The following is a 72089-nucleotide window of genomic DNA, read 5'->3' on the forward strand; positions in this document are numbered from 1 at the left end:
ACTCCCTGGAATATTTCCTGAAGCCACGCAGTGATATGCAATCAAGTCCCATCGTTTTGTTGTCATTAAGTTTACTCATTCCCTCATATACCTCCTGCTCACCTACCATCGCTGGTACTGTCCCCTTTCCCACTGCTGGAAAAAAGTTCTTCCTCTAATTGGCGACTAGAATTGGATTTAAGATGCTCTTTTGACATGCGCCACTTCCACTGAGCTACACAGGAGATTTCCATGTCTTACATGAAACGTGGTAAAGTTTGGTAACTTCTTGGATACGAGCTGTCTCAAAAAATTATTGACCATCAGAAACCTGTGCTCAGTGTAAAACTTCAAACACGGTGTCATTTGAAATTACAATTGTCCGAGAAAGATATTGGACAAAAATCTATCGCATGCTGCTGTGTTAAGGAATATATACTCCCAGTATTCAGTCAAAATTACGAAGCGTTTACGCTTTTGTAAAACAAATGTAAATTTTCAACTATTACAGAAATTTAAACCAAAATGTAAAACCCTCTTCGTATTGAATCACATCCAACTACAGTCAGTTAAGATATATAGAAAATTCACCTGAAAGTTAATTCTTTCCTATAAATTGCTGTTTTCTATATGTATAGTTTATACAATACATAAACTACATCCAACCATGTAGTTTATGTGTTTTATGTTTATACATAAATAGTTTATAAAACATACTACTTTATAAGTTTGTTCAACTTATAAAGTACTTGCAGTACAGTCTTGTAAATACCGCATTTATTAATCTGAGGAGGTCTGAAGTGACTTGACAATTTTCTGTTTGTCTTCTAGAGGAAGATTTCCGTTTGTAATATACACATCCGCTAGTATCTAATCCCCATCCCACTCACGCTACAAAGATACAATAATTTTTACCACATTTCTGAGTGAAAATCGCATAAAGTATATATAAAGTAAAATAAATATAGTTAATGAATATTAATTTGTTTAATGAATCAATTAAGGGAAAAATCAGTTAACAGACATAAAAAACCTATGTTTCGTCTTTAAAAATCGTTTTTTATGCCTTATTAAGGCCACCTTTGTTGATGGTGGAAAATATTAACTATCTTGTTGTGATTTGCTCTTTTTATCAAGGTAGTTGGATGTTTTTTGTTAATTGCTATTAATTTATCCATATGCATCGAATTTAAACTTGCTTCCGAACGTCTGTTTGTTAGGGTATCCTGTCACTGACTCTTATCAGTCTGTGTAAGTTCGTGCAAACCCATGTCTCATAAATTGGAGAATGTACGGTTAAAAAATCGTAAATGTTGATGGAATGGTATGAAATTCTTTGACTTTTAGCAACTTCATTTTGAATGAAGCCAATATTGAGTAACAAATGTGCAATGTTATTTTAACGTTATTCTGATGTATTTCTTATTACTTTCAGATAATACCTCCCTTGAATATATCACTTCCCTTGAATATAACTATACCGGTAATTGTAAAAAGACAAACTCTCTGTGGTAGCTTTTATTTCAATAATACTAATACTGCCACTACTACTACCTATAATATGGCGACTAGATATTCGTGGTTTGCTTATAAATTTTATTTTATGGCTGAAGTAAGTAATGCAATAAGGCCTGTATATATACACGTTCCGTATTTTAATGAAAAGATAAAATTATATTATGTTAAGCAATCATAATTTTCAATATTCTCTTCGAATAATCAATTGAAATTGATTTGCAAGCCATAAAAATAGACAATTGGCGGAAATTAATTTTCTTTACAGTTTAAGGCAGCGGAATGGCAGCGATAGACCGTTGAATCGGTCGCTGTTTATTTAGTATAAGCATTTTATTTATAATTCTGTACAGATATATTACATTTGCTTATACTAACGATGATTACTCGAAAGAATGGAATTTTATTTGGAGAGGAAAACATAACGACAAAGTTTAATGCAAAATCTGTACATGAACATTTAGTATTGCACATGGGGGAAGATGGGATATTACACATCACATTAACACAAATTGAGCATTTCGAGTTTCAGTTCCAAAAGTATCGATACTTATTTTGTAAAACCAAATACAGCAACAAAATAAAAGTTATTGCTGTCGAAATAACTCTGGCATTTCATGGCATAAAGCATCAACAATCTTTTAATTCTAATGATTTGCAGCAGCAAACTTGTTCCTATCAGTGCCGCGCCGTGGGTAGGAGGCGCCCCTGCGCAAAACGTTTTTCAGCGCCCCCATAAAATAAGTTTCGATGAAGAATTTTTGCGAAAAATTTTACATTTACTTTACTAGGGGATAATACCATCACACCCAATCCTGAGCACTTAGAAGTCATGTTTTCCATCAGTTGTCGAAAAATCGGAAACTCTCTGACTTGGTATAGCAAAGTCCACAAATGCCTAGTTTGAGGCGAAAAAGCAAATCAAACAGGTGTGGATATACACCGACAATAAACATATTAAACTTGCAGCTATTTTCTTCTTTTCAAAAAATCTATTGCACGACGAGGAAAAGAATTCTCTTTCCAAAGAGAATAACTGATGAGCTTTCATGAATCTCTACTTGAAAATACGTATATATATATATATAATCTAATCGCTGACGTTTCCACTTGTGACCTCAAAACATACACAGCGTGACAACACGCAAGTACATACGGATGTTGTATATAAGGATGAATATACTCTCAGCCACCTTGAAAGATAACTCCTCCACACCCGAACACTCAGGAGTCATTTTTTTCCTTCAGTTTTTGAAAGATCTCTGTAAAATACTCCTTTTTTTATTGTTAATGTTGCTAACATTATTCGTAAATTCCACGAATCATTTTTACTGTTTAGAAAATTCGACATATTTATAAATGATTGTCACAAATTCAGAATCTCATTTTAATTGTCTTCTATCTTTTAGCATCCTGCTGGAAAACGTGTGGCTTTTATTTGTTATTATTTTATCCATCAATATGATGGATAAATCCATGTAGGATACAATAAGTCCATGTAGGATACATCCACAGATCACATAATTTCTACTGCGAATTTAAGTAAATTTCCAATATGAAGCGATGATTTGTAATCTTAACGAACTATTAAAATTAATTCTGAGTTGCTTAATTAACCTCAACATCCATTTATGAGACTGTGAAGAATATAGTTGCCAGATGATTTTTTTTGTTTGTTTTAAAAAGCGAGAATTTGATTATTCTTCATGTCGTATGTGACATATGACATATAATCTATATGTGTTATCTTCTTCGCTCTTGTCTTCAATAATAAAAACACTACGACTCGCAAAGCTCGTTACATTAATTTCAATTCTATTCGCCTCAGTTTTAGGTTGGTAACATTACCTCAAGTTTCATTTTATAGCCTTTAATGAAAGAGATGGTAAGGGATTGATATTTGCATTTATCATACTCATTAGGTGATTTTTTGGCCTCTATTCTGCTGTATATTCAAATTTTTAGATAAGTCACTGAACGGACAAAAAATTGTTAAAAAATTCAAAATTTTTTTAACAATTTAATTGTGACAATCATTTACTAAATATATTGAATTTTCTAAACAGTAAAAATGATTCATGGAATTTATGAATAATGTTAGATATATTAACAAAAAAAAGTATTTTACAGAGATTTTTCAAAATCTGAAGGTAAACATGACTCCTGAGTGATCGAGGGGGGGGGATTTTCCCCTAGACGATTATCTTTCAAGGTTGCTGAGGGTATATTCATCCCCTTCAACAACCTCCGTATGTACGTTTATGCTGTCACGCTGCGTATGTTTTGATTAGATTAAGCTATGATTAAGTTTACGACAGAGATTTCTGTTATTTTCACTTTTCAGTAATCAAACAGTTCTCTTCTTTAGCAGTTGCAATGAATCCCTTAGAAATATACACAAATTAAAAACAATAAAAAAGAACTATTTCCATCATATTTGATTCGGAGAACAGTAACTTTTCTGTTTAAAAGGAAGTATCTCAACAACATACAGCTAAAAAGTTCAGTTATCAGGAATACCTCCTTCCCTACTTCTACAATATGAATTAATCCCCCAACCGGCTGTGGTGGATGAAATAATCAGCTCTCTCTAGCTTTTTTCATGGATCAAAACTTCGTCGGCATTCTACCTTTTATCATGTCATGACCTTCCTCCGCCGTTAACGGTTTTTTACCTCTAAAATGATTTATTGTGTCTCTTCCCAAATATTGAAACGAATTTCACATGTGCGAAAATAATCAATCCAGAAATGACCATCGATCAGCATTTGCGATGAATCTATTTAGGGATAGTAAATTTGGTGTATTTTATTCTACAACTCAGTGCACCGGAAGAGTTGCACTGATTGTTCTTTCACTTAACTTTTTCGAATTTCAGAATTTTCAAATCTTTGCGTTGAAAATATTATGTCAAATATTTATATTTTTAAATAATATTTATTCAAATAAATATGTCTGTTTGTTTTCATTCCTAGCCAAATACCATTATATGGATCATCATATTTCAGTTTTAGAAATGATTTTTTTTTTTATTTCGTTTTTATGAAACAAATGTTAAAATGTTAAATTGCATTACTCGGTTTCCGATTGTGAGTCTTTTTGGTATCAAAAATTTATATCCGATGATATTTTAGCAGTGATTCTTCGCCTTCGTCTTTCTATTTATTTATTTTTTGTATTATGCACATTACGATAATATGCAGTGCATATCTTCGTAGATATGTTGAAAATATCATCATCATCATCATACGTATCAAGGATTTAGGCCTAGTATGGCCTGTTCCGGCTTTAGAAGTCATCATTGAATCGTTTAGGAGGACGTCCTGGTTTTCTTTGTCCTAATGGCTTGTACTTTAAGGCTTGTTTTGGTAATCTTTTCATTCTTTGAACGTGTTCCATCCATTGATGTTTATATTTTTTAATTTTTTCTATTACTGGTTCTTGGTTTAATTCTTTCATGATATCTTCGTTTCTTTTGTGATCAAATAGGGTATACTTTGCAGTCTTTCTCATAAACTTAATTTCTGCTTTTTTTAAATAACGAAACCTGTGGTGCGTTCATAATTAGAAGAAACACACGTATAAACCACAGTTAAAATTTATATCCGTAAATTTATATTCCTAATTTTTGTTTAAATACTGTACTGATGATGTCCTAAGATACTTAGGATGAAATATTTACAATTAAATAATTTTCACTGTGGTTTATACGTGTGTTTCTTCTAATTAATTTCTGCTGTTGTTAATCTTTGTTTGTCTTTTTGTTTTATTGTCCAGATTTCGCTTCCATACATTAAGACCGGTAATGTATTGTATACTTTTAGCCTGGTTTGTTTTTGAACTAGGTTTGGTTTAAATATAGAGTTAATTACACCTGTTATTTTTAAATATTTTGCAATTTTTATGTTTATATCTTTTTCATTTTCATAAGTGATCGTACATCCTAGGTAGTTAAACGAATTCACCTGTTCTAAGATCTTGTTATCTATTACTATTTTAGTTCTTGCTGGATCTTGTCCTTTAAAGGCCATAGTTTTTGATTTTTCTGTTGATATTATCATACCATAATCTTTGACTATCTGATTTAGATCTAAAATAGCTTTCTGTAAGTTATCTTCAGAATTTGTAATTATTATTTGGTCGTCGGCAAAGAGGAGAGTGTTTAAGTTAACTGTAGGTGAAAGTTTAATTCCTTGATGTAAAGTTTTACTCCATTTTATTATTATTTCATTTAAGTAGATATTAAAAAGAGTTACTGAGAGGGGATATCCCTGTCGGATCCCTTGGTTTATCTCTCTTGTATATGATAGCTCGTGATTTAATCTTATTTGTATTTGATTATTTTCATATATACTTGTGACAGCTTTTAGGATATTATTTGGTATTTGTCTTTCTTTTAATATGTTAAATAATATGTTTCTTTTAACTTTGTCAAATGCTTTTTCAAAGTCAATAAATGCAACATGTGTCTCTGAGTTATATTCTCTTCTTTTCTCTCTATTATTAATTTTAGGACGGGTCTATACATGATCGTCCTTTTCTAAATCCATTTTGTACCTCTAGAATAAAGTTTTCGGAATATTTCATTAGTTTGTTATTTAAGATTCTGCTGTATATTTTGTAACAGGAATTTAGTATACTGATACCTCTATAGTTTTTAGGGTCATCTCTATTACCTTTCTTAAAGATAGGAATCACAATTGCTTTTTTCCATTCTATTGGGGGGATACCAGTTGAGTAAATTTTATTTAAAAATAATAAGAGTCTTCCTTTGAATCTTGTTCCTGCGTATTTATATAGTTCTGAACCTAGCTTATCTTCTGTGGTGATTTTCCGTTTCTTGTTTCTTTCAGGCTGATTTCTAATTCTTCTTCAGTTATTTCCTTTTCATTTTCGTTAATTGTTTGCCAGTTGTCTGTTTTAAATGTTTTGTCTGTCCACAGTTCTGTGTAGTAATTTAGAAATTCTTCTAATTTCAATTCAGTGTTTAATTTTATGTTTTCTTTGGTATCTGCATTTAGGTGTTTCAAAATCTTATATACATTGGATCTTATTTTATATAAATCATGTTCTAAATTAGAAACAAACTTATTCCATTATTCTCTATGTCTTTTACTGACTTCTCCTTTAGCTATGGCTCTTATTCTTTTATATTCTATTTCATCTTCTAATCTTTTACTGCTTAACCATTTGTGATAGGCTTCTTTTTTCTTTTTGATTATTTCTTTGATTGTATCATCCCAGATCTTCAGTTTTTTTCTTTTATTGAAATTTTTGGTCTTTCCTAAATTGGTTAATTCTTTGTTCATATAGCCATTGTACATTCGTGTCATTCAATAGTCTAGTTTTATAAACAAATGTTTCAATTTTTCTTTCTGTTCTTGTTACTTGTAGCCATTTAGGTGGTAATCTTAATTTTATTTTAACAAGGAAGTGGTCACTGCTTATTTCATATCCTCTGTGAACTCTAACCTCTAATGAAAATTTTGATGTCTTTTCATTTAATATGAATTAATCTAATATTGATTTCCATCCTCTTGCTGCCCAAGTATATTAATGTATGTCTTTATGTTTATAGAAGGAATTCATTATTTTTAGGTTATTATAAACTACAAAGTCAATAATTTTTTTACCATTTCTGTTTAGAGTGTGTTCTCCATGTATTCCTATATTATTATTAATTTTCGTGTTTCCAATTCTTGCATTTAAGTCTCCTGCTAAAATTATGTAATCATTTTTATTTATTTTATTATATATGTTTTGTAGCTGATTATAAAAATCAATATTATCCTGTTCTCTTTCTTCTTCTGGGGCATATAAACCAATTATTGTTAAATAGCCTCTATCTATTTTTATTCTAGCTTCTATTATTCTTTCATTCCATAACTTATAATGTTTTAACTGTTTTGAAAGGGAGTTATGAATCCAAATCATGACTCCTGCTTGTGCTCTTTGGTCTCTGTCGACTCCACAGTATATCACATTAAAATTTTCAGTTCTCATGGTTCCTTTTAATTTCTTTTTTGTTTCAGTGATTACTGCTATTTTAAAATTTCTTTCATTTAATAACTGGTCTAATTCTATTTCTTTATATGCTATTCCTCTTACATTCCAATTTGCTATGTGTATTATATTTTGTCGTTTCCATTTTCGTTTTCCCTTTTCCATTCCAGGGTTGAATCTATTCCCATAGATTCAATCCGATTATCTTTTTCTGTCAGCTTACAAGTATGGTTATGTTCTCCATGTCAGGGGACTAGCCTGACGATGGAATAGTTCAGTGGTAGGGCTGCTACCTTAAGGCTTCTGAACTAGCCTTCTTCCGAATTCAAACCCATAGGAGGAATAGGGTATATTGAAGGGGAAAGGGTAGATTATAGAAGAAATATAGTAAGGTTTATAGAGAGGGCATAGTTGTAAGGCCAGAAATGAAAAGACCCCATGGCCCTCGAGTACTCTAATAGCATAAGGGTCATAAAGTAAGAAGAGTTGGCTGATAAGGCCTTATAGGAAAGATTAAAGTAAGCGGGTCTTCCTCAAAGTAGAAGAAGGAGAGGATAGATCCAGCTAGGGGTCCATGGGAGTGCCGCTTCCCTTACAATTAAGATGATTGCCCCTTATGGCCCTGTTGGCCCACGAGTCCTTATTCAGTATATTCGGACCACCCCACCATACCTATATATATATATATATATATATACACATACGCACGCGCATGTACACACACACACACACACACATGGTGGACTCCCCTATCCGCTACCCAGGGGACGCGCTCTCTAGGGGTTACAGGGTCCTCTGAGAGATGTTGAAAATATCATGTTTCTGTAATGAAAATAAATATAATATAATAAAAATATAATGTTGAAAATAAAATATAATTGAAAACTTTTGCTAATTTTGAAAATTTTCTAATGCTTATCCCCCCCCCCCTCTCCTGGAACTCAATTGCATAACTACTCGAAATTTCTACAGGTTTGAAAGCTTTTCTAGACAGCATTCAAAATCAATTACTTCATTTTACCATTTTGACAAAGATATACGGCAATCAGATTGTACCGTGAAGCTTCTAATTCTGTTCTATTTATTTGCAATCTTTTTGCATTTACTTTTTACAGCTGGTAAAACCAGCTGCAAAAATTTGCAGCTGGTTTTACCAGCTGCTCTACTGTCCGCTGAAATTATGTGAAATTTTAGAAATAATATGCTATATTTTCACGATGCAAAATTGTTTACATGCATACCACACAAAAGAAAGTTAAGTAGTATTATTTTTGTTTGTTTTTCTTTAAAAAATCTAAATATTACTACTTCTGCTGCTGGAAGCTATTTCTGAAATAATCTACGTCTTCTAAATACTTGGTAATATCCTCTTAGCTGGAGGAAAAGCTGAAGGATTATTACTCTCAGCTGTTGAGAAAGAAAGGGGGAGAACACTAAAATGCCTCAAGCTGTAGTGCAGAATACATCAAGAATGTCTTGTTTCCTTTTCGATTGTTGATTACAGAAATACTGACATTTTTTTACATGCTGATACATTATTTATGCCAAAATAATTTCTTAATTTATAATGATCAGTTTCACTTTTATTATCGAAAAATTATAAATTATTTGATACAATTATATTGAAAAAGAGGATTTGAATTATTTAATAAGAATTTAATAAGAAAAGGAGCATATGAGTTACATAATCTTTTTTTTTTGGAGGGGGTAGAGGGTTATAGACCTATTCAATCTGCAGATATTTCAGAGAATTTATTTTATAAATCGTTCGCAAGACAACCGATACAAACATAAATCACTTGGGGAATATGCCCATTCATTTTAGTGTATAATAATAGCAAAGGATTAGTTACTTTAGTTATCTAACCTAGAAGAAAATGTTATGTCTGCTGATATTAGAATCTTACATGAATAATTTTTTCTGACATGATTTCTCTATTCGTAAGGTGACCAGTCGTCCTCCTTTAGGGAGGACAGTCCTTCTTTTGTAAGTTCTGCCCTTTCTCGAAAAGTGTCCTCCTACCTGTCCTCCTTTTCGATATTTTAAAACTAATCTGTTAATCTCTGTATTCAGAGATGCCGCGCCGAACTGTTACGGTACAATATATTGTTAGAAAATGATATATTGACAAAACATATTCATTCAATGGAAAAATACTCGTTTAAAATAATTAAAAGGGATGTAAGCAAAATTAGTGTATTTTTGTTTAAATTAATAAAATGTTTCATTTATTTGCATTGTACTTTTTTCTTAAATTTTTTCGTCCTCCTTTTCATTGTAAAAAAAAATTGGTCACGTTACTATTCGTTATAACGTAATCAATTTCCAGATTTTTTCCCTCCTGCATACTCCATGTTATATGCAGTGATTTGTTCTTTGTACTACAAGAAAAAAAAATCGGATAACAGAAGTAAAATATGTAGCATTTTCTTTTTTATTGGCTGATTTTACAAGTTCTTTCTTTGTGCAAATGATTTTTTTCTTACTATTTTTGCCATTATAACATCTGATATAATTATAAGGGTGACATTTTATCGTATTTCTCCCACACGACAAACAGAAATAAGGTAGTAATAATATTGTTGATTCTGTCAAACTTCATTGTATATATATATATATATATTCAAGATACCAAGTAATTTTATATATAAACTTAAACTTTATATATATATAAATTATATATATATAAACAAGTTTATATATAAAATTACTTGGTATCTTGAATAATATATATATATATATATATATATATATATATATATATATATATATATATCTCCGAAACAAGAAATTTGGAACCCATGTCACATCAATTTTGAGTGTTATTTATATATTTTATTTATTAATTTTATTTTATTATTTTATTATCATTTTGGTGAAATAGTTTACCTAGAATACTCTTTCCAGTTCAAGAGGAACTGGAAAGAGCATTCCAATTCCTCTTATATTTTATTCCTTCGAAAATATGAAAATATCATTCTGTGTTATAAAAAGAACTTAATATTCGCCTTCAAGATGAAATGGAAACAGTACATTCAGGTATCTCTCTATCAATATTTGTAGTCCTGAAAAGGACTGTTTTGATGGCCCTGAAAAAAAACATTTTTTATTTCATACTGTTCAGAATTTAAAGTTCTTGAACAGTGTGGAACACCCTAAAGTAAGGGTAAACACACAAAGCAGTTTTACACTCAGGGCACCAGATTTTTGTGTTCTTTCTGATATTTTTTTTATTACATACATAGCATTTGCGTGCAGTTTTTTTTTTATTAGCCGTTGATGGTAGATTTTCGGAATAATGGTTAGAGTTAGCAGCGTTCAATCTCAGATGTCGGGCAGGATTGCCTGTTTTTCTGCTTGCTGAAGAAGGCGCATGTGCATGCAGCAATGCTTTCGCAATTTCTATTCTGTATTCTAGATATGTTATGGTAGGCAAACATTTTTTCTTGTGCAGGAGAAAACTGTTCCAAATAACAAAATCCAACATATGTCCAAATATGTTGTAATATTTTTTGTAATATTTTTTATGCTGTTTCCTCATTACAGAGTAGAATGATAGCTGCTGATCGCACCTGTCGACTCCACCCATAGTGTCGTTGTATGCACACAGAGCAATGGGTATTTCTTTCTTCAAACCATGCTTCTCCACGGATTCCGTTGATGGATTGTGCAAGGGAAGACAGCAGAAAAACATCTTTTTTGATTTTCCAACGTAGTGCAAAGACTTTCCCTCGCTGATAAGCTCGGATTTCTCCCTTCGATAGCTTTCCTGAAGCGAGATCTGGAGGCATGTCTGGCCTTTTTGCATTTATAGTACCATAACTATCTGTACGATGCTGTAAAAGCAAATCAGTGAGTTCAGGACATAGTAATTATCCATTGTATTGCTGTAACCTTTTCCCAGTAAAGGTTCTAGTAAGTGTATTACTGCACGCATCGACAAGGGGAGATCCGAATATTTTTCATGCTAGATTACAGTCTGCTTTCCCGTATAAAGTTTGAAATCAAAAAGATATTCACTTTCCGATTCACAAAGCATAAAACATTTTACCCCATACTTCGCTTTCTTTTTGGGAATATACTGCTTACATTTCAGTCTACCTTTGAATGGCATAAGGCTTTCATCGATACTTAAGTCTCTCTCTCAGGAATGTAGAGTGATCTACATTTCTGATGGATTTTCATCAGAAAATCATAAATTTTGTTGAGGACTGGGCAAGGATGTGTTGCCTGATCTTTTTCCTCATTATTCTGAAAATGCAAATACTTAATGATGAGACTGAATTGTTTTTAGTCATAACATCACGAAACTTTGGCGTGTTCAAAATCCAGTCTGTAGACCAATACATTTCCAGTGCGGGCATTTTCACGATACCTTGCACAATCAAGAGTGCTATAAATGTAAGGATCATGTTGATATTTATTGGGTTCAAAATTTACTGCAGGAATGCGGACTGTACTCAACTTGCTGATGTTGTTGGCAAGCATAAAGGTTTGTCTGTTCCACTATGAAGGAAAGAATATCATCGTCTAAAAATAGACGGAAAGAGCTTAAAATGTTGCTGGAGTCAAAGTTTTCAGTAATTCCTTGCTTACCTATGAAGGGAAACGTGGACACGCTGATGTACGTTTAGTGGCGATCACCCATTTTCTGCACGAAGACATATCTAAAGTACAGGCAGAATCGCTATCTTCAGAGTTAAAAAGATTTCTCTCCTGATCGTTAGAACAAGAGCTGCTCGGAAGGCGAAGGCTCCAACTTTTCTGCATCTCACTCACCTTTTCTTACCCTGAATGTTACTGCTGCCATCTCCTAAATGAATTGTGTCTTGGGTATACTTACTAATTATTCCTTTCTGCCCAGTAATAAGCTCTAAGCTAACGGAGATTACTAACCCCCACTGAGAAACAGAACAATAGAACATGCACAGTAGGCAGCACACTAAAGAGCCTCAAGCAATATCTCAATATTTTACAGGCAGAAATTCCTTGTTTGGTTATTCCATCTTTCTTTATTCTGATATTGCATTTGTAGGATGAGAGTGATTTTAAATATTAATTTCGCCTATATCCGAATATCTCAATTTTCTGATTTATAATAATCATCAGTCGTCCGCATACTGTCAGCATTCAGTAGAGGCATTATTATTATTATTATTATTATTATTATTATTATTATTATCACGTGACATCTCCAGGGAATCCACGGACTCATCGTGGGAGGCCAAACTACACCACTTCGCTAAATACGTCTCATCCTCTCCCCTAGTACTTCATTTTCCTACTGCGACACTACTACCATCAACAACAACAGTATTTTTGTCTGTAAATTGCGCGTGTTGTGAAAGTCGATTTGTCTGTACGTTGGATGAAAAACCGATTTTCAGGGATAAAAATCTACCACTGTTTGAGATGGCTAACTCACCTTCAATTGAAAAAGCCCAAATAAGGATTCCCCTCGTGACCACGAGAATGAAATTCAGGTCTTTTCCAATCGAAAGGCTCAATGCTCCACTGTTCTTCCAAATGATAATGCACTACCCATGCATTAAAGGCCATTGCCTTTAATGCATGGGTAGTGATCATTACCTTTAATGCATTGCATCATCCATCTCCGCAAGGGGATGTGTTTACATTAAGGGAAAAATACTAAGGAAAGTGATCAGAGTTTAATCCACCTTTACCACGAGTTGCCTAGAGTGACACTACCATGAGTTTGCCTCAGACGTGCATTACGTGCAGGGGCAAACTTGACTTACTTCTCTGTTTGCTCACTTGGGAAATAGGATTGAAAACAAAGTTTATATAAAATTACTTGGTATCTTGAAGAAGTTGATATAGTTTGGTCATATTATGGGAGCTGATGAATCATTGTAAAGACATTTATGTCTGGGAAGATTGAGGGAATGAGAAGAAGAGGAAGACTACAAAAGAGTTGGTAGAAAACATAAAAGAACTTACCAACTTGAACTTACTGAAGTAAAGGGAAAGAGGCTGAGTGGGATGGAGAGCCTTTGTTCACAGGATCACCAAGTGTCGAAAACGACTGCATGGCACATAACAACAACAATTACTGATCCGTTCACCGATAAATGTAGGAGATGATTTAACTTCCTCGGTAATGAAGTAATATTTTCAATTATTCAAACGAAGCTTAAAACAACAGCGAAATCAAATACTTGTGTTTAAAGAAATGTATTACTTACTACATTCTTTTGAAATGATGGCATTTGTTCAGTATGAGGAAGTCAAACCCCATTTTCTATCCCTTCATTATGATTATTTTGCTGATGGGAATATTCCATTGTTAAGATTTTGTTTGAAAAATATTCAACGACTTCATAATGAGGCATATCTATTGTCGTCAATAAACAGTATTTTTTATTCAGTTGGGTGCCAATATTTGATACTAAGGCTACTATAAATTACATGGTAACGAAACAAGCAACGGTGGTCGTTCCAGAAAATAATCCGATGGCAGAATCATCGAGAAGTCATTTCTTTGTTGGCATAGACAGAAGTATGCATGGAGAAACTCGACAATTTTAGTTGCCCACATGGCAAGTGATCTCACCTACTACCTTGTCACTACATGTTGCTGAGCATCCAAGTGGCACCGTTCAACAATGCAACAGAAAGTTAAGCTATTTCATAAAATTCTTTTGTTAAATTGAAGTCTTCAGTTTCTATGCAAAGGAAATTGAGGCAATCTCTGAAAAAGAGGCAAGTGTCCAATACAGCACACATGACATTACCTTGGCATTTGTTGGAAATTAGATCTGTATTGAGGAGAAAGGAAGTTTTATCAGGCATTTAGACACAAACATATCAAGTGAAAACCTTAAAACGCAGTTCCAGTAAATATTTCAGTTGTATGCTGCATATGCAATGGAAATGATTAAACCACGCTTTCTTCGAAGGACTGTTGATAAGCGATTACAAGAAATGTAGATGCTATTCAAATGACAAACCTAATCCAAAGATATTCGCAGTGGAAATAATATCCGAAATGTAAAATCGAGGCTTTTAAGGATTATACTCGTATTTGTATCTTTTAGAATATTAGTCTACGTATCAGCTTGTTATATTTGGAATTATTAACATAAATGACAGTGGTATTGAATTCAGAGTTTCATCAAGTAATTTTGATACTTTAAATAACTGAAAAATATCAGTTCCAAGAAGTATTTAAATTAATAATACTGATTTGTATTGAGTTAAATAAGAATGCTAAATTTATTAATCTTATGTTCGCAATTCATTTCATAATTAACACCATAAACAGTAAATTACTTTATAGGCTATGAAAATATGTAAATTACAAAGCCGAAAACATCATTACAAATTGATACCTTTTTACTGTTGCCTCTAAATATAACGAGGGTAGAAAATGAACAGAGATTTAATTTAAGGTTATGTAACCAGTTCTACTAGATGACAATCTGGGAATACCAGATAGGATTCCATGAAGTATTTACTGATAATGAACACTTGAACACTGCAGTCAAGATATGGAGAACCTATTCATCTATATATCTGATATATCCTATCCTGTTCTATCCTGATTCTATTGAAAGTTCTCTATACATTTCTTAAATCACAGCCAGCTGGCTTAGCGATGTGGTTGGCAATAGGTACCGCTTGTTTATGTGTTATGGTAATAGTTATGTTATCAGTTTTTTTTTTTCCTTTTAATGATAAAAGGATTTTACTTCAAGGCTGGTTGCAGTTCTCAAAGCTTTATTGTCTAATGGTAGATAACAACAAACATCTTACTAATACAAAGATAATACATACATCGTTTATCATAAGGATAATTTCAGATGTTGTAATTTAGTTTCATGGAAAAAATCTCTAAAAGTGAAATATTTTTATAACTTTGGTGTTTATTATTATAGTGTAATGGTACTTCATGTGATCCAGGAAAGTGTTGTTTAAAGGACAAGTGTGCTAAACTGGAAAAGGCAGGTATGTCATTTATTCCCTCTCTTATAAAAAGAAACCGTAAATTGCTGCATGCAAAATATTATAATTACTTCAAATGAAGAATTATGCTATAATGATTAGATATATACGCAACACGCTAATTGAACCATAAGGAAACTATTCATTTGACAGGTTGTAGAAAAAAAATGCAAAGTTCTATTGTTATTTTTTAACACATCTACAGTTTTTTGTATTTAATGCTACTTCTCTGTATTTAATTAATCAATATAATAAACAAAATGAATCAATAAACAAAAATAAAATAAATAAAAGACTGCCATAATCAAGCCCATGTGCAAACATGGAAAAAAGAAATTTAATCTGCAAATACAGACCCATAGCAACATTTTCATAATTTGATTGATAATTAACATTATCAATCAAATTATGGAGCACATCATACTACGGAAACTCACAACGTATACAGAGAACTTTCATATTATCCCCAAAACACAATACGGTTTTCAGAAAAATAAGGGGACAACATCTTTGTTGAAAAATTTTACAGATGTAATTAATACAAAAAAAAAAATCAGCTAACGCCTTTTTATTCCCGTATAGGGAATAGGCGAGGCCTTTAAACCCGAACTTTTGAAAACTGAGTAGGTAGTTCAATCTCCACTGGTACCCAATCAGAGATAGCTTTTCCAAGGCTATCTCTAATTAAGCGGCACACAGTGAAGAGGCAGCTCAACAAGTGCTGCAACGTGGTCCCTAACTCTAACATAATATATATAATGTCCAAAATAATGTGGATTCTACGGTCGATTTTCTTGAGTTTCCGGGAGAGAAAAACCCGCTTGCTCATGCCAGAGATCGACTAATTAGGGAACAAGTCGAAAAAAGGCTTAGAAAAATTTCCTCTAATCACTGACTGGATTTGAAACGAATTTTCTTTGTGCGGTCAAGCGCCGTGGTATGCAAACGCCAAATTCACTAAGCTACACAGGCTCAGGTTATTAATACCGCCTTAGATAAAAACAAAATTGTGATGGTAGTCTTTATCGATCTGACTAAAGCATTTCACCCACTCATATATCAAACCTTATTAGAAAAAACATGTTTAAATATATTGGTCTCTGCACAAGTCGTTTAGAAATTACCTTCAAAATAGAAAACATATTACACTCATCTGGTCAAACCACGGTAGAGAGCTACCAGTAACTTGTGGAGTGCCACAGGGAGCTGTTCTCTCTCTATGATACTGTATTGAGGATCAACATGGCTTTGTGAAGGGTTGGTCATTCCTTAGTAATATAGTAACTTTTTACAATAGAGTAGCAGCTGAATTGGATAAAGGAAATGGCTGCATGATGATTTTGCAAAGGCATTTGACAGAATACCACATTGAACTCTGTTACAAAAATTTGAACACATGGGGATGGATATGACACTGGTTAAGTGGATAAGAGGGTGGCTGCTGCACAGATCTCAAAAAGTGATATATGAAGGGACAAAATCAAAGCGAAGACAGGTGACTAGTGTTGTGCAGCAGGTTCGGTGCTGGGACCATTGCTGTTTAATTTGTACATAAATGATATAGGAAATAACCTGAAAGGAAATATTCAGTTGTTTGCTGATGATCTGAAAATTGGTAGAGTAATAGTTAGGAAATTTTAACAAATTTTTGACACAAGCTTCAAGAATTATAACAATGTCGAATCTAAAATCAAATACTTATCACAAAAGATAACTGAGACAGCTGAAGTAATCCTTGGATACAAAAGGAAAATAAATAAACTATGGATATCCAAAAATGTTTTGGACCTATGCGACGAAAGAAGATATTTGAAATCTCATATTAATAGCGGTGATAACAGAGAACATTATAAAAATATCACTAAGATTATTAAAAAAGAAATCAAACATGCTAGAAACTTATGGATATTGGATGAATGCAAAAATATAGAAGAGAACTTAAATAAAAATAATTCTAGAAGTGCTTTTGAAATTATCAATAAGTTAACCAAATCTTTTACTGCAATTAATTGGAGCATAGAAGATGAAGATGGAACTCCTATCACGGATAACCAGAAAATAGTTGATAGAAGGAAATGTTACGCAACCAAGCTTTTTCAAAAGGACCCTCAGCTGACTGACGATATTTTGGATAGAATTTCGCCAGGAGGTTCGGAGGAAGGAGATTATCCGATATTAAAAGAAGAAGTCATTGCAGCAGTTAGCTCCTCAAAAATAGGAAATGAGTCTTCGGACTCCATGGAGGTGCCCGTATAATAATAATAATAATAATAATAATAATAATAATAATAATAATAATAATAATAATGACAACATCATGCAGTGAGTTGGGAGACCTCATGGTAATATTGTTCACCAGACTTTTCTATTTTCCAGCACTTGTAGCCGTGTGTCTATTAAGCTTAGTTTATTTCCACGCCATGATCCCTTACAAGAACATTCTCTCGACGGTGAGCAGTACCGTAATACCACCTTCAGAACTGATTAAGTGTCATCTAGAATCGGAGGAAAGACTAAAACGACCCTCATCTGTTAAGAGTACTTTACAGATGAGAGTGTTGGATAAAACTCCACTGAAAACGTGCTCTACGATCTGTGGATAAAAGACCTTCGTGCGTATAGGCCTTACTTGTTTCATCCGTCTTGCCACACTTTGTCGAGATATATGCATATCCATGCTTGAACTCCACTTGCAAGCTGATCTGCCGTGGTGCGTCGATTAAAATTTTGCTGTTATAACTAAAAATCCGTCATCATGTTCAGTGGTACAGCGAAGGCGACCTCTTAGGAAATATCTAGAGCACATTCCATTGGTATGAAATGCTGCTCAGAGCAAGGATATGTGGGAAATTCAAAACACTCTGGCAATATTAGTAATTCTGTGGCCTTCTTCAAGATTTGCAGTAATTCTTCCCTGCATGAAATCATCTCGATGATGTTTTTGAGACATTACAAGACATCCGAGTTTGCAACTTAAGAGCTTCCTTCAAACGCAAATCGCTTAGCGCAGCCTTTGCCTTTTATCTGTTCAGTGGTAATACGTGACCTCCTTTGCGCGCGATTCGGAAATTTCAACGTGTGCCATCTCTTTCTGTTGGAAATCATGTTATAAAAATTGACACAAGTTTGCCATAAATGCCACACAAATATAATCTGAATTTCTGGTCGTAACCTACCGAAACTAAGTGTACGTCTTAGCGAATGAACTGAAATGAAATATAAAACATTAGCGTAACACTTTTACTAACCTTAGTCCAAACATCAGATAAAATCTGTAATTCCAAATGTCTGTCGATATGTCCCAAGTTCACTCTAAGATCAGGCACAATTTGCTGTCGAACGCAAGAAAAGGGGACGAACCACTGTTACTGATAGCATAAAGTTAAAAGAGATAGATCACACTATCCAATGTCTTCTTCCAAGCATTTGTATTTACGTGGTGCCTACAACACGAAAACTGGTCATTGAATGGAGAACATCAATTACTTGTCCATAAAAAGGCAATAACACGATTTCATTAACTACAGTCTCGTGATTTATTATCTGAGTAATAAAACATGCTTTCAATAATTATTCTAAAAGAGAGTATACAAATCATTCCGAATGAAAACAAAATGATAGAGAATGAGTTACATTTAAAAATGGAATGGAAGTCTCAACTACAGATCATATTTAATTATAACTCGGTCTCTGTTTTTTTACACAGAAAATGTAAAAAGGTAAAATGTTCAATTTATAGAACAGAAAAGCATTTGATGCTGTTGGACACACCTTCATTCTCTAATCCATAACGGAGCAAGTTGTGGATCACACTTCTATCTATCTATCTAATAAAAGACATGTATACCCATGTTAGCACGGGCATGACACTTTTCAGTTACTCCATAGAGATATCGGTCTAATCAGAGGGATAACTCCTGGCATAATTTCATATAAACTTTCTCGCAGCAACGTTTAATGATGTACTGAAAAGACCATACTAAAAATGGAGCATATAGACGAACCAAAATAAACGTAATCTTTTTTTTTTTTTGCCGATGATGCTTTAATTTCCCTCAACTCTCCAGAATTAGAATTAATTATAAACGATGAAAGAAAATTGTGTGAAAAGTGATCTCTCGAAATACATAGACAGAATGCGATGGATGAAAGCGTAAGTTTATTTTGATTCGTCTATATGCTCCATTTTCAGTATGGTCTTGTCAGGACATCATTAAACGTTGCTGCGTTTAATTATTACGTTTAACAAACACATATATTTCATCATTAACTGACATTAGTGAAACATACGCTACAGAACTAAATGAGGTATAATCAAAATCCAACAAGTTGCAGAAAATATCACATGAATTATATAAACTAGAACACATATAAGAATTTTCACATGATCTCCACAAATATCCACATAAGAATATTTATAAATAAGGATGGAATTTGAAAACATGATCTAATAGAAACAATATTGCAACAATAAGAAATGATGGTTGGGTACATCGCAAGAATGGTATATGACTTTTGAGAGAAATCAAAAGAAAAGAAGGACGATCCCAAAGAAGAAAAGAAGATCTAACTTTTAAACTACTTAAGAAGAACTAAAGAAAATTAGTATGGAATAAGATCATTTATAATATTTACTATCTAAAACCATTGAGGAATATGTAACTGAGACAACGGATCAGGCAAGGTAACACGTCTGCTCACAACGAAATAAAATATGACATTTCATTTCCCAGTCTTTTCTCTGAACTACCTACTACTGTTCCTCTGTTTTCTCTTTAATCTGTAAGGTCTTTTGTTCTTTGAAACAGCTTTCCTTATAATGCTGTTTCTCCAAAGACCGCATTCATCAGCTTTCTACCATCACATCAACCAATTCCTACTCTCTCCCTAACATCTTGCTCACATATGGTGCTGTTGAAATGGTAAATTTTAAGAGGTCCCGTGAAGACTGATATAAAAAATAAATCAAACAACGCTTTATCAAATCCGTTCTCCTTTATTGGATCATTTGGTAAATCCTGTCTACCAATGTATTACCCCTTTTAAATATCAGTCCCATATTCTTCTTCTTTTTCCTCTTTTCAGGGTATTAAGCATACTGGTCTATTTCAGCCTTACAAAGGCCTTCGATGACGAATCTCCTGTCTTCATGGAGATTGCTAGGATAATAATAATATTTTTTAATTAATAATAATAATTTATTACATATGATACATACATTACATAGTTTTGGTTACATATGATACAACATTAGATGCATTTGTTTACATATGATACATACATGTATTCTGATAATTAATAATAATTTTTTTTTGCAATAATAATCATGATAATTTATAACATATGATACATACATTACATACTTTTGATTACCTTTGATTTTAAATTTTATTTATTTATTTATTTTATCTTGAATGAGATGTTATTTCTCAGCTTTCATCCTCGAAGCTCATTTGTGAGCTTATCTGAGGATCACACCAGTTGGTTATTATTTATTGGTTTGTTTGTTGTGTTGGGAAGCTATGAAATCAAATATTTTTAATAGGCTTGATTTACTCTGCAGCTGTTGATTGATAGCGGTTGAATAATAATAATAATAATAATAATAATAATAATAATAATAATAATAATAATAATAATAATTTTTTAATGTCTCAGATAAATTGCATACATAAATACTGTAATAATCATATATATATGTATAATATTTATAACGCATTACAATTGTGAATAACAGATACTTGCAAGTTAATAATTTTCTTCCTCGAAGCTTAGCAGAGCTTATCTGAGGAAGATAATAGATGATAGATGGTGGTGGTTTCATGGTTATATTTCTATAATGGTCACAAGCCAGGTATTGATTTTACTGTCTGATGGTACGTGCTTGGAAGACTTCAACTGCTATTACAGTTTAACTTTTTTTTTTTGCAAATAGGGTTGGATTTAGACATGGTGTGTTTGTTTCTTTGTGTTCTTGTAGCGATGGTTTTTGAGAGGGGGGGTTGTCATAGGTTTGTGTGTGTGTGTGTGTGTGTGTGTACATGCATGTGTGTGTGGGGAGAGAGAGAGAGAAACAGGAATTGCTCTAATTTTCATTCTCGCCATAATATTTATACAGCGCCTGTTTCAGCTCTCTGTATGTTCCTAGGTTTAATAATAGAGTCTAACTAAATAATACCTTGTCTTATCACATAAAATATCAACAAATGCCATATTTCTATTATAAAAGATAAACGTCATCTGTAATGGACATAATAAATGCAATTAAAGTAACTGGAGCAGCTAATACTATACGAATATCTTATATAATCTGGTGTCCAAAAGCAAAGGCTGAACTACATTTTGTCTTATATGAAAAACTTTCCATGAATACAGCCAACTGTGAGCATAAATTTATTGCCAGCATACTAATAAATTATATTGCACAAAAATGTAATTTGGGACTCAATCCCGATTGCATCTCAAACGTGTTCTATGAGGTTGAGAGCTGCGGAAGAGTGCTCATTCCATTCGATTAATTTCCCCGGTTTCCACAAGTATCTACACTGCTCGTGTACGATGTGGTGTGGTGTGGCATTGTAATCCATAAAAAATCAATTTTTCACCTATAACACCACAGATCAAACGACCAAGACGTTGAAGAACTTTTGTCTTTTATCCTGTTGAATGCTACCAGGTGATTCATTTGCGTGCGAATCGAAAATTTGAACGAATATCCGTTTTCTACTCGAAATCGTCAATTTTCGCATGTTCATTCGAATATGCGAATATAACTGATTCGCATATTCAGAAATGATGTTTGTCCTTAGGTTTTGGACACCAGTGTATGTTAAGCTAACTATATAACCGTATCATAATAAAATAATATATAACATCGTAGCAAGTGATAAGATATAAGCATGATACATTATAAGATAATACTGATAACAGATTCTGTACTAAAGCCTTTAGGTGAAGGCGAATGTTATTGCCAGTGTGACACTATCTCACTCCTTTCTGGAGTCGTGAAGTGGCATCAGAAACATTCATGTTTTATCTTGTGAGTGTTTCCAGATTATGTAACGAATAAATTAGGATTAGAAGTTTGATATTTAGAGAGAGAGCTTTGTTCACTGGAAAACTGGAAACGTAAAGTCAGGAAAACTAAATAAATTAGCGCAGATGTACACAACTGTGTGTGTGTGTGTGTGTGAAGGCCCCCATGAAACTAATAAGTGCGTGAATGAAGAAAAAAATGCAGAATGTAGTCTCTTTGGCAACAATATCGAATGGGCTAGTCAATTCAGGACGTAAAAAGGTGGTTGGACACTTAAGGGGATGCTACAGTTTCTATATGCTAATACTAGAAGCATCAGGAATAAGAGGGAGGAGTTCTTGACATTGGTTTGCACACCTCGCCAAAAGTTATAGGCATTAGTGAGACTTGGCTAACAACAGATGACATAGTTACAGGGGTAGAAAGCGATGGATTTAGTATTTTCAGGAAGGATAGGATAAACAGTTCAGGGGATGGGGTACTGGGAAATACTTTAGAAGCTAGTTTCCCAGTTTTTTCAGAAAGAGATCATAAACCTGTTGTCAAAATTAGACACAAAAAAGCTCCTGGTCCTGATGGCATTCCTCGAATTGTCCTGAAGGTCTGTGCAGCAGAACTGACTCCTATCCTATGCTCAATACATACTCTCTTATTCCACTAGTATATATCCCTAAGCCTGAAAATTGGCTTATATTCAATCCATTCCTAAAATGGCTGACAAATCACTGCCATCTAAATAACGTCCTATCTCACTCATTTCAGTCCTATCTAAAGTGATAGAGAAAACCATCAATTCAATTCTCAACTCCTATTCTACCTTGAAGGTGCCCAGCTATTAAGCAACCACCAGTACGGATTCCGTCGATGCCGATCAACAGGTGACCTGCTCTCACATATCACCCATCTCTGGACAAATGCCGTGAAAAAATTTGCCGAATCCAAAGTAGTTGCACTTGATATCTCTAAAGCCTTTTGACCGGGTCTAGCAGAAAGGCTTACTAAGTAAATTTCCATCATCTGGACTGTCTCAGGACTCATGCAGATGAATTGCCAGCTTCCTGTCTAGATGCACACTATGTGTGATGGTAAACGGGTCCCTCTCCTCCCACAATCCAACTAATGGTGGGGTCTCACAAGGTTCAGTTATTTCACTGACCCTCTTCCTTCTGTATATGAAGGACCTATTTCAGTTGACCTCCAACCCAATACACAGTTTTGCAGATGAGTGCACATCACTCCTCCCTTTCATTTAATAAATCTTACCCTACACAACTCACTTCAACCTACAGAACATCAACTTCAACTTCCCTTAATTTGGACTACCAAGCTATCCTCCAATGGGGCTCAGATTACCTAAAAAACTTCAACGCTAGTAAAACCCAGTTCTGTCTTATTTCCCACAAAAAATAACTATTTTTCCCCAGCACTGTTTTTGATAACACTCAAATTCCCAGACAAGATGAAATTTCTCTTCTCGGAATTACTTTCACATCAAGCTTCTCCTGGCATAAACGCATCACAACCATTGCATCCTCATCTTCAAAAAACGAGGATTTCTCTTTTGCTCAAGACCATTTCTCTTCATCTCAAAACAGCTGTTAACCCTGTACAAATCGCAAATCCGCCAAGCTATCGAATACTGCTCTCACATCTGGAGTGAGGCTCCAAAAGTCTCCCTCAAAATGCTTGACTCAATACAGGGGAGAGCAATTAGGTTGATAAATGACCCATCGTTTAACAACTCACTCTCATCACTTTCACATAGACATTTAGTCTTTGCAATTTGTATATTCTATAAATATTTTCATGGAAAATGCTCATCTGAAACAGCATCAATAATTCCCCCGCTCTGTACTAAACCCATTAGAACACGCACAGCCACCGCGCAACATCCCTTCACAGTAGACCTCGAAACCCACAGAACAAGTTTATTTTCCTCCTCCTTCATCCCTGCTACTGCTGAACTGTGGAACAGTCTTCTCCCTGATGTGTTTCCCGAGGAATACAATATACAGGCTTTTAAATCGAATGTCAACAAGTTTCTCTTTTCCCATCCCGTTACTCATATACGGTGCTAAAGTATTATACTAAAGTACTCTGTTCAGTCTTATTGCAGGTGCAATCCATTTCCGTAATCGTATTTTTGTTTCACCGCTGATACCTTTTTTCTCAGTATATTTAAATAATTCAGTTGTTATACATTATAGGAAAAATATTTTAATACTCACGCGCTGTGAAAACTGTTTAAAATAAAAAAAAAAAATATATATATATATGCAAATTAGCAATAAGAAAACCAGCTCCATGCAAATAGGCAAGAACATAGTAAATCTTAACTGCATTCTCCTTGGAGAACCTACAGAACAGTAAAATATTTCAACTATCGAGAAACAATTTTAATGAAGATGGAAAATTAAATACGGAAATATACGATAGGATAAGGAAAGCTATTATGGGAAATTATTTGAATACATTTATATGTAATAAGAGAGAGATTAGTCAAAACACTAAACCATAAGAATAGAAAACAGCGCTCAAAATAGTTTTAACATGTGGATATTGTGAGTTGGGTTTGAAACCAAACAGTTGATCAAAGATTGGAAACTATAAATAATGAGTTCTGAGGAAAAATATCTGAGCGAACAGATGTCATCAATAGCAAAATCATATTAAATATGAAAATAATAAGAGGGTAGTTGAAATTTTTAGTATTCAAGAATGTGTTGACTGAGCTAATCTAAGGTACTTTGTATCCTAAACAGGATGGAATTGGAACTATTTGGAAGACAGATGTTTGATTGATTGATTGAATCAGAATTTCTCTAGAAGACAAAACTGTATATTGAACTTTGAGGAGATAAATATATTTATTTTAAAATTGTAGTGCGATATACAGTATAGAAAATAAAATTATAATGAAAGATTTTATTTAAGTTCAGGGATATTATATCTCATATTGTTTCCCATATTAATAATGAAAGAGTTAAAAATTAAGAAAAATTCGAGATACCGGAGAAGTTGGGTTAAATTTTAAACGAAATATTTATGCTATTGTAAAGTCAATATGCCGTTTGTCTTTTGCAATTAATTCTGCTTCTCTACACTACTCCGAAAACTAGTCACCCTACTTGCGTTTTTGTGCCATTTTCTGCAAAGTTTAGGCTTTTCTCTTTTACTTTTCCTTCTGGGATCCATGCCAAAGTCAACATTGGAATTTTTCTTCTGTTCAGTCTTATTGCATGTGCAATCCATTTCCGTAATCGTATTTTTGTTTCACCGCTTATACCTTTTTTCTCAGTATATTTAAATAATTCAGTTGTTATACATTATAGGCAAAATATTTTAATACTCATGCACCGTGAAAACAGTTTAATTTAGCTTCCCGTTTCTTTGTTAATTTACATGTCTCTGAATCGATATAAAAATAGTCTTCACATTGCTGCTGAAGATCTTTATTTTGGTTGAATATCTTTATGTTAAAGATATTTATTAAATGTTTGGATAACTTGCATATGTATTATTTAATCTTCTGAAAGCAATATTTGCTTTTATCAAGCTCTAACTTTCTAACTCATATTCTTATCTGTTCCACCTTCTTTCAAAACTTAAGTGATGATGGCTTCCCAATTTCAATATCACCGTCAAGTATGTAAAATTCTTAACGTTTTTCTACAGCATGTTGGTCAGTTTTAATTCTTTCTGAATATTTTTGTTCGTTGTAAGAACTTTTCTTTTATGCATACATATTTGAAGTCCAACTTTTTCAGATGTTCCATACAAAGCTTCTGATTTTGCTTGTATATCAATATATTCTGATGAATCAAAGTTGAGTCGTCTGAATAATATAAATCTTCTAGCTGTCATATAGGATTCCATTTCGTTCCCAACCTTCTAACTATAACTTTTCATAATCCAATCAATGATTATGTTAAAACGCAGTCCACGATTATGCAACCGTCTCACACCAAACCTTATCTCAAGCAATTCAGATGTTGTTCGCTGTGCGAAACAACTTTCATTTTCTTTGTACATTTATTTTATTATTCTCACATAGTTGTCAGGATTGTGTATATTTCTAATTATCCATGATATTTAAAAATACCTCCTTATACCTAATTGCATACTCTATGCAATTAGGTAAAAGGAGGTTCAAAATTGTATTGTTTGCTCAGTGATAATCTTTAAAGTAGAAATGTGATGTACTCTAATCTTCCACGTCTAAAACCAACTTGCTCGTGCCATAATATCTTTTCAATTTCTTTTAATTATATTTATGAGTCTTTAATTTTAAAAAATTGCAATTCCTCGCAGTAGAATAATTCAACTCCAAATTCAACAGTTCGTGAGACTTTCTTAACGTACGTTCATCATTACTTCTTTCCATGTCTTGGTATATTTGCAGGCGCTAGCACATTAATAAAGATCAATTTAAAATTATCATCAGCAATTTCTTTAGTTATCTTTAACATTGCTCTATTATCGTTTCCACGTGCCTTTTAATTTATCATTCTCTATTACGTTTATTATTACATTTTTAGATATTGGTTCTAATATTTAAATCAATACTTTTAGCGATTCTTTCCTAATTCAACTTGTAATTACGTCAGTTGCACTGTTTTCTATATTTAAATCTCATCAAAGTGATATGTTCATCTTTCGATAATCATATCCGTAAAGCATAAATGTGATTACACTACTTTTCCCTGTTATGAAACCAACTTGCGCATACCAACTGTCCTCTTTTGTAATCCGCATAGAATTTACCTCCTTTGTTCTTTCAAAGCAGCTTTTCCTGATCGCCTCATAAACTTTTCCAATGTGCTCTGATACTGCAGCCTTCAATGCTTCTTCTGCCACTATACGCATAATTCCTCTTCTTTCTGTTTCTGATTTTTAACTAACATTCTTTCTGTCTATAATTTTTCAAAAGCACTTCTTTATTTCTCTGAGACGTATTCTTTCCCAACCCTAAACGTTATAATATTATAAATAATGTTAAATTACAAGTAGGAATGATTGAAATCACTGGACATCCCTAAAAACAGCGGATACATTAGTGAGACTCGAGTAGAATGAGAGGTATATATCCCAGAGTTGTGTAATGATGATGACAAGCATTCAATATAGTTGTTGCTTGATGCAAACATCTGCAGTATAAAGCGAGGGATGAATGTATTAAAGGATGTTGCATGATGATACGAATGTTGAATATCTATTACATTGATACATGCAGTTTTAAGTATTCTGAATTTCCATATTTCTTTATATATGGTTCGATACAAACTTTGAAAATTTTCAAATCCTATTAGAATCATATGTAAAAAAATATGGAAATTCAAAAAAGATTTAATTATTAATTAATATATTTTAATTAGTATTACAATTAAAATGATTAATAATAACATATACATATATATCAGTAAATATTGTACACAATATATATTAATATGAATATCGTGTATATATATATATATATAAGCTACATGATCAAACATATCTGGAAGCCTGCTCATCTTAAACTTCATTTTAATATGAAATGCATTAATGTGGAGTAGATTTACTATTGGTTGCAAGAGCAGCCTTTTCGACTTCTAAGGCGGCTTTCCACTACAATTTGGTACATCGCTGTGGTAATGATTTCCTTTCCATTCTTTCAGAAGGGCATTAGTCACGTCGGTCACGGACATCGGGAGATTTGCGTGGGTCGCAGCTGGCGTTCTAATTCAACCCGCAGGTGTTCGATGAGGTTGAGATCAGTGCTGTGTGCAGGCCAGTCAAGTTTTTCAAAACCTGTCTAATGAAAGCAGTTCTGCACAGAACTCGCTTTGTGGAAAAGGACATTGCCGTGCTGATATAGGAAATGGCCTTAACAGACTGTTGCCATAATGTTGCAATCTCAGAATTCTCTGTAACGCTTTAGAGGCCGCAGCTTTAAGATCCCCAGTCATAGGAACTGGAGAGCTAAGTGCGAAACATGCAAAACAGTCTAAGAACTTGATGCGGTCTCCACCATGAGTAGCCATGAAAACAAGCCCATGTTGTTCACCCCTACTGACGAATAGTTGTACTGCTGGAATTGCTTGCATAGACATTTCCAAACTCGATAGCGAGCGCTTCAACCAAGGAGTGGCGATATTTCGTGCCACTAACTTCAACACTCTACGGTCTTGTTCTGTGATTTCATCCGGCGAACCAAGACGCGATTGTGCTATTTTTGGTTCTAGTCGTTTTCAGTTCACATCAACAGCACTTACAGTTGATGGGGACAGCAGCAGTAGGACAGAAATTTCCACAATATTGAGATGTTGCGAAGGTGGTATTGAGCTCTTCAATACAGCCAATTTTACTATTAGTGTTAGGATATGAATATTGCAAGACTGTATTTCCTTTTATACCTGTACGAGCCATGGTTGTGATGTAAATATCTATATCTATCTATCTATCTATCTCTCTATATATAATTTAATTATTTATTTATTAGATGAGTCATGTGAAGAAAAAAATCTGGTTGGGACCTACGAAGAGTTTTGTCCTTGTGCTTCAGGTCTCCAGTGCACGTTAATTAACGTAAGTTCAATATAATAATATATTTGAACCATTACATGAATTCTATATTAGGCGATTTCTTATTTTTATTTATTTTATTTTTATTTTTTTTTTTTGAGATTGTTATCATCGTCAGCAGCATTAGCAGCATATGATTCATTTCAAGGATTTATGTAAATAAATGTGTTTTATTTATATGTCAATAGAGTGCTGTCTGATCATTTAATTCACAATGCACTGTTCCTAAATAAATCAGAATTGTGAGCACAAAACAAAACAACTAAGGAGGCATTAAAAGCATAGTTTAAATACTTGAGAACGACTGTTTATGTAAACTTTGTTGAAAGAATTTATGCTAGTATGAAAGAGAGAGAGAGAGAGAGAGAGATCTTCCAGACTGAGTCTTGTGCCAATAAAAAAATACTGGTGGCATAGTCTCGATAAATAAATTTTCCCGTGTTCATAGTCATACGACTAGTAAATACCAAAGGTGGATAACCATAGTACGAAATAGAATAAGTTAGAAAGGTTACGAAAGCAAAAGTGCGCTGCTAATTAGAATAAAGATATTACAATATAGGCAAACAGCTTTCGTTACAATAACGCATTAGACCTCATTTCGTTACAGAAGGCACCCCACCCCCCTTCCTGAAATGTTCATGGAACCATCTTCTACAGTACGATGTTAAGATTCCATCATTGAGAGAGAAAGGTGTTTTTTTTTCTTATCTCACAGAAATACGTGCGTAAGGACACTAAAAATACCCTGTCGTTTGGGCAGGGTCTGAATGACGTAACGTGCAATGACAAGGGCAAACGAATATCGGCGTTAGATCGCAGTGCATTTATGGCATAAATGGTGGGGTTTGTTATTCCCTTCAACATGACAACTGTTCTTAGCTTAGTGATACCATAGGATACTCAGGATCGCAACTTCCTGTACAGAGATTCGGTTATCACTGAAACTTAGGAACCAGTGTCCAGTAAAACTCTCTGCACTTTAGCCCTCTTATTTTCCCCCATATTACTGTCATGGAATTTTCATGCTGATTCCTAATGTTTCTTGTCCACTTCTTAGTCCTCCGTGTGGGATGATGGTGATTCATTACCACATTAGATTCCCAATGCATCCTATCTGAGTCTCTCCTACCGCTATAGCAATGTCTGGCAATGTGCCCAAACTTATTACATCTGTAACACTGAGTTACTTTCCTCCTGTTTTCCCTTTCATTACATTCTTGTTCAGAGTCCAGCTGTTCCTTGGAGGTTTTTTCTTTGAACTCCGCTAACTGGTTTAGAATGGAGTCACGTTTATCTATCAAGGGCTGTTTGAGTTTCTCTACCTCCTTTTTGATATAGGAACTATAAGAGTGTAGTTCTTCCATGTTAATATACTCTGCGACAGTCAATCTGTTGTGGTCTATGTTATTTATTTCAGTGGCCTTATTTTCCTCTTTTCTTGCCTTCTGTTGGTCTTAACTTTTTTCTTTAGGATTAACTGGATTTTTCTCTTTCTTAATCTCACACTTTGGATCTGACACCTCTGTAATGTGTATCTGGCTGGCACAAAGTGCTGGATGAAGATCACCTAGCCTTTCTTCTTTTTCTTTTAAGGCCTGAAAGCATTCTTCTAAATTACTTATCTTCCTTTTATATACTGTGTTTTTATATTCTTACTCCTAACCGGAATTGGTTGAAGACTGCCCAATGAAGATGGCTCTTTTCCTCACTGGACATGCTCAAGCTGTTAGCTAAGGTGATCAGCCTATTGTAATAAACAGTGATATTTCTTTTTTTTTTTCTTGTCTACATTTTTGCAGCCTCCACGGGTTTGTACCCACGCTTCTAACTTTGGAAAACTGAGATATCAGGGTATCCTTGAATTTATTGTATTCCAAAGTGTCTCTCAGTAGTATGGCAGAGGAATACAAAAAAATTCTTGGCCCTGCTAGTCAGTTTATTCCTTAATATTATTAGAAGCTGGAAGTCCGACCAGTTTCCCACGTTCCTTAGCTATTCTACAAACTTGAAGAAGGACAATACATCATCGTGGTCCTCTACAGAGAATTGAGGGATAATGAGGTGAGGATTTACTGTTCTAAAGAACTTTACATCCCCCATCGTGTTAGTACAAGTGGCTCCCGAGTTACCGCTGTTCACATTCAAGGTTCTGAAAATTTTTTCTCACACTACATATATATATATATATATATACTTTCTATTTAGTTGCCTGATCTGTATTTATAAAACTGTTGCAATCCACTATTTCTTATTTAAATTACTGTGGATTTTATCCTGCCGGCTGCACCATTGTAATGTAATGAGGTCCAAGCTACACCGAGTTTTACACTCATTGTCTGCTGGAGGTTTCATTTCTTCCATCTTCGAAGGGCGTCACTGTAGAAATTTGTTACACTCATTGTTATGGGCTGTTGTGATTCTCAAGGTTGTGGAAAAAAAGATAACCTCAAGTGGAAAAACTAAAAACTTATTTGGTGGTGCGTTTTGTGTGTCATTTGCTGTTGTATATTCAGGAAAAAGCAATTTCGAAACTTTGTTCTCCTGTGGTTAATGGATATCTGGTTTTTTCCTCCTTCTTTAAGAGAAATACTTAGCTTAGAGTAGGAAAGCAATTTCTTTTGTTATATATGAATCGATACAGTCTTGACTGGGAGGCTGTTATGCTAGCACCGAAAGTTTATTTGTTTGATAAATACATTGGTAACTACTTCATTAACAATTATTACTCTGCCTCTTATGGAGACAGAGGCTCGTATTACCGCATACTTTCCTAATACTTGCTTGAAACGTTTAATGAGTGTATCTCACTTCCTATCCACGTAGGAGGACGCGTTTCCTAAGTGACCTCAAAATTATTTGTTTCTCTTTGCAGACCAATCCCCAGACACTGGGGAGTGAGCCATTTGGCACACCGCATCCCTGTAGTTTTAAGTGCATTTAATTCAGCTCCTGAAACTGCTTGGTATTCGTATTGTTGGTATGCTGTTTATTTATTATAGAAATCCTCCTCTTTGACTGCTATAACTGCAACATCATCAGCATATACTCTCAGGCTTATGGCTTGATAAGAAAGTTTAGGACGAAAAGCACTAAGCAACATGTTTACTCTGCGCAGAAATGGCTGAATGGCGATTGTGGAAAGAGGACCAGAAAGTGGACAGCCTTGTTTAATATCTGTACTGTATGGTATAGATCTCGAGAGTCTTTTGTTTATCTTCATGCAAAGGTATGTATTTGCATATAACATATAACATTTGCATATAAGCCGATGTTATATGTATTTGCATATAACATCGGCTTGAATAACGCCTGGACCAAAACCAAAGGTTTTCAAGTAGTTGAATAGATATTAATAGCTAAATAGTTGAATAGTTAGGAATGTTCAATGTTGTGAAATTATTTTCCTTAGTCTAGTATTACAAGAACGCTGGTTTCCATCCTCACTTCAGAGAGGATTATATTAGGGGTATCAATAGATGTAACGTTATCTTAGTATTAAGTTTTTATAAATACTGCAAAGCATACTGGAGGATTTCATCATGATCTTCTCTGATGCTTCTACTATTCTGTTATAGCAGAAATGGTGGTGCACTCTTGTTGGCATTTTTCCACTGAAGAGATATATTTTGTGGATGTGCCTTTGTAGTAATGTGTCTGCATCGTGCTGTTATAAGAGCTCCTCCTGCAGAGTGCTCTCGATGGGAATGTATGGTGATTTCTAGGGAATGGCATTCCTCATATTCCAGATAATGTAATTCCTGTAATTGTTGCAGGTTATGTAAGCCTATATCGGATTCTTCTGGTGGCTATACTCTGGATTTAGCCTTAAAGAGTGACCACCAATCAGAAATTGATCTAAGCAGACACGTGTCTGATGAGAGTAGCGATGTAATTTCTGGACCATTTTAGACACTCTGTAATCTGCAGTATTTTATTATTAAACATTCCATCTGTCCTCCTTTGTGTCTAGTGTGTCCAGGAATGCAGATGCTTAAAAGATTGCATGAGATGGAAGATGTGTGATGTCCCCTTATGAAGATATTGTATGGATGGAAGCATAGCATCTACCTTGTCCTTCCTGATAAAGAACGCTGGGTAGTTATTGCTTACATCTTGAAAAGATGACCTATTGAGAGTCTATATGCCTGACATTTATGTCTCTCCATTGCAGGATCTAAAGTGCAGTTGAAATCCCCTTGCTAGTATTTGGTGGTCGTCAATGACTTTGCTGAAGTGATTTTGAAAGAACTCTGGTGCTTGCACTGCAGGCGTTTCGTCCGGTGATATGTATGCATTAATTATGTGCATTTTCTTCCCGGTCTGACTTTTAATGAGTGCATATATTGCATATCTGAGGGAAGGTATCGATGATCCGTAATTTTAGGGTGCATTTTGGTGGATTACAATAGTGACTCCTGATCCATGAATTAGTCTGGTAGGGAGTGATGCACAGTATGTGGCTTATTGTGAATCGGTGGTGTGAATCTTTGCGTGTAGGATGAAAGTTAGTTTCCTGCAGCGTAACTATTTCTGGGGAATGCAAGATGAGCCTGTTTTGTAGTGATGTGTTTTTTATTTATTGAAAGAAACATTCTTAGGTACAAAGATCACTTCACTCAACATTAAGTAAGATGGACTTCTTTGCACTCAGCCATAGAGTTTACATATTGCTCGTTAAAATATTACACTCTCAAGATTTACTAATACAAGAAAGTCAATTGTGAATCACTGTTCATATGATTCCAGAACATTATGCTTTTATCCTTGGTGGAGGATATGATGTTTCTGCTAGGTCGAAAAGTTGACGATAAGGATACTGTTATCCTGCTCAGTCAAGATGTGATTTCTTTGATTTCATTGTTGATGAAATAAATCAAGGGTGTCCTTCTTCTTGTGGTGATGCTGTTCACGGAGAACACAGCTTCTCCCATTTTGCATGAAGAGTGTACGATGGTCAGCTACCTCTCTCAGTGAAGATGTTGCGCTATCTGTACTTGTGTACTGAATGTGTAGGTTGTATTTCACTGCTTTTGCAGCGATGAAGGTAGAGTTGCATGTTGGATGTTTTCTTGGTTGTTTATGACGAACGGATCAATTAGCTGTTAATGGGACACTCTAGACAGAAATGCCTAGCTGTTCCGGTTCAGAATAGCCAGGCATGTCAGAAGAGAGAGCATTCTGGCAAATCGGATTAAATTTTTCTAGTTTAGTAGGGATGGGAAGGGTATTATGGCACACATTGTATGTCTGTATCTAGTTTAATGGCTCTACTCCGATAATGTAGATCCTATTAAATGGTTACTCGCTGAGATAATAAAGTATTCTCTCATTTAAATATCTGTTATGTCTGTTGAATTAGAGTTGCCTATACTTTGTGAACGTTAGACGAATTGTTTACCACCATAGTTGTATCAGTTTGCCAGAGGTATAGGTATGAATTCTTCTGCAGTTGGCTGTTGAAGGCCTGCTTTTGATATGATTTCTGGAATGGCCATCTGAAATACAGATTTTATAGTGTTCATCTTCTCCTCTAGATTTCCATATACCAGTATTTGTAGTGATTCAGATCTGTGGACACGATGTCTCCTAAGACCCTGACAGGACAGGCCCAATCAGGAAAGAAGAGTTGCTTCTCTGTGATGGAATTTTTGTCATTCTGTTGTGGAAGAGAGGCTCCATGAGTATTTCGGGAAGCGAAATTTCTTTTACTGTGTATGTATGTCGGAGGTCTAGGCTTTTCCTCATTGACACAAGTCCTGTCCTTCCTTCTCAAGAGGTAGACAGAGATTAGTGTATGAGAGCCAGTTGGTTCTGTTCTATCTGAATCAATATATTCCTGACTGTATTTTTTATTCTGGGGAGGTTAAATCTGTAGTGTATGCCAGCGCACACTGGAAGCTATTTGGTTATCTGGTTTATGATTATTTCTTTCTCTTGGATAGATGTGGCGGATCATACCCCTGCCATTTTCGTATTATTTCAAGCGTTGCATTGGTGCATCCAGTTTCTGTTGGCATAAGAATGGATATATCCGAGATGGAGTTAATGGTAATAGTTTCTGTTCCCTCATAGGACAATGTGGAAAGTGATAGGAGAGTCGGTCCTGCCTTTCCAACTGGCACACGCAATGTTGTGGTTTTGTGGGGAATTATGTTTTGCACATGAAGCCGCCTGATACAGTTAATATGTTGTTTATATGTGTGAGACGTCTTCGTCCTTACGCAATATGATGGTGACGTCATTGGCATAGCTTGTCAAAGTCAGTGGTTGGTAGGAAGGAGATTAAAAGACTAGCTTCGATGAGTTTAACATGCACAGGAAAGAACTATATAGCAACTGCGTAAAGCAAGCCTGATAGTAGACAGGTTTGTTTTATTCCCCCTCTTATCTGGCACTGTTGTAGTTAGTCTGTTGTTTCTTTTTAGATAGAAGTAAAGTGGACATTATTGCACACATCTTGATTCCTCGAATGATGGGACCAAACACAAGGATGATTTATGCACATGAATAGGTATGAATGTTCAATGTGGTCAATGGCTTTCTCTCATGGATTGATCTATTTTGGAATTGCATAGCTGTAATCGTAAATATTTTGTAAGCTGTAAATAAATATTTTGTCATCGGTATTGATGAGAGAGATGGGTCGCCAGTTTTTCAATTTGATGAGATCACTCTTTTCCGGATGAGTTTGATTACTGATGTTGTCTTTCCACTTGTGAAGCCATTTATACATGTCTCGTTGAAAACTCTGTAGAGGAAAGTCTCGAGGTGTTCCCAGAATGTTTGATAGAACGGGCACTTTTCTCTTGACAAGAAGTGACAGGTCTTAATCAGATCCCGCAGCGTGATTGCCAGCTATGTTTTACATTGCATAAAATCTGGGAGTTGATTCATTTCTGCAAGAATTTTGTCTGTGGCTTCATGGGATGTTGTGCCCGCTTTGTATGTGTTTTGGTAATATGTCAGAGTGTGCAGAAGAATATCGGTGAGACATCTGTAATGTTTCCACTGCCTGTTCTAATGGGACAGGGGTTAGTGGAAGACGACACTGCCATTTCTGTACTGAGAAAAAGTATTTAGTGGGAGCATCTATAAAGTTTATGCGCTTGCAACGAGATCTTATCAGAGCACCTCTAGCTCTGTCTTCCAAGGGAGACTTAATTGTAGTTTCCAGTGATTATTATTCTTCTGAGTCGGATTGGTGTGCTTCCTGGTGTTGCTTTATTTGACGCAAGTTTGCTCTTCTGCTCATATTTAGCTGATGGCTGTACTTCTGAGTGAATTTGAGTTTGATTTTGAGGAGCACCCACCACTAGATGACTGGTTTTGTTGTGCGTATGTCAGTTACGAGGGTGATGATGTTACTTGTGATGATCGAGTAATTTGTATCGTGAAGTATTCTATTATTAGACACCTGGTATGCTCCATCTCTGTGTCTGCTGTGCTGTGCAGGAATGAAGATACTGAGAAGAGTAGAAATGTGATCTGATACCTGTGATGGAAAATGTGAGATGCTTATTACTAGGGGATATGGTGTGCTTATATGTGTCAAGGTATCTGTCAGGATGTGCTAGATATAATGCATGCTCCTGCCACAATTGGCTCTCTAGGAGAAGACCTTCTGGTGTGGATTTCGTTGTCTGAATACATCTGTGACTTCATGTCTGTTTATTGTTTCCTGTAGAAGTAGGATTAAAATTTCACGCTGTTCTAGACTTTGATGTCTATTCATTGCTGGGTGTAGTGTGCAATTAAAATCTCATGCAATTATAACGTGATCGTCATTGATGCTGTTAAGTTGATTTTGGATGAAGTCCAGAACTTGATATGGTAGCTGGTCATCGTGAGATATGCAAATGTTCAAGTGAGTTGGTTTCTTAGTGGGCATTTTGATGCAGGCATAGATTACACATCCAGGAAATGTGTCAATAATTTGTAGATTTAGTGAACTTTTGTAGTGGTATGAATTACAACACCTGATCCATGCAGTTGTGTGGCAGCAGAGTAGTGTAAATTATAGGCCAGTGCTTCCACTGGTGAGCATGGCAAGAAGATTTTGCATGGAATGGACGTGGATTTCCTGCATAATTACCACTTTTGGACAATGCTCAAGTATATGCTGTAGAACTAACCTGTTGTTCAGTGGTGTAGCACATGTTCTGGCATTTAGCGATATAAGAGAATGGTCGGAAAGGTTCTCGGCCTCGACCATAGATGGCAACACTATCGCCAAGATTTTTTTATACGTTGGTACATCTGTCATAAGCATCCATGTGAAACTGCATTGCAAGTCCTTCTATCAAATAGTTTGTTTTGTACATCTATCTGCAGCAAAAGTGTTGTCTGTATCCCTTGAAATGGATAAAATTGAGTATCGTGTGGTTATAAAATTCTTGGTAAAAGAATTTTAGAGAACTCTCAACTAATTCTGGCAATTCATTAACTACTTTCCACTCAAACTAATCTAGCACACACACACACCTACCAACCACGTTGTTGCACAACTACCACGGATGTTCCCTAGTTCTCTATTTGTCGTATATTGAAACATTTCCTTTGCATCAATTTTATAAATCCTCTTTAAATATCGTAAAAGTTTCTATGATGTCCACTGTTTTCCACCTGTCAACTAAACTTGGTAATCCACAAACCTTCAACTTATTCTCATAGGCAGCATTCCACAGACTTGTCAACAACGTAGTCACTCGTCTCTAAATCTTCTCTATGACCTCCTGGTCCCCAAGAAACCCAGGCGATCAAATGTGTTCAACGGCAGTCAACATGTGTTCAAATCATAGCCTTATAAAGAGGGATAATAACTTCCCTCTTTTTACTTGTTAGCATGTTTTTCAACGTCCAAGTAATCCTTTGAGTAATTTTACCAATTTTTGCAATATGTCCTCTGAACTTCAATTCTCAGTCCACCATTACCCGAAGTCCCTAGAATAATCAATTTCCTGTACTCCATCGATATGATACACCGTATCCAGCCTTTCAACTCGAAGTGCACAACCTTACATTTTGCTACATTAAATTGACAGTCATTACCCCACACTGCAAAATTATTTAAATCATCCTGCAAAATATATCTACGTCACCTTTATTTATGGTGCAAAACTGGTATCACCAGTTTTGCACCATCATCAAAAAAGCTTTCCCTTTATCATTGATATACAAATTAAGAGTACAAAAAAAGTAAACAGAATAGTACGAGAAAATATGTACAAGCGTTAACCGGCTTTACTTAAAATTGATTTTTCTGCAGTCAGTTTACAACAGTTAGTGATTGCGAAATAAGATAATATTACAGATTACGCGAAAATAAGTTATATGATCATTATTCTCATTGATCCGTTAAATAGAAGGGAAATCTTTTTCTTTCTCCTTTTTTTTTTGGGGGGGGGGAGAGTCAATGATGTTACTGTCAAATTGAAAAGTGGAGTGTGATGCAATAGCCCCTGCTAAGCCAAGAGATGATTCTATTGGTTCCAGTCTTGGTGGAAAAGATCTAGAATGTTGTTCTATGGTCAGGCGAGTGCCAGTACTGTCCGGCGCCTCTGTGCAAAACTTTAGTTGGTGCCCCGAGGCTTAGTTGTCTCTGCGGCAAACAGGAACTCGGTTCTTCTGGGCAAATCCTTAACCGGCGATATCCCAAAGATTCCTCGGCATTCTCCCATGATCTCTGCTTTGATTTTCCCTCCAAGGAATGGGGACGCACATCGACAAGCGAAGAGGACGACTAAAGAAAACTAGCGAAAAAGCCCTGAGCTGGCGCTGCTTCGCTTTTTAAATTCCTTGCCAACGCTTCCTTACTACATTAAATTTCTCCCTCTTTGCTCACGTCACCTTACATCTCCCAACACCTAGCGCCACAATATCCCCTAGCCTGCTCTTCGGTGGTGGTGGTGGGGGGGGGGGTATCGCATGCTCTCCTTCCACAGTGCACGGGCACTTGCAGTACATGTTTCGCTCCTGGCTATCAGTACTTAATCTGATTAGCCTTCTCTCAGTAACATACAAGTATTTATACAAATTTAGCAAAGTTTAAACAATGGACTATTCACAGTAAATACATTAGAACACGATGGACAAATAAAAGGATTCTTAAATTATTAACATTTCTGGTAATTTACAAGCAATTTTATCTGCCTGATATATCAGTATATGCCAAAATGTAAGATGCATGTTAAGTTCCAAAGAAAATATAAATTAATATATTTTCAGTGTCATTCGGAACTTAACACTATGCTCTGATCTATACACTTAATAATTCCAACCTTAAAATTGCATTAATTATTTTCAGGCTATAACCATCTTATCACAGTAAACTTAGCAGTCCGTTAAGGTCCCTTACATCGCATACAAAAATAATATACAATAATTGACTCACATGAATTCTTTTTGCCTTTAGTGCACTTCTCCATTCGTCTCGGTGTCCTTAGTTGCCTTTTCTTCTCGGGTTTTGACTTCTTTTCCTAGAGGTTTACGGAGCGCCGGCATTTCATTCAGAATGATTGGTGGGTCTGGAACGCGATTTCCCGGCGTTTTGGAGCTTCGGGAAAAGGGGATTCATCGTATACGGACCACATGAATATTTGTCTGATCGGCAACGCATTGGGTCTGGCTCGGCTGCTCCCTCCTTAGTTAATCGCTTCTGGTAACCGTCATTTTTGATCTGGACGAGTTGCAGTGGATCGACCTCCACCTCATTACCTCCTTTCGACTTCTCTCTGTTCTAGCCAAAACTGTCGACCCGTGATCGTTGAAGATCTTTGCCTTATATTCAATATTTTCTGAAACCTTGGGGATTGAAATCCCGTACTTTCCAGCACCAAACTCTGGATGTATGTTTGGGAACCCCAGATATTTCCTCGTGACTCTCTTGATCTAAAATTTCCACCGACTTCTCTTTTCTCTCCTTTCGTATGTCTTTAATCCGTTTTACCAACTGCGGAATTTATGTTTGATTCTTCCTGCTACTTTCTCAACTGACCTTGAAGGTCGCCTAAGACTGATCTTGTAAACAAAAGGGCTCTCTTAGACTTTAATCAGAGCACTAACATCGAAATAACTTTCTGAATGCAAGGCATTGCCCTTAGCTTTACCATTTAAACATTCTTTGTTTATGTGAAGAGCAAGCTAATTCCCTTTGTGCTCTATACATAGGCATTCAGTATTCTATTTACAATAACAAAGTTTATTTTTACAAGCTTTCTAGATGTGACCTCTGTAAAAGTCGATGCAATAAAAAATATAAAAATTTACGCTGCATCGAATTTTACACCATTGTGGAACTCAAGTATTTCTTAATAATTTTAAGTTCAGAAAAGGACCGTTCTGCAGATGCAACAGATATCGGTAATGAATCCGAAGAGCAATTGCAAAATTTGGATAAGCAGTGATTAAGTCGTTTGAATAAATATACTGAATTATCTGATATACGGGGTGATTATAAAATAACGTCAAGTGTTCAGAGCCCTCTAGCGAGTAATGTATTGGACGAAACACACCAATATTCGGTAGACATACACAGTGGAACATGGGGATTGGATTTAGCGAAAAAAATAGTACCAAAAGTCGCCAACTGGGGAAACTTTGGCGCTGTCAAATTAATTTTAGTAGGTGTGACTAATGAATGACTAAATGGCACATGAGAGACAGCACACATCAATTTCATGACGTTTATTGTTAATTACAAATGAGGTTCAATATGACCACCATTCTGATGTTGCAGGAACTTCATACGGTGCACGACATTTTCCACACTGGCTCGCAACATATTGGAATTGATTTGTCTCACGTGTAACGTTATTCGATCTTTCAAAGTTGGAATATCGGGTACATGTCCTTGATACACAATGCTTTTAAGAAATCCCACACAGCCAAAAGTCACAAGTATTGAGATCAGGCGATCTCGGTGGCCATGGTGTGGGAAATGCACGACTAATGATTCTTCTGTCAGAGAAATGTTGTCTCAAAACATGCTGTACCTGAAGTCCGATATGGGGTGGTGCACCATGCTGGATGAAGATGGTCGAATCGAGACATCCTCTTTGCTGCAGTGGTGGAACCACAAAGTTCTCTAGCATCTTAGCATACCTATTAGCATTGAGGGAACAGGTCACTGATCTATTTTGGCGATTTTCCTCGTAAAAGTACTGACGATAAAAGATGCCGTAAATCCGCACCACACTGTGACCTTGGGCGAGTGGATAAGCATCTGCAGACACACGTGCGGATTAGTTGCAGCCCAAATGCGACAGTTGCGCGTGTTAATATCGCTGTTCGAATAAAAGTGTGCTTCTTCACTCCATAAAATCTGCCACTGCCATGCATCATCCACTTCCATGCTCGGTAAGCATCTCAAAGATAAGTCGATTCGTGTGGTCGCATCACCAGGGCACAATTCTTGAACATGACTGATTTTATAGGGGTAAAACTTCAACATCTGATGTACGATTTTCCATTGTGTGATATCCGTTTGCCAGGATATTGCTGATGCACTGCTGGTACCCTGCACATTCGTCATCTCCTGTTCCACAATAGCAGTTGCAACTTGTTCAACTCGATGGTGATTGATTGGTTTGCGTCCCCCTGCCTACCTGCACTGCTAGAGTTCCAGTAGTTTCAAATCGCCGAATCAGTTTTCGTAAGTTTCTTACGCTAATCGGTCCTTTTCGTAAATTTTTTATACGCCGAAAATCAGAAAGACAAGCACTGGCATTATTGTTCCGCTGATAATAGAATTTGACTAACAAAGCACGCTCACGTAAGGTAAGAGGCATCGAAAAGCAGTTCGTCTACAAAAGATAAGAAATCTCACAGGTTTTCCTTTTCTTGCATGATCGCTCACAAGAAACACGATAATGCAAATTAATGCATTTAACTCGATAAACAGCGCTAAAATTTCCCCTGTTGGCGACTTTTGGTACTATTTGTTTTCGTTAAATCGAATCCCCATGTTCCGCTGTGTACGTCTACCGAATATTTATGTTTCATCCAATACATTACTCGCTAGAGGGCTCTGAACACTTGAAGTTATTTTATAATCACCCGGTATATCGTTTTTAAAATTAGAAATAAATGGTTGACAGTGTAAAATTTCTTCGCATAAATCGTTTGCGTCAATGTCTGAATGATTCTCGCGTGTTAATTTTTTTCGTAAATAACCTTTTACAACAAGATAATAAATATTCTTTATTTTGTGAAGTACTTAACAAATACAAAAACTGAAATGAATTCATAAGTTCTTTTAATAAAGTAAATCTTTCCTGCAAAGATGCTAATATTTGATCTATTATGCACAGAAAAAAAATTTACTTTAAATGAAATTTCAGGATCTACTGAATTTTCATTTTCGTGTTCGTAACCCAATTGTGTTGTCTTTTTACGTCGCCTTAGTGGTCTACTATTACAAAATACAGATTTCCTCCTCGCCTGAAATCTTTGGCGCCTTTGCTATCCTTGCGCCTGCTTGCGTCGCACATATTGCCGGCGCTTTCTGCTCCCCTGGTATGATGGCTGTGTGTGGGCCTTTTTTACGGGGAAGGTAAAGGGATATTTTATTAAGTCAGTTTATGTGTTTCGCGTATTTCATGTGTATTTGACGGAATCTGAAAACGATTATGTAAAAAATCTTTTCTGGAGACCATAGAGGGGGAAAAACGAGTCACTGATAGTGAATGAGCGGAGGTATATGAATAATTGAGTAAACATAATGTTAAGAAGGCTATAGGACATGAAAATACATCGCCGCTTGTCTTGTGGGGATGTTCCAAGGAGTTAGAAACAGCTTTAACTTTCCTTTTTTAACATATCAGATTTACCTACGTTTCAAAGGAGTGTCCTTTGAGAGATTGGTACAACACAAGCTAGTAATTAAACTGGAACTGATGGGTTGAATACTAGATTACACTGGATTGGAGAATAGCTGTCTGACAGGTATCAGCAAGTTGAGTATTTGGGCTCGATACCCCATAAGAGGAAAACCACTGGTGGTGTGCCCCAAGGATCTGTTTTGTTGCTATTGCTGTTAAATTTGTATGTAAGTGATATTGGGAAGGTCTTGAATTGTGAGATACAGTTATTTGCATGTGATGCAAAATTGGGAAGAATTATGAATAGTACAATGGAAGTTGTAACTTGAAAGTGGATCTGAATTGACTTTCTGAATGGACAAATTAATGGGGTAGGTTCAATGAAGCAAGGTTTAAGGCTTTAAAGATTTGGAAGAACAGATGGAATGCAGAGTATAAGATTTGATATCTTAGATAGATGAAGGAGATGAGGGATCTGGAATTTTGGTTGATATGACCTGAAAGTTTAGACATATTTGACTAAAATTGTGAAGACGCTGACATGTAGGAGAAAGGATGTTACGACTCCATTATAAAAAGATTTCAGCAGACTACGTGCACAGATGCACAGATTTGGTCATCGGGTTTTGAAAAGAATCAAGATTTGTTGGAAATGGTTGAGAGGCGATTGACTAAAGTAGTTTGTGTTCTCTGGAATACAGAGTGTTCAAGAGGGACTGAGACAATGCTAAATGCAGAGTCTATTGGATAGAAAGACAAGTGGGCGGACATGATCGAGGCATTATAAGTCGGTAAGGGGTTATTACCAGATTAATGTGGATCAGATTTTTCATAGATTGAGTGGTGACGGAGGGGGGGGGGGGGAAAGAAGCCATTTTTGGAAATTGTATAAAATTGGCATCAACAAATGGGTGAGGAGTATGGTTTTTGCGTAGAGAGTTGTTGGGGGCTGAAATGCTTTGCCCATAAGTGTGGTGAGTGTCGAGGCATGGAATACAGAAAATTTACGTTATGATGAAGTGTGTGTGTGTGTGTGTGTGTGTGTGTGTGTGTGTGTGTGTGTGTGTGTGTGTGTGTGTGTGTGTGTGTGTGTGTGTGTGTGTGTGTGTGTGTGTGTGTGTGTGTGTGTGTGATGGAAAACATCGCAATGAGTCGTTGACTCCAGATAATAATAATAATAATAATAATAATAATAATAATAAACACATGCTGATCATACGTACGTTAGATTCAAGACGACAGTCGTATAAAGTTTCGTCGTATAGTATAGCGAATCACAACCTTCTTTATCACTTGTAAAATGCATGTAATGGTTAAAATCGTTTTAAGCTGTCATATATGTGCGTAAATTAAACATTCATTTACGTAAGTTACGCAAAGAAAAATTTAGAATAAGTTTCACAAACGTAAAAGTTATTCTAAGATGCCTTCGCTTAAGGCAGTGGTTCTTAACCTTTTAGTAGGCGCGGCCCTAGTTTGTAGTAATATACTCGTAATAATAACAATTAAACTTTTTTGATAGTGGTTTTGCTTACTGATTATAATAACAAAAAAATCAGAAAATAGAAATCAACTCTTTACTTAAATGTATTTTAATGAGACCTCTGTTGTTGATCACTCTCTACTAATTTGTCTACTCATGCATCAGTTGTGTTCTTGAATGCTCTTCGCATGCAGGAGTCTATTCGCAGTCGATTTCGTTGTTTCGTTTTAATGTTTACCATTGTGGAAAATCCCTTTTGCACAGAAATAAGTAGAAACAAAAGGGAACAAATTTTGAATCGCAGTTTAAACAGGTGCTGATATTCCCCCCAGATATGTATCCAAAATTGGACCAAACGTTTCTTATTAAAAACGGAGATCAGATTTAAATCCTTTGTCAATTTCAGAAATGTGTCATCGTCCGTTGTGATAAATTTGTATTTGCACAACTATTATATGGATCGACTCGCAGTGTTGCCAGCAGCAAAAGACTTGTGGCTCCTCCACAAAAGAAACTACTGCATGAAACTGAATAAATTTTCCGTGTCCCGGACGCGGCCCCCCCGGTTAAGAATACTTAAACTGGCTTAAGGGAACACGCCAACCACTTTCGTCATTAACCTAAAGCATTAAAGGTTTTTCCATTTCGTCAATGATTATCATTACCAACAATAAAATAAAACAGTAGTTATAAACAGTTTATAATTCCAGCGAAACAACAACAACAAAAAAAAAGCAGATGAAGTGAGTAATGAACGTCGTAAACGAAAACTGCTCATCGGATATTTCATGGGAAGGTCTTGTTGCTAATGCTTCGTGTGAGCGAATGCATATTGTTGAATGAATGGACAAAGGTCATAACCATTGCCCATTGTCATAACACCAATACACCAAGATCCCTTACCTCTTCAGTTTCTTGTAGCATAATCCCGCTAATATAATATGCCGCTGGAACTCTAATCACGCCATAGTGCATAACTATACACTTACTAACATTAAACTGATAGCCATTTTCTTTAGCCCACATTTCTAGCCTATTCAGATCATTTTGTAAGTGTTGAATATCAGTAGCATCCCTGATTGTCCTGCCTATCTTCGCAAGATCGGTCATCGAGGTCATCATCAGTCCTGAGGTACACCACTGGTCAGCTTAAATCTCGCAGATTCACATCCACTCTATGCCACTTTTTGATATCTGTCTGTCAACCATCCCCTGATCCAAGTCAAGAGTTTATATTCCAATCCCATATTCTTCAGTTCATGCAAGAGCCTTTCGTGTGGTATCCTATCAGATGCCTTAGAAAAATCCAATATTATCATAGTGTATTCATTCCCTTTATTCAACTCAGCCATAACGTTGTTATAAAATATGAGCAAATTTCTAAAACATGACCTTCCTTTAGTAAACCCTTGTTGTTCCTTGTAGAGTATAGCATGTTTGTCTACCTATTTGTGTATGCGAGCTCTTACCAACTTCTTTAAATCTTCATTTCCACACCAGATATACTGATAGGTCAGTAGTCAGACACTTCAGCTTTTGTACAGCCCTTATACAATGGAACTATCATACATTCCTTCCATTTCTGGGGTATCATTCCTGAGCTGAGGCTCAAGTTACCAAAAACATGTGAAAAGCATATCCAATTCTGTTGAATATTCCTTTAGCAAACATGCTGATCTTCGTTCTGTCACCATCAGCACGCTGATGGTCAAAGGGGCTTGAGTCTCAGCTCAGGAATGATACCACAGAAATGGAAGGAATGCATGCTCATTACATGCCTACAGGAAGAATGGCCCAAATTTTCCATTGATTGATACGCCTCTGGTAAGTATGCACCGTAGAATTGCTGCGGTCATTGAAGCCAAAGGAGTTCCTACATCTTATTAAGGTGGGCAACATGGCAGTAGGTTCCTCACACTATGGTGTCCGTTGACTTCTTTCCAAGTAGTGTATACGAAAAGAAGTGTCTGAAAAATTGAAATCTGACATTTCATAATGGTTCCATCAAACAATATTTATTAAAATGTATGTCTTAATGATTTCTTTGTAATTTAATTTTTACATGATGCAGAGGAACATTAATAATAGCTGTATAAAATCCTGCTTTATGTGATAAGAACATCATCGTTACTGTGTTGGAAAACAAATGTAAACCTAATTTGAAAGAAAGTTTCCTAATTCTAATATAACTAAAATCTAAAATATGCCACTACTACTGTTACTACTACTACTACTACTACTACTACTAATAATAATAATAATAATAATAATAACATTCGATTATTTTCAGGATGTCTTTATCTGCCAGTAAACTATGCTTAAAGGAAAGTGAGGAAAGCACCAGAGTAATTTTAGAAATCATGAAGGAAATTGATGTTAGGATAACAACCACAAAGTATTCTCTTTTTCTTCAATGTAAGCATCTTGAAAATTGAAATAAAATTGTTTTGCATTCACATTCGTAGTCATGAACAATTCTTATTCCAAATCTGCACTTGTTTCATTCATTATCAAAATGATAAAAAGAACTACATATAGATGAGGATGTTGAAAAAGAAGTAACGAAAAAGAAGAAAAAGAATTAAATAAAAGATGTATTGAAAAAATGAGTAATAGTATTTTTTTTTTAAATAATAACTTTTTATTATTATTATTACATATGATATATACATTACATACATTTGTTTACATGTGATATGTACATTGCATGCCTTTGATTACATGTGGTAATCAAATTCATACTTTTTTTTATTTTTTCTTGGATGAGATATAATTTCTCAGCTTTCATCCTCGAAGCTTATTTGTTAGCTTATCTGAGGATGACACCAGTTAGTCATTATTTATGGTTTGTCTGCTGTGTGTTGGGAAGCTATGAAATCAAATCTATGTTTAATAGGTTTGATTTCCACTGCAGCCGTTGATTAAGAAATACGCACACACGCACGCGCGCGCACACACACACACACACACACACACACACACACACACACACACACACACACACACACACACACACACACACACACACACACACACACACACACACACACACACACACACACACACACACACACACACACACACACACACACAGAGCGGGGGGAAGACCACCTGTCCATTCCATTCTCAAGAACATAAGTTCAGCGAGTGCCCACGAAATAAGTTCGAGATGAATTGCATAAACTGCCAAAATCACAACAAGCATGCCAAAACCAAAAACGACACCAAACACATGGCATTAAGCAAAGACTGCCCGACATACAACTACCACAAACAGCTCAAAATTCAAAACATAGATTATGGAAAGCAATAATAAAACTTGCAGAAACAGTACTACTTCCCTGGCATGACTTCAAATAAATCTAGAACGCTCTAGAAAGGCTGTCAATAACTTAACAGAACTCATAAATAGAAAAAAAATAGGACTGGCATTAATACAAGAACTCTACAACATCAACAACAAAATATGCGGCTTTCCAAGTAATTTTAAAATATTTTCCAAAGGATCTGAAAGAAAGAGAGCTGCAATACTAGTGGTCAACCTTGAAGTCGAGGCAATATTAATTTCTTAGCACAGCAACCAGGACTCGGTACTAACTGAAATTACGTACAGAGTAATTAAAACTTTCGCTGCAAGTATGCATCTAAACTATCAAACTAACATAAAATATGACTTTAAAAAAATAAGCAACATTGTGGATTTTACCATCAACCACGGCTTAATTTTGGGAATAGATATCAACGCCCATTCGGTTTTATGGTTTAACGAGAGCACAAACAATACAGGTAAAAATTTGGACGAGTTCATAGCATCAAACTTCCTACAAATACTAAACGACGACTGTAACACTCCATCATTCGAAAATACCAGAGGAAGCAGCTTCATCGATCTGACACTGGCAAACAACGCTATTTTACTCCGGGTTTCTGAATGGAAATACGAAGAAGAGGAAAGTTATTCTGACCATCACATAACACGTTTCATCATCAGTAACAAAAATTTAAACGGAATAGACAACAAAAACCACATTTACATCAAATACTTCACCAATAAAACCAACCTAGAGAAATTTATAAAAGCATTAAAAAGAGAATTTTCACTCTTAATCTGAAAACATCACTTTAATGCGAACAGCGAAAAACAGCTCGGCTTAGACAAAAATCTGGGCATTGGCCCAAAAGGATATAGACTTCCTTGCTTCTGCACTCTCATCAAATATGAAAAAATCCAGCGATCAAACACTCAGAACAACCAAGAATCTAAACATCGATGGAAGAAAATCAGTAATGTGGTGGAACAACGAACTGAGAGTCCTAAGAAAAGGTGTCAACGCACTCAAACGATTATACCAAAGAACATAAAATAACCAAGATTTAAGAGAGAGCAGAAGACAGAACTACTATAAAGCCGAATACAGCGATCAGTCCAAAATTACAAACGCGAAAACAGAATCATTGAAAAACTATTGTACGGTTTCAACCGTATCGAATCCTTGGAATTGCATATATAAATTAGCAGCAAACAAGAACAAGACAGCACCTATACTATCAACTATCAAGAAAACAGATGGCACGTACACTAAAAACTTAGCAGAAACTGCAGCTATTATGATAGAGAAGTGTTTATTCCCGATGATGATGAATCAACAGATGAAGAAATCCACAAAACTTGCCGACAAAGAATGGAAATAGATATAGACTTTCCTGACGACGTCTCGTTTGCAACTAATCAAATCGAGTCAATATTAAGATCAATGGATCCAAGAAAAAATCCTGGAGAAGAAGGAATAAGCAGCGACATACTCTTAACAGCGTTTCTCGAATTCCCCGAATTCATAACAACAGTTTACAACAAATGCTTAAAAAGAGGATGATTTACTTCAATATGGAAACACTCAAAAATTATACGCATAATCAAACCAGGAAAAGAAACATCCGACGAAATTAACAAATACCGACCAATCAGCCTCATAAACGTTGCCGGTAAGGTACTAGAAAATCTTCTAATAAACCGAATAATGCACTACGTCTACTCAAGAAACTTATTAAGCAGCAATCAACACGCATTGAGACCTCAGTCCAGCACAGTAGACGCAATTATGGAAGTGAAAGAGTTCGCAGAACACAGTCTACAGCAAAAAAAAAAAAAAAAAGACGTACTACTGATCTCGCTCGATGTACAAGGAGCCTTCGATGCTGCTTGGTGGCCAGCCATAATCAATCAATTAATAGATTTAAAATTCCCTAAAACTTACTCAACCTTACAAAAAATTATTTTTCAGACAGAAGCGCAACCATGACACAAAAAACATAACTGTAACGAAAAAGTCAAACGAGGCTGTCCGCAAAGTTCCTGCGGGGGGCCTGGTTTCTGGAACATCCAGTACGACTCGCTTTTAAGACTCCCTGTCACCACTGAAACAAAAGTCATAGCCTTCGCCGATGATAATGATTCGGGGACGCGACGGCTTACAGTAAGAAGTAACGACCAACGAAGAACTCTTTAAAATTGCAGAGTGGGCACGCGAGAAGAAAGTGACCTTCAATAGCACCAAGTCTAAAGTGCTCCACATCTAACGAAAAAAATCAAAACAACCTCTAACAGTCTTCTTAAACAGAGAAGTCCTCGAGTTAGCCAGTGAGCTAAAATACCTAGGAATAACAATAGACGAAAAATTCACCTTCAGTAAGCACATCTCATATGTTGCCGAAAAAAGCTTACAAATAGTAAACCTTCTAGCTAAGTCGGCAAGGATTAAGTGGGGATTAGGCCAACGAGCGCTGAAAACGATATATATACCGGTGCTATACTACCACTGGTATCTTGTGCTGTACCTGCCTGGAAGCATACACTAAAATCAAAGATAAACCGACAAAAACTAAACAGAGTTCAACGCCTTATAGCCATACACATAATCAAAGGATACAGGAGAATATCTTTCGAGGCAGCTTGCGTTATTGCAGCTCTAAAAGCAATCCGCCTGAGAATACAAGAATTATCTCTTATATATGAAGTCACTTCCGGAAGATATATCGAAAGTTACAAAATCGATCCAAATAGCGACGAACGTCCGCTTCACTACAGTACGTGGCCTCACCCAGCAAAGAAAACAAATATTAAGGAGAAGGAAAGCTCTGAAAGTGAAGAATTCGAAATATACACTGACGGAAGCAAAACAGAAAGGAACGTCGGTTGTGCGTTCACTGCATACAACAGACAGTCCATAATACAAGAACGCTGCTCTAGACTGCATCCTCTTTGTTCCAACAACCAAGCCGACAACTCGCTATACTTCAGTCCCTCACATATCTCCAGGAATTAGAACTCAACACCTCTCAGCAAAAGACAGCAACAATCTACAGGGATAGTAGAAGCACTATAGATGGCATAAAAAGTCAGAACAACCATATTGCATTAATAGAACAAACAAAAAATCTGGTTCGAAATATCACTCTAGAGCAGGGGTTCACAACATTTTTGTTTCCTAGAGCACATTCTAAAATACCGATAGGGCGAAGGGCGCCATCTATTTTTTCAAGCAAATTTTTTGAATTCTTTTGTTAAATGAATACATACAAAGTTTACATTATAATCAAATGTTTTATTACTTAAAAGTTTACATTATATAAAAATGTAAATATATATATGTAAGTTAGTGTGAGCTTTGGCATTCCATTTCATTGTCCAGTGCTTCATAATTAGGAGAATATGATGATATTCCAGTTCCTAAACTGGAATGAACAACTTCGAATGCGCGTCTACTTTACATTTTATGCGTTTAATACTCGTCATATGTCATTAACGCATGCGTCATATAGCATGCCGTGAATTGTTGCGTGATTATTTCAAACTATACGGCACACGGTTGAACAGCGGCGGGAACACACAAATTGGTCGATGGGCGCCATGGTGCCAGCGGGCATAGGGTTGGGAACCCCTGCTCTAGAGGGATGGGAAATCAATTTCTGCTGGATGAAAGCGCATACTGGAATAGAAGAAAACGAGAGAGCGGATCAGTTGGCTAAAGAAGCAGCTAGAAACAAGAATGGAAAAATCAAAAAACGGATCAACAACAAAATCATTCTTTCTTAGCATCAGAAACAGACTCTGGCTGAAAAGACACGCCATTTCTCCAGGTTTAATCACGCTACTAACGGAACATGGAAAACTAAGACACTACTTACACAGATTCCATATCCTGGAATCACCATCGTGCATTTGCAGTCCACACCTTCAACAGACAGTTGACCACATACTTTACGACTGTCAGCTATTGGACTCCATCCGGATGCCCCTAATACAACACGTCATCACTTCCGGAGACAAGTGGCCAGTGTCAAGACAGCGACTTATCGAAAATATTACATAGAATTAACTAAGTTTGCTAATAAAATCAATTTCCAGTCCCTGTGATCTAACATAAATACTGATATTATGTGAATTATACTGTATAGTGTTAATATATGTATATATAAAAATCTAAATGTAAATACGAATATTGATACAAAATATAAATGTTAATTAGTACTTGTAAGCTACATGTAATATAAGCATTGTATGCAATGGGGCATGTAGGAATAAATTACCTCCTGGTAGGGTCACTATTGGGAGGAAAACGCGCGCGCACGTTTTCCTCTCTCTCTCTCTCTCTCTCTCTCTCTCTCTTCCACTCTCTCTCTCTCTCTCTCTCTCTCTCACACACACACACACGATAAAACTGCGATAATTTACAAACATGGTAAAAGAAATTATACATAGAAGAACAGACCAATAGCTATCCTACCTGCCATTTCAAAAATTCTAGAAAAAATAACACACACCATACAGAATTATTTACAGAAGTACAACATCATCTCACAAAACCAATACAGCTTTCAGAAAATAAAAAGCACCATCACTTTATCAGAAAACATCGCCGATGCCATAGACAAAGTCCTCAACAATAAAAAAAAAAAAAAACAAGTATGCAAGATTTAATTGCAAAAAGCTTCGGTCAGGATATGAACCAAGAGGAACTAGCTGACTCATTCAACCTCCCACACACACAAACAATATCACACAACTCAAAAAAGATAATCTCTCTGCCAATGATCAACAAAAACTTACCAACACAAAGCCAACAGCAAACCATGTGTTTTCCACCCGTAACAAAACAGGAACTGAATGAAGTGCTCCTTGACTTCACCAAAGCTTCTGATACACTCGAACAGGACATTCTGCTGACAACCAATTGGTACCCGTTCGGAATAATAGGAACATTGCATATCTGGTTCAGGAACTATAAAACGCAAATAACAAAAACAGGCACGCATTACAGCCGGGGTAAATAAATGAGAAAGTACGTTGTCCCCGAAGGTGCCATATTATCACGTGCTCTGTTCGACATGTACATTAATTGATTTCGCAACCTGACCACAAAAAGTCGAATATATCGTATATATCTCTTATAATTCATCGGAAGAGTAATTTTGTTGCAAACTATTGTTCAACATTGCTCGATAACAATAATTAACATTACCAAAGATGCAGACAAAATAAGCAACGGATCATCGAAACGAAATGATTATTTTGTTGCACTGCTTCATTGTGTAGAGAGCAATTCACGTATAGACAACAAATTTCATTCTACTAAATTTTGTTCACAATAGCACTAGGTCTTGAATATTCTTGTTAGAAGACTTCAATTAAAACTTTAATATATTAAAACTTAACTGTAAAATTTCATTCAAATTCATCCATCGAAAGCAGATTTACTAATATCATTTGGAAACTTCTTTACGAAAAGTTATAATAAAAGAGATCCACTTGGAACTAACGCTGAACCGTACAAACTGCTTCTTGTAGAAATAACTTCTGTGAATTTCGCTGTCAGATGGTTAATGTGATATACAATTTCGACACATTCTTTCTTTCTTTGTAGCCCGGAATATAGTTGAACTGAAAACTGCAACGTTTCAAATATGAGTAAAATTCATCCCATAATAATTGCAATACAAACACCAATGTTGCTATTAGTTTTTTTTTCCCTTTGAGCTATTTGCATTCTCAACAATGCAAATAACTGTTTCCGTTTTTACAAATATTCAATTTGAATGAACTTAATTTTTCACCATTTTAATCTCTGCTTTGCATTACAAAAGATTAACAGAACCAGAACAATAACTAAGGAATTTTAATAATTTAAACAGACAAATCGGCCATTCAGAACACACGCAATTTACAGACAAAAAATACTAGTTTTGGTGGTGGTGTGCGATAGATGGCGTTGATGGAGATGATTGGTAGTAGAGGTTCGGTGTAGTAGGTGTCCTCCAGCGATGAGTCTTCGAACTCCTTGGAGGTGTCACAAATAATAATAATAATAATAATAATAATGGTCACAGCCTAAGAAGTATAGTGTGGCCTAAAACTAGGGATAGACATTTGAAAGAGCCAGTCAACTTCAAAATATTTCGAATCACGATCACCATTACAGACACTTCCACATACTGCAAAGACTTTAAATAAATATATCCCACGTAGATTCATATCAATCAGAAAAAAATGCTTTTGAATAAGTGATATATACAAAATAGTTTACTATTAAACACGTTTTGTTTGCTTAACTGTTTTTATGTGGTCGTGAGCATTATTGTTTGTGGAAACTTTTTTTCTCCATTACTTCCACCTTAGTATCACGACCTCTGGGTCTGGCTCCCACTGACGAGACCTCAATAAAGGTCGAAACCGTTCTGGGTAGTGGCCCTTTCCTTAATGCATAGCATTATACATGTCCGCAAGGGGATGTGCTTTGCATTATGGGAGATACTAAGACAAGTAGTGATGAGAGCTCGGTCCACCTTTACCACGAGTTGCGTCAGCCCTGAACTACATGAGGCGCAAACTTTGTTTGCCTACACTTTTGGTGGTGTAAAGGATAAAGGATTAAAACTATTTACTTGGGTAAAGGATTAAAACTAAATTTATTATTGCATTATTATTGGAGACTCGTGTGTAGCTAGAAGAACGCCTTTGGTAATTATACAAAGTAAATTCTTAACGTTTTCTCCTCCAAGGGCCGACTTTCCACATTCCCTTCAGACGTTTTAGTTTGCTAGCATTTCCCAATCAATAACCGAAAATTTTTATGTTGCAAAATACATAAAGATAGTACTAAAGATGGCGTTCAATGTTCAAGTTGATTTGTTCAGGAGTGCAATCAACAAGATATCCAATTAAATTTAATTTTTAAGACCCCCCCCTCCCTGAACTTTAGATGGTCTGTTCTCTTCATTGCAAACATTTTAATGACCACAGGTTCTTTGTGTATGAGCCAATATGTAAGTTTACTTTGATAATTTTTAAATTTTTCATTTTAGCTTTGGCACCTTTATTCTTCCATACGGATTCATGAATTTCCATAACAGATGAATGTTGAATCCCAATAATTTCATTTTTCTTTTTTTAACCATGTGTTCTTTATTTACCAAAAATTCCAACCTATTTAAATTGTGTTTAGGTTGGAAATGAAAGTCATCTCCAACCTAAAGACAAACATCCATATCCAACGAGGGATTCGAATGAACAGTCATTTGGTTGGAGAGTGAATACATTAACCAACCAGCAGACATTTTTCATAAATTGCAGGCCAATAAGGCCTACATTCCAAGTAAAAATAAATAAATACAATGATAAATAAAATAGATTACTTTGAAAATAGCGAAAAAATTCCGAATCCCTAAAAGAGCCTGTTCTTTCCTTCATCCCTAGAAACGTTTTTTCTTTTGACAAAATCTGGAATATTGCTTGAGTTATTAAAGTTGTTGATAATTTCAGCCTATTCAGATCAAAATGACCCAGGATTTTGGATATTGAGATAGACCATAAAACTGTCTCTTATATGAGAATTGTAAAAGATATCGATGTTAAAATATCGATCTGTTTTATAATAGGGATGACTTGAATATATTAAATATACCGCTTAGTTTAATATGTTAAAATAAAGTTAGACAGAATATTATAGTCAAAAATGGCTTGCTCAAATTTTCTTTCTGATTGAAAGACGAAAAACGAATTCCATCTGCAGGGATGAAATTCCTCAGAAAAAACTGACAGCTGCTCATGCGTGGGACCATAAAACAAATGAAATTTATTACATAAGCAAATATAAACACAAATGGATAGACCATCGAAATTGGAAGACAAAGACAGCGATAATGCGACCGAAATAGACCACTTAATCTAAATCCATGATACCAAAAAAACTTTGTGCTTGCAGTCTATTACTATTAATACCTGGTATCAATAAAAAGAAAGAATCTTCTTGATTCAGCTAGTTTTTCACATACTTGGGTGTACTTCTTCAGGAATGTTTTGAAAAAGGTGTTGACACAGGGACTAATAACACAGAAGGAGGAGCATAAAATTTCTAAAATTTAATAAAATGTATCGCTGGAAAACAAAGAAAAAAAAATAATACATCAATTACACTAATTGATATCATCCATTGTTAACTAACACTGAAATCAATTTTTATGGAGAAACATATTTGAGGACGAATAGCGAATTTTGTTACATTGAGATAGACACCAGATCATCTAATCGTATGCTTTTTATTTTTTTAATTTTTATTTTAAATCTACGAATTTGATGGCATTTTTGTTAGCCGAATTGCATTAATGAAAGATTAACCTGACTTGCTCTTTTGTTGTGAACGTCTTTTAGGTAATTTTTTTCATACAAATGAAAGCACATGTACTTGTTCACCAAAAACGTCTGTGAAATTGACCAAACAATATTATTTTTGTGGTGATGTCGTTTATTAATAGATGTGATTATTTAAAAATATCAGTTAAATAGCTGCCAGCCTTCCACATCAGCAGTGTTTAGTTCAATTTTTTAGCATAAAAGAAACACAAATAAAGCGAGGCCAGATTCATTTAATGAGCATAATAATCTTTTATTGAATGCACGATTTGTATCATCAGCGGCTTTATGAGCATTAATCAAACTATTTTATTTTTTTAGCTTACGGCTCCTGTCACTCAGTGGAAACAAGAGCGATCATGGTCTACTTCTCAATTTTTTTTTTTTTTTTTAATTCCGCATTTTCTCTTGTTGGAGAGGAGTTTGCAGCATTTTACTGACCTTCAACTACGGGAGTTGGAACATCTGTTTGCTTAATATGGTTGTTTAAGCTTTGCTTAGATAAGTATAAAAAAATTCTACCGATTGGATGGAAGTTCTTCAACAGTTGTTCCTCTCATAGTTAGAAAGGTTGGTACATCGGAATCTTCTGATGTCCCCAGATAACACTATACGATGGCATTCGAACTTTCATTATTTCTGCCCATTAAATGGATTATAACTAGATGGTTCTCTGGCCAGTGTACCTGATTAGAAGAATAAAAGCAAATAACTTTTTGGGAGGAAATTTTTCCACCTCCCTATGATACTGCTTAATTCACATTCAGATGGAAAAGAAAAAACTTTTAAGAAAATATTTAGCTGGGGTAGATCTCCCTCTCTAGATGTCCTCAATATCTTAAGATTTTGGCTGGATGGTTTTTGCCATTTTTATTTATTTTTTCAGAATAACTGTAATGACATTTTATTTATCATCATACAAAGCTTTTACATACATACAATAAAGTATAGTATTACATTTTCTGTTCAGTACATAATGTAGGATACATGATTTTTTTTTAATTTAAATGTACATATTTTTTTTTTCAATAGCAATTTCGTAGCTTATTATAATACAGACTATTTACATATACACATTTTTTTTTAATATTAGTATCTTCTTTGTTATATGCTTTACTGACTGTTTTGTTACATAATCTGCAGTCTTTGATTATGAGGATTACGTGTAGATGAATGAGGCAGATTAATCCGACCTACTTCGAAGCTTGGGTTAGCTTTAATGAAGAGAGTGGGATTAACTTCACTATGTTGTTGTTGTTATTACTGTTTATGGATGGGATGCAGGCATGGGATGCTAGTGATTTGTGATGTGTATATTAGTGTTAATGGTTTCTTAACTTTGTTGGTATATTTTCCAGAGTTCGTCTTTAATGTTCTGTAGTTATCTACGTGTTTTAACTTTCTTGGTAGGTTGTTGAGTTGGGTGGGTATCTGATGTGATCTCACAAAGAACCGTATGAGTTGTTGAAGGGTGTGGGGATGTAGAGAGTTGTTGTAGGTCGTGTTATATGATATGTGTCTCTGTTGTTTCGATAGTTGATGTTGAAGTAATTCCTTGCTAATGTCGTGTAGTATTTCAGGTTTTTAATGCTCAGAATTCTGTGTATCGCCATGTGCTTGTCGGATATTGGTTGTTGCGTGTAAGGTGTCCAAATCATTGCTGACACAATTTTCCTTTGCAATATTACTAATTTCGTTAGTTGGCTGTTTGCATAGACTATATCGTATCTGAGTAGGGATTCGCAGATACCGTGATATAGGAGTTTTTTATGTAAAAAAAATTGACTAACTCGGAAACCGTCTAAAAAGGGCTTAGAAAAATTTCCTCTAGTTGCCGACTAGAATCGAAAGCAAGTCTTCCTTCGTGAGGTTAAGCGCCGTGGTATGCAAACGCCACATTCACTGAGCTACACAGGCTGTATTGAGTTTTTTATGTTAGATGGAATAATGTCTCTTACTTGGAAGAGTTTGCTGCGATGATCCGGAGTTTGGTATGTAGGTATTCTATGTTTTGTACATCTAAGGTGGCAATCTATGTAGAGACCAAGGTATTTTGCATGTATTACAGGTTTGATTTCGCGACATTGGTAAGTATTTTTATTGTTAGTGCAGCAGTATGTGTGACAGTGGTGCGGGGGCGTATGATTCTTGGGTTGTGTATTATCAACATCTGTGTTTTGGTGCCATTGATTAGAATTGCGTTTTGGTGGAAGTATGTTGTGATTTCATTTAGGTCTTGTGCTTTGGAGAGAGCCGTGTTGATGTCTGTGTGGATTACTAGTAGTACGGTGTCATCTGCGTACTGAAATATTTGACTTCTTATGGATATGTTATGATCATCGGTAATGTATATGTTGAATAGAGTGGGGGATAATATGGCACCTTGAGGTACACCGTGTTTTATTTGTATATACCCCGACTGTGACATGTACCTATTTTTGTTACTTGTGTTCTGTTTGAGAGGTAGTTCTTGAACCATGTATGCAGTGTTCCTCTTATACCTATTGACAGGGCCGGCGGAAGCGGACATGCGATGCATGCGGGCGTCGCCACGAAGAGGACGCCGCTGCCGGGGTATGGTTAATAAGTTCATTTTTAGGAAACAAAATTTTTATCATAAAAACAAAAAATTCTTATAATGATCAATATTAAAATAAATAAGGCCGGATACACCGAATAAGAATTTAAAAAAAATTATATATTGCCACCTCTTTGATCAGCCGACTGTTTACAGTTTTGTAGTGAGAGCAGGCCAAACTTGCCTGCAGAATGTTGTCTACTGCAGTCTATCTAAAGTGAAATGGTGAACGGTTTTCATGCGCAGAAACGAATTTTCGTACAATTTTGTTGCTAGTTAGCCAGTCATATGGTACGCATCTCATAGGCTACTGACAGTAGCGCAGTGCCGACTATTGTTTCGTCTCTGTGTCGTGTTGTGTAATAATTTCTTGTGGGTATAAAATAGAAATGGAATCAAAAATTAAAAAAAAAAGTTATCCAGTGCACAAAATCGTAAGCGTCATGCTGCGACAGAAGCAGATATTAAGAAACAAACTGGGACTCTTAATAAATTTGTTAAAATATTAAAATATTCTGATGCATATTGTAACCAACTCGATACATCAGAAATCAGAGTTGAAGAATCGTGTACATCATCCAGTTTGCATGAAACTACTAATGCAACTATTGAACAAGATAACAAGATGCATGATTTAAGTGAAAAACAGTTGGGAGAAGATTTAGTTGTAGTTGACTACGAAACTAACACATTGTTAGTCTCTGTGAATTTAGAAGATCCAGGTGAATGGGGAAATATTGATGAACAATTACGAGTTGTTTTAATTGAAATGGGACCTGTTCAAAAGAAAAATATAATATATCCCACAGATACATAGGTCGTAAATTTGGCGACACGTATTATAATAGAAAAATGGAAAACGGGGAGCTCGTACCAAGAACATGGCTCATTTATTCCGAAACTTTATATTCTGTTTTTTGCTTTTGTTGCAAACGTTTTGCAACTACTGAATCAACTGAATCACCCACTGAGTCTTGTAGAAGGTTATAACGATTGGAGAAATTTAAGTAAAACTTTGCATAGACATGAGACTAGTTTAACTCACATGAAAAATTTCTCAAAATGGAAGGAACTTGATAAAAATTTAATAATCAAAACTACTATTGATTGCCAGACTCAAAGCATGTATGAAATGGAAAAGAAACAACGGTCGAGTGTTTTAGAACGCTGGATTGAAATTATAAAATTTCTTGGTAGCCAAACTTTAGCTTTTCGCGGATCATATGATAAATTATATGAAAGGAATAATGGCAATTTTTTTAAAAATTAGTCGAACTGTTTGCGAAGTTTGATCCCGTTATGGAAAAATCATGTTGAAAGGGCCCTACATCGAAACAATAGAGTACATTGAGTAAAGACAGACAAAATGAAATATTGGAAACTTTAAGTAACGCAATCAGGGATACAATTTTATTATCAATTCAAAAATCTAAATATTATTCCATAATTTTTGACTGCACACCTGATGTAAGTAAAACAGAACAAATGACCATTATTATTCGCTTTGTTTCCTGTGACAATGGAATTGTGAAGATCAGAGAAAACTTTTTAGGTTTTGTAGATATATCAGATTCCACAGGACGTGGTTTATGTGCAATAATAATGGAATAGCTGGAAAAATGGAACATCCCCATTGAAGACATGCAAGGTCAAGGGCATGACAATGCGGCAAATATGAACGGGAAAAAATATGGGCTCCGAAATTTCCTTTTGAACCAAAATCCTCGAGCTTTTTACGTGCAATGTGCTGCTCATACTCTAAATTTAATCATTAACGATGCAGCCATAGTGAATGCAGATATAATTAGTTTCTTTGCAATTATTCAAGAAATATACAATTTCTTTTCATTCTCTTACAAATGTTGGGCAATCCGTATAAAGTTTGTAAAAAATTTAACATTGAAACAGCCATCAAAAACGCGATGGGAAAGTAAAATTAATACAATCCGCCCTCTACGATATCAGTTAGGAGAAATTTACGATGCACTTTTTTAAATTTTAAATAATAATAATAATAATTATTATTATTATTGTTCCGGACAACTCCAAGGAGTCGACAGACTCATCGAGGGAGGCCCTAACATCATGTGAAGAACAACTATTCGACATTGACACAGTATCTATCATACCTTGCCATGAACACATTCACGGTCGTAGCACCCACAACAGACTCTGGAAGCTTATTCCACTCATTCACCACTCTCCAAGTAAAAAACCTAGCTCTAACACCCTCGTCAACCACGCTCTTGCCCAGCATCCATGCATCGCCCCTAGTCCTCCCACCACCAGTCATATTTTCAGAAATATCTTCTGGATCAATCTTATAGAAACCCTTCAGTAATTTGAATGTCTCAATCATATCACCCCTCCTTCGCCTATCGTCCAATCTCTGCAACCCACAAATCTTCAACATATTCTCATAAGGTTCATTCCACAGACCTGCTATCATCTTGGTCACTCGTCTCTGGATCCTCTCCACTTCCTCCCCATCATGAAGAAACCCTGGTGCCCATAACTGGGCACAGTGGTCCAGATGGGTCTTATCAAGGCTCGATAGAAAGGAACATCCTCTCTCCTGACATCCTCTCTCAGGAGTATGGTGGAACCATATTCCAGGAGATTTTTCAGAAGCCAAGTGATTTGATGAGCTGATTTAGTCACTTTTGCAATGTGCCCCCTAAACTTCAATTCGCTATCCACCAACACTCCCAAATCCCTGGCCTCATCAATCTCCTGGAGTACTGTTCCACCAATGCGATATACTGCTGCTATTCTTTTCACCCCAAAGTGCATAACCTTACACTTTGCCACATTAAATTGACATCCATTTTTCCTAGCCCAGTCCTCCAAACTATCCAAATCATCCTGTAAAATTTTGACATCCTGTGCACTCACAATTGCTCTACCCAACTTTGCATCATCAGCAAACAAATGAACTGTTCCTCTCAAATCCTTTCCTATATCATTGATGACAAATTGAAAAGCAGTGGTCCAAGAACAGAGCCCTGTGGCACACCACTAGTCACAAGCCGTCTTTTAGACTCCACTCCTGAATAAATCACTCTCTGGTATCTCTCCTTCAACCACCCTCCTATCCATCTCACCAACCCTATATCTATCCCCATCTGCTCCAGTTTACTGATTAGGGTTCCATGTGGTATCCTGTCAAAGGCCTTCGCAAGGTCCAGTTCAGCCGTCACTGTGTTATAAAACGTGAGCAAGTTACTGAGGCACGATCTACCCTTCAAAAAACCATGTTGTTCCACATACAATATTACATTTTCATCTATCCAATCCTGTATTCTTTTCTTGACTAATTTCTCTAAGACCTTGACAATGATTCCTGATATGCTAATCGGTCGGTAATTTACAACAGCAGTCTTGGAACCACCTTTATGCAGCGGAACTGTTTTCCCCTCTTTCCACCCCCTCGGGACTAACCCAGACCCGAGACTCAAATTAAACAAACTGGTCAAGGGTACTGACAATTCTTTAGCTGCTTCTCTTACGACACGAGCTGGTATACCATCCTATCCCACGGATGTATTGACATTGAGGTTATGCAATAGACTATTCACCTCCACTTCATTCACCACAATTCCCGTATAATCTACTGGTTTATTCGTTTCTGCAATGTCACCACCTGGTTGATATATACTTGCAAAGTGCTCACTCAGTAACTCAACTATATCAACTGATTCAGTTACCTCCCTACCATCGGCATTCTTTAAAATCAATCTGCCATGTACATTTTCCCTTTTACTTGCTACATATCTAAAAAATTGTTTAGGATTCTCTTTAGCCTGCATGGCCAATGTTCTTTCGTAATCCTTTTTGCTTTTCTTACCACACTCGTTACCCTTCTGGCCTGTGCTTTATACCGTTCATGTGCCTGCCGGTCACCTTTCTCCTTAAATTCCCTCCATAGTTGTTTCTTTTTTTGCAGCTCAAGCTTAATGGTGTTATTCATCCATTTAACGCCTACTTGATTTATTATTCGGAATCTAGGTATACAGTCAGCCATTACTTCATGCAAACACTTCTTAACTGCCTCCCATGCACTATCAACTTCTAGTCCTTGCAGTTGTACATCCAAGGACTAGAACCAATGCATGGCACTGAACCAATCAAACTCCTAAGCTTGTCATACTTTCCAGCCAGACAATTCCACATGTACCCTGTCTTAATTGAAAATTCCACACCTTTAGCTACCTCCCAAGTCAAGACCCTATGATCACTCTCACCAATTGGTGGCAATGTGGTCATATTTGTTACAGCCAAATCCTCAGATGTAATTACTAGGTCAAGCACTCTCTGACCCCTAGTATTTTCCATTACATGCTGTCACAGATAGTTATCCCTTAATAACCGCATAAAATCCAATTCCTTCCTCCCGTGTGTCCTCTCCTCACTCCAATCAATGCGACCATAGTTGAAATCTCCCATAATAATTATCCTCCTTCCACTAATTTCTTCTATTTGCTTGTGCATACTGTCACCACCATCTTTTCCATCACCTGGTCTATAGCAGCACCCAATTGTATATTTAGTTCTGCTAGCCACAATCTCACACCAAATGGCCTCAAATGTGCTCTTTTCTCTATCCTGCAATTCAACTTCTATTCTCCTTGGCTGTAGCTCATCAGCTATCATCAACAATACTCCTCTCCCCATTTTATTCTCCCTGTCATTCCTGAACACACTATATCCATCACATTCAATCCCACTAGCTATATCATCTACAGTCAGCCATGATTCACTAATACCAATAACCTGTGGTCTCGAAGTGCCAACCATGGCCAAAAACTCTTCCTTCTTGTTCCTAATACTCCTAGCATTAGTGTACATGAATTTAAGACCCCCATTAGCCCTAACCCTACCTTGATGCCTTATATTAACTATCCCACTCTGATTTGTTGTCCTTATTCGCTCGGGCATATTATATTCATTCATACATTCAACTGCCTCCCTAAGGACTGTATATTTACTCCCCCCCTTAACAAATCTAGTTTCCCTGAGTTTGCACATCCACTACATTCAGCAACACTTTCTCAAGTCTTCTTACACCGTAACCATTCAAATGCAAGCCATCCATCTTATATAGATCCTTTCGCCCATCGAACTCACTCCACACATCCAAAAATTCCACACCACTCGTCATACATAACCCACGCATAAAGTCATTCGCAATTATGGCCCTCCTTTTAAAGATTTCACTGTCATACCGTGGCAAAAGACTAATCATTCTAACTCTCTCACTCTTTTCTTTTGCTACCTCAAACAATTCATTCAGGTCTTCTATCATTTCCATTTTATCTCCTTTCAAATAATTCGTACCTGCCACAACAATCATTTCTTTCACCCTTTCCTTTTGCTGTCTAATAGACTCAGTTACATCCTTTATGGTCGCACCAGGTTGGTACGATTTTGTCAAATCCTCTACTAACACACCTCGTACTAACGAGTCTCCATAAAGCACTCTATCCTTCATTTTGTTCATGTTCACACTCATACGCCTATTTTTCCTGTCATACTTTTTATTATTGGCTGGTTCAATCAGTCGACTTTTGCTCATACGCTCTAGCTGCTGTTTTGCCCTTTGTATCGCACCATTCAACAACGCGATCTCACTCATTGCGTCTATCTCATCTTTTTTATTCTCTGTAAAACCATTAATACTATCATTCACACTCTCACAATTCTCTGATACATCCTCGCCGTTTCTTTTCATATCCCTATTTTCTTCATTCTGAAGTTTGACAAAAATATCACACTCACGATATCCGAAATACACTTCAATTCCTCATTCTCCCTACATTTTCTACACACATTCACTCCTTTATTATCATGTAACCACACTCTGACCGCACTCCGCAAAGAGTACATTTCGCAGATAGTACACTGAATCATCTCTTTTACATTACCATTCTTGAAAGAAGATGGCGAACATCATTACTGGCAGCCATTTTCCTTCGTACTGGAGCCATACTTACTGGTAACGTATTTTATCAAATTATAAATTATAAACACCAAAAACACACAAACAGACGCACTAAGATACGCAAGGCAAACAAAACTACGCAATATTAAAGTAAATTTATCAACGATAACTGAAAATAACGCTTATCTTGTCAGGAGCTTTCACGAACACTACACACTACGAATCCCTCTAGCGGCGACTTCCCGACATCGATTATGTTATAAAACACTTTAGCACACTAACTACACTAATAAAACTACAATAATATACTAAAATTGCACAATTAAATCTAACAAAATATTTAATAAATCAACAAAAATCACAAATCTTTCAGGAGCTCTCCGACAGTACGTCTCTTCACCAGCTAGCCTCGACACCAATTTCCAAATGAAAAATGAAAATTTTAATAAAGAAACTCAGCATGAAGCACCAACATTATGTGCTAAAATAAAGGACTACAAATTTATTTGCTCTCTTATAACTTGGCATGAGTTACTTAACAGAATAAACCTGTGAGTAAAATGCTTCAAGACAAAAATATGAACATTACGCTTGATTTAGAATCTGTCGAAAACTTAAAAATATTCTTACAAGAGTATCGATCAGATACAAATTTTAAAGAATTTCTAAAAGAGGTGGATGGAGAACAAGAATTTAAAACTGGTACGAAAGTTCGACGACGAAAGAAGACACGACAATTTGACTACGAGCATCAGCGAGCGGTAAACGTTCCTTTTCCAACTTGAAATTGATTAAAACCTACTTAAGAACAAGTATGTCACAAAAAAGCTTGTTATTTGGCGTTAAAATCTATTGAAAATGATGTATGTGCGGAATTAGACGTTAAGACCATTATTTCTAATTTTGTGAATATTAAGTCAAAAACCCTGAAATTTTAATTTAAAAAAATTTCAAGTATATTTATGTAATTTAATTATTTATGTTATTCTGTAATGATGTTATTTTTTGAATGCTTATATTAAATGTTCTAATTATTTCTGAATTCTTTTCTTATTTTCTCATCTATCTTGAGTTTCTTTTATTTTCCTAAAAGATAGTTCCACTTATAACAATTATTAAAAAATTATTAATTTTTTAATAATTTACTAACAAGTTACTAAGAATGTACTAACTTGTAAAATGAAAGAATTTTTTAAACTTTAGTTCAAATAAATTTTAACTTTAATTAAAATTCATTTTAATTTTGTTAGCGATTCCGGTAACAGACTATATTAATGATACAGGGATTATAGCCTGAGAAGGCTATAATCCCTGTATCATTATATTCACCGATTAAAGTGAAGTGGCTTTATCAAAATTTGCTTTGACTTTTGAGAATTTTTTGAATATTCGAGTTTTTAACGATTATCCTGTCTAGTCAACACCCCTGGTTCGTTACATTTAGCGAACCAACGTGTGGCTGTTCCGTGGTGAAAAAAAGATAAAGTTGACAAACATGCCTGATGATAATCCCGGTAATCAATGTATCGTTCAGTTTGGTATAGATCTACTTTCCTACATTCATTTGCAAACAAAGCGTGGCTTAGTCTGAGCACTTGTTGATATACTTGCATACTTATTTGATGGAACTGTAAAATACCATTTATGTGTGCATTAAAGGTTTGAGACAAAACCGGATTATAAGTCACTATATGGAGATTTTCAATTTCAAAAAGGTCCTTGGCTATTAAGCACGGAAGCAATTGGGCTACCATCGGAAAGAGCATGTCGACGATATCGTGGATATCCATCCCCACCTGTTTGAGTTTCATTGATAAGTGATCTTGGATATCTCCGTGAACTTTCCTGACTTCATGCATGGTGCTCTTGGATGAACAAGTCCACATAAACTGTGCAATCGATGTTTTATTATGATATTGAACAGTTCTTTGTCACATTGAGGAGAAAGCATTTTGGTACTTACAGTGGAATCGACTTCCTGACTCCTGATTTTATCTTCGAGCCAAATCAATATGTGAGCGTGCGATAATTCCCTTTTTTGCCATTCTACTGAATACATATAACACGTCCATGCTCCAAAAATCTTGTGCTTTGTGATTAGATTCATCAATTTCTTTTGCTTGCCGTGAAAAACTCTTGCAATGATGTCATGCGTGTCAGAAGTCTTATTAGCAAATAACATTTTTTTCCAAAATCTCTTGCCAATTACTCTTGCATGTGAAGATAATGAAAAAGTCAGTGCCACCATACACTCTAACATATACCATTGCATTCTGAGTCTTTTCATGGAAATAACGGGGACTTCCCACAAAAGAAGAAGACAATATTTCGATTTGGACAATGTTTGAAACATTTTCATCAGTGAGCAATTAATCTCGGAGATGTAAGTATAGTTCGCCCACCGATTAGAGGTCCCTCGACACTTCTGCGCATGTCAGAAAAAGGAGAATCCATTCCGATAATAGGGTAATCAGTCTGTCTTCTGGGATGTAATAATAAACAAACTGAGTTTGTTTATTATTACAGGTCGGAAAATTTAGCTTTTCTTTTACGAACATTGTAATTTTTAAAGTGTAACTATTTTGCTTGTATAACAGTTGGAAAAATGTACGTAGAGTTTTAATAAAATTAAAAAGGGTATAGCATAAAACAAAAATGTAACTAAGTTTATTTTTAAGAAAGTTTTCTATAAAATAAAAATAATTATACAGAAAAACAAAAATTTTTTCAAATGAACTTAGATATTCTAAACTTACAGTTGAGAGAACTGAGACACTTTAATGTCCTAAACTGATTAATTATTTATGACTTGTTTTGACTCTCAATAGCATGCCAAAAAAAATGTTGGAAAAAATATCATTATCAAATCCTTTTAATCTTCATAGTCATCTGAATCGGTGCCTGAATCGCCGTCACTTTCACTTAAACTGATCACCAAAGGTTTGCATAATTCTTTGATAATTCCGTCTTTGTCCCAATACATATTTTCCAATGAGGTGACCCAGTTTTGAACTGTAATACTTTCAATCGCCTGTTCTGAAAGCTTAAAAAGTTTCGACATGTCAATATCTCCAGGTACGTTGCGATGGCGAATGAAACTTTTCGCTTCTGCCCAAACATACTCAATAGCATTAATATCGCAATGATATGGTGGGAGCCTGAAAGCTAGAAATCCATACTCTTTGAGCATCGTGTCGAATTTAAATAGTTTAGTTGTGGGCGAGTTTCTTTTGACCAAATTAAGCAATTTAATTTTTTGCATATCTGGGGAATGAGAAATGTTATTTGCAGAGAGCCAATCCATAAGAACTTGCTTCTTATTAGACCAATTTGGAACTTTGCTTAATCGAATAGAGTGATATGAAGCGTTATCAATTATAACAACAGCATTTTTAGGAAGGTTTGGAATCAGTTTTTCTTCTGCCCACTTTTCGAAGATCGTAGAATTCATTTGCCCATGGTAATCTCCAGTAGTTGAATTTGCTTTGTATAGTAAGTTTGAATTCGCTAAAAAAACCATTACTCCACCCGCACACAAAATTATTATGCGCAGCGAGGCATTTCCGGTTTGTAGCACTCCGCATTCTTCTTTAGACTGCCAACATTTTCCATAAGTTAAATTAGTATCAATCCAAGTTTCATCTAGATACACAATCGGTTTTTCCTCTCCCTGAAACGTCGTATTGCTCTTACTGCGTTCTAGATGAAACAATGTCACTTCGCTCCATGATAAGTTTCCTTTTATTCTGGGATTTTTTAAAACAAAATCCGATTTCATGAAGTATTTTCCTTAACGTTTCTCTTTTCCAAGGAAAATTAATTTTTTCTTTAAGTACAGGAATCAATTTCGGAACAGTTGGCACTCTTTTCTCGACCAGTAAAATTCGTGAATAGCTCTTCTTATAACGTCTACATCAAAATCATTCAAATCTACGGTTTCGGTGGTTTTCTTTACTCTGCCGTTTTTTTTTTAGGAGATTTAAATTTTGGCTTACCTTCACCTTTTGATTCCCTACGAACAGTTGACCCCAATACGCTCGCAATTGCACTTGTACGTTTCGTGACTTGAGAAAGGGGAACAAGAAGACGGCCTTCTGACGATTCTTTTTCGCAGAATGTCAGCACATTATTCAATATTTTTTTGCAAGAGCTACCGAAACGTGTAACAATAGAACTTGTTGACTGTACTGGATCCATCATACAAATTAATAATAAAAAAAAATGCAAAAAAAGAACAACAAAATTCAAGCTAGTACTAGTACAGCGACAGACAAGAAAACACGTGATTTCGCATGTTGGCCACCAATTCGTACATCCTTCATTTCTTTCTCCCCTTCAGCATGAATCGACTATTCTTGGCGCCAAGCCAAGAAGGGATCTATAAATGGTGGGCGAACTATAGTATACCGGGTACTATGAACCAAATGGGGGTAGGGTAAATGGTGAAGAAAATCACAGCAAAAATGTGCCATCACTGCCAAATGTTCCCCCAGAGAAATTCCAAGCATTCCATACTCATGACATCACTGTATGAACAGTATGAACCAAATAGGGGTAGGGTAAATGTTGAGGGTGTGATGCAGGAACCATGCCGTCATTGGTTGCATGGTTTCTGCATCACACCCCAAATAAGGATAAATGGGAGAAGCGACATCAGTGTCATGGATGTGTGTTGTTATCAGATGTAGATGAGTGATGTAATTTGTTAGTTGTAAATAAGTGATGTCATTGATTTGAATTGGAAAAGGAAGTTATAGTAGTGGATAAGGATTCGTGCAGTGATTGTTCGGACTCTATGAAACAAACAGCGGTAGGGTAAATGGGGGAGGCAACGCGAGTGTCATGGGTATGTGTTGTTATGAGATGTAAAGTATGGGAATGTTTGGAATTTCTCTGGGGACACATCTATCATTGATGTCATGTTTAGAGTCAAGAGATGGCATCAACATTTAGACATTTTCTGAATAATTAATTACTGGGTATCAATGGTGCCCCCACACTACCCTCGCACACACACACACACACACACACACTTTTTTTCCCATATACATAACTCATCCGAAAATTTTGATTTGTCTAAAATTTTAAGATCTTGAAGTTCATTACTTTTCTAATTAAATGTTATCTTTATTACAAAGTTTTTGGCTATTGGAATTTTTAGTTTAGAGTCAAGAGGTGGCGTCAGTATTTAGACATATTTTTAACAATTATTTACAGGTTATCATTGGTATTCCCCCCCCCCTCAAGCACGCACAGTTTTTTTTCGTTGCGAAAACCACCTTATAGCCATATATTAGTAATGTAGGCCATGCTGAAAGTCTCTAGTGTAGGTACCCTATGATTAACTTTGTGAAAAACTATTGAGTATTAGAATTAGAATTGTGCTTACCGAAATCATACAAACAGTGGTCATTTGAAATTACAAATATCATATAAAGTAACTGCCCTCAAATATTTTCTGTTTCGGTTGTATATGATAAAAAAATCTCAACTGATGCTAATATTATCAAATGACCATTGCTATGTTTAAATCACAGAAAAGAAACATTAACTTACTCTCCAGAATGGCTCATCTTGGAAGAACTAACGAAGTTCTGATTGTAAATAGATATTCCAAAATTGTTGAATTATATCCATATATTCACAACACACACACACACACACACACACACACACACACACACACACACACACACACACACAGATTTGCAGGGTGAAAGAAAGAATTGCAGTAAATAAAACTGAAAAAGCACTCGATTATTATTCCTTATAGGTTTCTGTCCAAAGCGACATCACAGAGTGGAAGTGGAAACAAGTTTTTGTTGTGGGTGTGTGACTTCCTGAGTTTGGAATTCTGGGTGATGATTAGAGTATGGAATTCTGAACAAGTGAAATGAGTTTTTTTTAACTTTATGGGATACACAAAACAGTAGAGTACAACACACACACACACGCATACATTTTCTTTCTCTTTCATGTACACATTTATAAAAAAAATTAACTACTGGAATCTCAGTTTTACTGTTTTTTTCCTTTCAAATTTTCTTGTGAATAGGTTGTAGTTATACATTTTCTAGAATAATTAATTACTGCAATCTCATTAAGAAATTCTAAGCAGAATAAATATTTCTAAACATGGAGAACACATCAATGATACCTCAAAGGTTCGTTTAAGTTTACAAATACACATTTATTTGACTGAAATATTATTTACAAGTATATTCAAAATGAAATGAGAAGAGTATGTAATAACCTCAAATATTTCACAAGATTTGCCTCTCTTGTTATTTTCCTGAAGAAAGGTCTTCGTATAATGTTCATAATGTTCCAAAATAAAGAACCATTATCGAATTAAATAAAGTCTTGAAAATCTAATTTAACCACAGGGTGAAATTAACACAATGTTGCAAACAAGCTTAACTGTGAATCTACAGGACAGGCAGCTGTTTGCCATAAAGTATATGCAAAGGCAAAGAATGAAAAGTATCCAGTCCCGTGTTTGACTCATTTCCGTCAGACAGACACAATTGACTGTTGTCCTCTCCGATAAGTATGCATGTATCTTATTTGAAACTTGTAGCAGAGGATTTAACATGAAAAGCATAGTATCAGATAATGTTCAGTTAAAATAAGAAAATTACCTTAGCTTTATAAATTTCTTTATAATGAAGACTCAACTTTATTTCCTAAAGAAATTTGTATTTTGGATAGAATAATATTTCTCCAATTTCAGTTTTGCAACCCAAAATTCGCATCATTCGATGCGGGCTTTTGATGTCCTTCTCTATATATATATATATGTTTAATCTGATTGGTTGTTTTTCTCTATTTTATTTAAATCTTGCAGTTTTTCTTCAGTTCCCAGCATTACTTTCACAGTAGTAATATTTAACTTATTTATTATGTTAGTTTTTTTTCCAACACAAATAAATAATTATTTATTCTTATTTCAACTGAGTATGTTATCTTTATTACAATTCTAAGCAGAATAACTGAGCAAAAAAAATAAATAAATAAAAATAATAAATAAATTGTGTGTGAATTCACTGTGACTTCAAACATAGACGTGATTTTCTTCAATCTGCATAACACATCAATGACACCATAAGTTGTTCATGTAAGTTTACACATTTTATTTGACTGAAATATTATTTACAATATTGTATTTTCTAAATCTAACAGACAGAAATTAAATAAACTGAAAAATATACACCTTTTGTGCTGTTGCTCAAGGGAATGTTTTCTCACAGTTGTGGGACATTCACGTGATGCTTTCTACATAGTCACAATTATCTGGGAGAGCTTATTCATTCTGTGATTATGGATAATTGTTACTACAGTAAAATTATAGCTTAGATTATTATTATTTTTAAACCAATACAATATAGTTTTGAGCATTGATATAAGCACAAAATCTTTGGTTATGTTTCCAATAACAATTATAGGAATTGCATGGTATTTTTTCATGGTTTGGGCAACCAATATCATTTAAATCAAGAACAGGTATGGCTATTAACT

The sequence above is a fragment of the Typopeltis vanoorti genome, chromosome 26 (assembly GCF_054136105.1).
Source record: "Typopeltis vanoorti isolate ZY-2024b chromosome 26, IOZ_Tvanoo_1.0, whole genome shotgun sequence".
Lineage (NCBI taxonomy): Eukaryota > Metazoa > Arthropoda > Arachnida > Uropygi > Thelyphonidae > Typopeltis > Typopeltis vanoorti.